This window comes from Podarcis raffonei, chromosome 9 (assembly GCF_027172205.1).
Source record: "Podarcis raffonei isolate rPodRaf1 chromosome 9, rPodRaf1.pri, whole genome shotgun sequence".
NCBI classification, from domain to species: domain Eukaryota; kingdom Metazoa; phylum Chordata; class Lepidosauria; order Squamata; family Lacertidae; genus Podarcis; species Podarcis raffonei.
The window spans coordinates 46,169,469-46,241,557 of NC_070610.1; the positions used below are offsets into that span (position 1 = coordinate 46,169,469).

The 72,089-nt window shown below is 40.5% G+C and overlaps 1 protein-coding gene across 1 annotated transcript; it reads left to right on the forward strand.

Annotated features, from left to right (window-relative positions):
* The first annotated feature begins 8,231 nt into the window (after positions 1 to 8,231).
* Positions 8,232 to 58,994, forward strand: SLC7A11 (solute carrier family 7 member 11). The gene is made up of 12 exons (XM_053403347.1): positions 8,232 to 8,765; positions 11,886 to 12,012; positions 15,667 to 15,782; positions 23,926 to 24,051; positions 27,092 to 27,191; positions 27,791 to 27,835; positions 50,558 to 50,681; positions 50,854 to 50,957; positions 51,794 to 51,890; positions 53,390 to 53,539; positions 55,198 to 55,375; positions 58,487 to 58,994. The coding sequence occupies exons 1-12, from the start codon at positions 8,489 to 8,491 to the stop codon at positions 58,552 to 58,554; spliced, it is 1,512 nt and encodes a 503-aa protein (XP_053259322.1). The 5' UTR covers positions 8,232 to 8,488; the 3' UTR covers positions 58,555 to 58,994.
* The last annotated feature ends 13,095 nt before the right edge of the window (positions 58,995 to 72,089 follow it).

The following is a 72,089-nucleotide window of genomic DNA, read 5'->3' on the forward strand; positions in this document are numbered from 1 at the left end:
TGGAACGATAGCCATAGCAGTGCGTTGAATTCCTCTCATTGCGTTTTTGTAAACTGATAAAGATTTGTCGTATTAAATGTTCATAAATATCCATAAAATATATTGCAATATTGCTTTTTTTCAAAGTCTCTAAATCATATAGCACACATTCCCAGATCTTAAAACAAGTTAGACTTATTTACTTACCACCCACATCAGAAGGAATTTCAATTACCTGGAGTCACATAAAACTGGAATCAGGATAAGAAAGTAAAAACTATTTGGTTTTTTTTTTGCTAGCAGGCTGTTAATAATAATCTTCTAATCACATAGATGCCGGCATCAAGAAAGATGCTCACATTTTCACCAGAAGAGCAAAATGAACTTGGTCATCAGAACCTCTTAAAAACATCTTGACATTTCTGAGATACAGGTTTTGAATTATATGACTCAGTTCAGGGATCTCATAGTCAAGTGACTGATGTTACTTTCTTCCACAGAGTTTTCAATGCTTCATTCATTATTTGAATGCATTGCCAGAAACTGCTACCCATGCTTATTTTTCCTTATATAGTGAATATGTGGTAAAACCAGCTGTGTCCTCCTCCAAGATTCAATTCCATCGCCCCCCCCCCAATGAAACTCAATATCCCATGGTTATTGAGCATGCTCAGTTCTCATTCACCTGTTTTGGGAGAAGGGATTTTCTCCCACTCCTCTTTTAGGTTATTCTACAAAACTCTGGAGTACTCTTGAGCTTGCTGATTATTCAGTGGTCCCATTTTACTATCAGTCTTATCATCCATTACTTGAGCTTGGTATAAAAGACAGTGATATAGAATGCCATTGACATCAAGATCTTAAAACAGGTTGGTTGGTCCTGTGACTTTGACTGCACACACAAAGCTTATCGCATGCACAAGCTTTTCATTCTCTTCTGTGGGAATGGAAATGCTTTGTGGTTGCAATGGAAAACTATTTGCTCATGCTCATCATTTTCCTCTTGCAGAAGAGAATAAGAGGATTTTAAAATTATATATTTTAGGTGAACATAAGCCACATTGAAATAATAGGTCGTATATTCACATATTGGTTTGGATCTTACGTTGCTCTTCCATTCATGTTTGGGATGGGGCAACATCTGCTGACTCCTCACTCCAACTTCAGTCATCCACATTATTTCTGGATGTGGAAATTCAGTCACAAGGCCCCAGGAGGATATTTTTGTGGGAGGCTGCAGCAGAAAGGATGAGGTGGGAAAACTCTGTTCCATTGACACTCCTGTTCCACTCACAAAAAGAATAGTATGACCCAACTAATGTGGAATTGATTTCTATATAATATTTTTCAAGGCATTTCTCCTCTAATATTAAATGGCTAAGCAATGAGAATTTCTATTCTATATTCAGTGGTTGATATACAGAGCTACTTCTGTAGATTTGTTTCCCTGGGGCTCTTCTCTCTCCCTCTCCTTCACCTGTCATGGACAGAGCTCCTAAATAAATCATGAGAAAAATATTGGTTCTGTGAATCGACTCCTAAAAAGTAATTGTGATACTTGATGCGATGGCCGCTTGAGACCGTCTCATGGTGACACTAGGCCTTGAAATGGTGCTTCTCTTACCGACAACTCATAAGAGAGGTCTTTCTGAGGTGAACCAAGTAGCCTAGAAAGTGAATGCAAATGTTATTTTTCTCTATCCTTGAGAAAATATGCTTTGTGCTATATTTGAGACAACAGCAGAAATAAAAGATAGACAACTCAGCTCTTTTTTTCTCTCATGAAAATTTAAATCTGAATTCACTATCTACCTTGTTCCCCAAATTTATCATGTACTAGAAAAATGATGAAAAACTTTACCCGAGGTTTTCTCCCCTTTTTGGAAAGGGAATCTATTTGAATTTTGTAAATGTGAAGCAAAACATTTTTTGTGCCTATTATCAGTTATTTGAACTAGCGTTGCATGGGTTTACTTGGTAAATGTGTGGAGTTTTTCTGGGTGGGATAATTTGGCTGGCTATGAAATGCATGAAACAAGAACCATTGAAGCAGAAATGGGTACCCAAAAAGCCCGCTGTGAGGAACAGTAGTGTAGTGGTTCGGGTGTCAAAGCAGGTTCAGAACTGACTGGCTGATCTTGATCCAGGCATGATCTCCCAGCCTAACCTACCTCACAAGGTTGTATCTTACCCTTCAAGTGCCCCAATTTACCCAGGACATCCCAGCATTACAGAAGCCATGGTGGCACCAATGTGATGTACATTTGACAGCCATTTCTTCTATGTGCAGTATGCACATGTGTGTTTTGACTCACTGTTTAGATAACACTGGCAATAGAAAGAAGCACTTTGAAGTACAAAAAGGCAAGTATCCCTAGGTTTTGGTCCTGCTTTGAGAAAGTTTCAGAGGTTTCTATCTAAAACATATAGCATCCTCATTTGAGCTGCTATCTTACCAAAGTCCCTTGCCACACTAATTGGGAACCCAGATATAAAATCTTGTATAGGCACGCCAATTATATATAAGCGTTTGGAGTACCACATCTATCTTGCTTGTCTAGTCTAGCCTAACTAGCTAACAAGTTCCACCTGCCTAGTAATTATTGCTATTTGTTTCCCAATTAGAAGATTTCTCAGGAAGGTTTTTTTTTTAAAAAAAGAGATCAGCACCTTAAAAGATTTAATATATCTTTTCATCCAAATGTGTTAAAATTGGATGGCAGAAGATTACCAGTCGCATCTTCCCATGTGCCATATGTAGCTGTGTGTAAGCATGTGATGCTGCTATTATATTGAAATTATTCCCTCTCTCCAGTGCTTCATTTATGCAGAAGCTAAGGAAACTGCAGTTTATGGCCTCAGATTATGGATATCAGGGGGGGAAATTACTACATTTTTTACTACATTTCAAGTTTATATAATTGGTTAAAAAATAAAGGAAACTAGGGAGACATGAAACAGTTGAAAATAAAGAAAATAGGCATTATCATTCTGATATGACAATAATATAGTTAATGAACCCGAGAAAAGATTTGACCTAATCATTCATCAGTCTCATGAGTAGTTGACCAGTTGACACATGCATGCGCATGGATGTGTTTGTTTCAAATGTACATACTTCAGCTTAATGGCAAAGTGAATGTAGCCTCAGTTTTCCTTTTGAAATGAAGCTGGTTTGAGGGAAAGTACACTAAGCAATAGTATTTCTCAAGAAACAAAAGGATGGCTCTACGTCGTGCATGATAACATTTGTACACTGATTCAAAAGCCAGTGGTGAAAGCGCAGTAAATGGTCATGTTTACACAACCTAAGTTTACTTAGTTATTGATGAACACGACTAATTTAGGTCTACTAATTTCAGTGAGTCTACTCTGTGTGAAATTTAGTTGAATACTACTCTCAGTGTATAACTGCTCTTGAGTTGCTGTACATTAAAATTGTTCATGTATGCTAAGTAAGAAGTCATAAGGTATTTTCATTTAAAGATATCTTATAGTATACAAGTATGCTCATTGCAACTTATATATTTTAGTTTCTTTGTTTTTAGTTGCATCCTCACCTATTTACCAGTATGTATGCAAATATAAAAGTTTACTATTACTATTTTCAGTTCTGTTAGAATAATATACCTTTCTTTGGTAATGCTACAGGACATTAATAACATAGGTCTTAATCTGGTCCTGCCTCTTTCAGAACTTTTTTTTTATATTTAAACTGTGGGCTGTTAGAAGGCTTTACCCCTGTTTTTGGATATTCCCAATTGCTATCATAGATTCATATGTAATTAAGCTGGCTGCATGATATGTAATTTACATATAAATCACATTTAGTGGGCAATTGCACATGCAGCTTGTAAATGCGTGGGTTGTATTCAGAAGACATCATCAAAACTGCTTTGAGGTTTTATTACATTCAAGGACTGTAGGTCAAGAGGAGTCAGTGCAGCACCCTCAGCACAAGGGGAATCCAAGTGTCCACAGGATGTAATATGTTCAACAAATTCTTCTGGTAGTGGTGAACAGGGAAACTATATACAGTGGTACCTTGGTTTAAGAACAGCTTAGTTTTTGAACAACTTGGATTAAGAACACTGCAAACCCAGAAATAGGTGTTTTGCTTCCTGTTGAGTGTGTTCCATTTGTAAATTGAGTCCCCCGCTGCTATGGGAAAACACGCCTTGGTTCAAGCACGCTTTGGTTTAAGAATGGACTTCTGGAACAGATTAAGTTTGTAAGCCAAGGTACCACTGTACTAATACCAACAGTATAAATACTCTGAAACAAACAAATAAAATATATGAAACATGGCAGCCAGCAGGTTGATTTCCTCCCCACACCCTGATGGAAAGCATAATTTGTCTTCTGGACAAATATTATGTGCTTGTCTTTCAGGCTTGGGACACTGTCTAGAGTCTTGAGTCCAAAGACAGATTCTCACATACTGTTGAGGTTAATGAAACTTAGGTACAACTAACTTTATTTAGAATGGAGTTTGTTGTCTAGAGAGGACTTAAGTCCTAGATTCTCTTTTTGTAAAAAGTTAACACCACCTTAAAGAAGATATGGCAAATACCATAATAACTGCATGTAAACAAATAAAAAGAACCCCACTTATTTTTTATTTAAAAAGGCTTCTCAAAGGTAGGATTACCAGTTTCTGGTAGCTGAGGCTGATTTGGAAATGTCCTAGCAGATGCTGTGGAATATCTTACAGAAAGGGTGGCTTCGTACTTCCTATTGTGGGTTGTTGGTTGCAATTTAGCTGCAGAGTTGCATCATAGCTAACATAACACCACAGCTTAACAATCAATTTAATTGTACATTCTGTTCCATTAGATTGTACATGGATAAAGTTTTTTTGCTCAGAGCATTCCCATCACTTCCCACGCATGTTTGGAAGAGATTGGAAAAAATCCAAGTCAAAATTTCAATGTCATTCATGTTCTTCCTCAATGCTTCATACATTTGGTAAAGAGTCCCTTAAACTTTTCCACTTGTGCACTTATTCCAACACCAGAAATAGCACCAAAGCGTATGATCAAATTTGTTTTAGGGTTGGCCATTTTTACCACCTAAAGCTTCATACCTTTTGCATTTTACTACAAATGCAGGGCCACATGCAAAGTGATAGTGCCTATGGGTCCCCTTATATGTGGCTGCATGCAAATGGTATACAGTGGTACCGCGGGTTCAGTACTTCATTCGTTCCGGAGGTCCATTCTTAACCTGAAACTGTTCTTAACCTGACGCACCACTTTAGCTAATGGGGCCTCCTGCTGCCGCCGCGCCGCCGGAGCACAATTTCTGTTCTCATCCTGAAGCAAAGTTCTTAACCTGAAGCACTATTTCTGGGTTAGCGGAGTCTGTAACCTGAAGCGTATGTAACCTGAGGTACCACTGTAGTGCTGGCACTGGTACTTTTAAGACAGTGGCTCCCGTGAAGCTCAGCTTGTCCATTATTAATCACAAAGGTCAACAAGTGTGGAAGCTGAGGTTCAATAAGACTTCTTCCAGCAAGAATGGTAGTAGAGGAAGAAAAATTGATACAGTTTGAGGATCAAACTCTGTAAGGAATTAGTGTGATGCATTTGCTCACAACCCTTTTCCTCCCATCATAATCCAGCATGCATAGTTCCTCACTCTGTTTTCTATTGCATTGTTAGATCTCTCTGACCCTTCCAAAGCAGCTGCATTAGTACGGTGCTTAATTATTATGTAGGCACAATATCTGCCTTTTCTTGAATGATTAGCACCAGCAGTCCTAGGACTGCAGTCTGTACCTCTTTCATATGGTAATGAATCCTTCATTTCCCATTTAGGATTATAGCACTAAGGAAAGCCCATCATTTCTGTCTCCCTTGAAACACTCCATTGCATGCCTGCACACACATGAGTAAAGCTTGCTAAATTTGCTGGACTGTTACACTTTTATATGCCAGAGATCAATTATTTTGCAGGGAACTGTTTGTTCTTCTTTATGGATTAGGTGCTTTAGGAATTGTTCCTGCTAACCTTTCAGCTAGCAACCATGAATTCCTTGCTTCAGAAGCAGACTGGAATGCAGAATTACATATTACATCAATGCAAATGTTAAAGGAACACTTTAAACCAGGGCAATAGTCATCCCTACCTTTGAGGTTATATGACTCACAGAGTTCACAAACAATGACTTATTTGTGATTGCATCGAAGATAAAACTTTTTGTAGATGATGCAACACAAGACGCAGGAAATCATGTGATCGTAATTCATGTCTGGGCTTGAGCTAATATCTAGATACTGTACAAGTAAACCAAACTTAGTCTCACCTCCTACTTCTAGGCTAAGTATAGGTAACAACTTCACTGCATTCTAAGGCAGTAATGTGAACCTGCCCAAGTACTTTCTCTATACAAACACACACACTTTTACTTTCTCCACAGTTAAGACATGCACTTTTAAAAACTGCTTCTTCCCAGTGTTAGGAGCAGTAGATGCTCTGTGACTTTAGCAACTGGAAGCACTTCTATAAAATCACATGTAGAAAGTTTTGAAGCAAACTATAGAAACTGTTCAACCATTGTCTTCCCGTTTCTACCAGTGGGCTAAAATCCTATTGTCAAACCCTAGTCATAATAGAAGCTAGGCTGTCTTATGACTCTTGTGGGTGCACTGTGCAGTGCAGCTGTGGGTGGTGGGGTCAAGGTGTGATACGGTTGCAATAACCACAGGACAACCAACTGGGATTTTAAGCAGGCCACAACTTTATTGATAATGGATGTCAGTGAACTTTGGCGAAGATATTGGGTGTGTATCCTGAATCAACTGTCCCATCTGCTGGCTGATTATATTGGCAGGGATAACCAAGGTTAAGGATTACACCTATGAAGCATGGACATAGCCAGAATTTTTGCTGGGGGGGGGCAGAACCTCAGATTTGTATTGATTTGTATTTTTTTTTATTGATGGGGGCAGCTGCCCATGCTATGAAGTACATCAAATTGGGGTGACTACCCCAAGATCACCATTGGGGTGCCATGGCCCCTTCTGGGGTGTCTGAACAGATGCAACCCCTGGATCCCTTAAACGGGATACCCTGATTCTTTGGAGTGGGGCCCTCCAACCCCACATCCACTTACTGTAGACTAAGGAGCCAGCCAAACGCCTTGGCTACCGGCACCAAACCACTTACATCTGCAACCAATCCTTAAGGCCATTCCAAATGTTCAGGAACCAAATATCATAGCACACAAAAGAACAGCACACAAAAGAAAATGAACACAGCCATACTACCACGGTACTATGACTTGAGGGCAGGGTGACTCAGCACCCAGGCATCACATTTGATAACAGGAACCTGTACGGTGCATTTCTCAACGGTGTTCATTTTCTTTTGTGTGCTGTTCTTTTGTGTGCTCCATGGCCCCTCTTCAGTTCTGCCTTTCTAGCAGCTCAGACCACAGGATTGTTATTATGCTTGGGACAAATATGCTTGAGAGAGCACAAGGATCCTGCTTCCACTGCATTCAGGAATGCTTTCTCCACTCTGACAATACTTACAAGAAGAGACTATAATTGCCAACAGCCACTGGTGTGAGAACAACAACTTAGTCTTTTCATTACTGAAGGATCGGGGGGGGGGAATTAATTCCAGGAAGAAAATTAATGTTAAAATCATGGAATTATAGGAGCATAGACACAACTTGCTGGAACTGACTGCGTTGCTAGGCAACATGGGGCAACCAAAGAGGCCAGCATGTGCTCTTGAATGTGAATGTACATGCTCTTTATGCAAAATGTTGAATTGGGTCCAAACAAAAATACAATTGAATTAGGTCCAAACCAAAAATAGTAAAGAATGCATACAATCTATGTTGCCATATGATAGCTGGGGTGGGGGGGGGGAAGTATTTGGAAAGAAACAAAAACTGCCACATTATCTTTGCTCTGTTTCCTCCCTGCTCTGTATTTTGAAAACAGGCATTTGCTTCTCATTAGGAGTCTCTTTAAATATTTGGGCGTGTGCTGATATAGTAAGTTGCTTACTAGAAATTGCTTAGGACTCCTGCCTTTGTTGAATGGGACTCATGTGAGTTGTGCAACATCCTGCTACCGTGACGGGGAAAAGTGCTGAGTAATGCCAGAAGCAGAGCCCTCTCCTATGGCTGATGCAAACCTGGAGAATTTGCATCATCATCACTCAGCAAGAGTAACTTGGTATGACAGGAGCTTATATACAAGACCATGCGGAAGCTGAGCTGGCTTCCAGTGAAAGAACAGCACCAAGGTAGTAGCTGTGTGTGAAAGGGCAGGTGTTCCTGTAGCACTGAGATAGCAGGGAAAAGTAAAAGACACCTGAAGAATTTTATACCTGTTGGCACAGGTGGGTTGAAAGGCTACAGGCAGTGAATGTCTCTCTCTCTCTGTGTGTAGAAGCAATTAGCTAGACAAAGGCAGAGAGAGGAACGAAAGTGCCTGCTGGAGAGTTTTACAAAACATTCATTCTTGGAGAGTGCTGGTAGCACTGAAGCATGTTTAGGAAGCCTCCCAGACCGGTAGTCTGTAATGGCAGCTACCTGCAGGAGCAATCTAACGGCAAGTTGCCCTCCAAGTGCAAGACCAAGGCAGCCGAGGGAGACAAAGTGGTTTTGAAGAAGAAAGTAACTTTACTGAGAGGGATTTCTATTATAATTGGCACTATCATTGGAGCAGGAATCTTCATCTCTCCCAAAGGAATCCTCCAGAACACAGGCAGCGTGGGAATGTCCTTGATTGTCTGGACTTTCTGTGGCATCCTTTCACTCTTTGGTAAGTTTGTGAAAGTTTATAATTGATCCTTGGGGGGCGGCAGGTGGATTTAAAAAGTCACAAAAGAGACAAAAGTTCGATACTGGAGATCAAAAGCCTGATTTGAGACCCAGAACTAACACTGCTTTGGTATTTTGGGGGTTATTTTGCCGCTTGGCAACCACTGTAAGTTGCAAAGATTGCCATGCGAAACTCGGTACAGCAGGACTTTAAGACCAAAATTGTATTTCATACGACTCCCTGAAGGAATTGCAGAGAAAAGTCTCCTTTATCACATCATAAAGTTTGCTGTTTGTGTTGGTTTTCAGTTTAAGCTTCGAAGAACAGGTAGCAGCACACTCACAGAGGGGCTGGCAGCTGGGGGAGGTGAACCGCTTGGTTGGAAGAACACCTGCGAAATGTACACCTAGATTGACCTAGTTCCCCATTGGTTAGATTCTACTTTTGCATGAACTAAGCTTCTTTTGAACTCTCTGGTGGCAGGAAGAAGGGAATAAAACAGGAGCACTCTAACTCAGTGATCCCTAATTAGCTAAGTACTGTGGACCACCTCTTTTTCAAAAGCCAAGCCATGGACCCCCTACTTTTGAAAATTTTGATATCTCTATGGTGTTTTTTTGTTCTGTGAAAATGCCATGGACCCCCTTGGGTCAGTTGTGCAGACTACCAATTGGGAACCACTGCTCTAGCTAATTTGATTTTTTTCTTTAAAAAATATTAAATCAAAATCTCGTTTGAATGATGACTTGGAACCCCTCACTTCTAACCCTTAATCTTAAAGCCAGACATTCTGCTAATGTTTAGAAAAGCTATTATCTTGATAATGGCACCTGTAGTTTGAGCATGGATATTAAAATTGAAATCCTATACTTATTTACCAGGGATCTTGCTGAAGCTTACTTTGAAGTAGACATATATAGGATTGCAGAGTGAAAATAGATTCTGGAGCTCTCCGTTTAAGACTAAATGGCCAATGTATATACCAGGTTTTTAAAACTTTTTTTAAAAAAATGATATTCCAATTTTTAAAAAGACTTTATAAGATTTATCATCTATATAGATGAAGAAATAGCCTGGTCATATCCAGAACCTCTAAATCTATCAAAGAATGGGCCTCTTGATTGCCTTAATAAGTTAATCTCAAAGAAGCTGAAGTCCCGCATGACCTTAGGTATTACTATTAGCCTAGACGACTTATTTTCTGGTATTAGGAACAGTGGGCAAATGAGAGGGGAGTAAAAAAATCTCTGCTCAAGAAGTGGAATATGTGAATGTTGCCCTGTGTCAACTTACTGTGCACTTGAAAGATCAGAGACAAGGCTTTATCCGCCCTTGCAAAACATTTTGAACAGAATCAGAACGTATAGCTGTTGGGCCAACAATAATCTACAGGGCCAGTGTAAGGGTCAGCCTCAAAATAATTTCATTTTAATTAGTACAGGAGATGGATTTTGTTTCTGTTTATGCTACGTTCTAATTGAGCATCAGCATCTGGGCTAATAGAGCATCAGTGTCCGGGAGTGATGTGATTGGAACAGAAGAAATAAAATGTAAACGCATAAATTTACATTTTTGTGCTAAATTCTCTTAAAAGTATTTGGCCAGTAAAGGTCCTCTTAGTGTTCTCTGCACAGCTTTGACAACAATTTGATAGACACTGCCTTCACACTGTTTCATCTTCCACTCTTCTTCCTCATGGATTATGCAATAAGAGATCCAGTTGCAGAATTCTTAAATAAAAAAACAAAGCACAGGTAGCTGTGTAACCCTTAAATGCAATTCTTTGAAGTTAATTTTAGAGGAGAACTTTCAGATAGCACTGACTTTTTCCTCAGAAAAGGAGCTTATGTTGATTGGCATATGTTAAATAATTCCACTATCTGTATATACAAAATTGGTCTGCTAACCGTTATGTAGATTGAAGCGAAAAGAAATAAAATTTGAGATGCAAGTGACTTTATCAGGCCTATTTAAATGCTCTGGTGGCCCTTAGATGTGATGCTTTAATAAATACATTTAAATGTAAAAACAGAGAGACTGAAATGCTCACAAGTAGCCATCAGAATATTCAGTGAAATTATGAAATAATGTTAATGCAAACCATTGATAAAAATCTCCAGTAAAAGGAAAGATGATTCCCTGTGACAATTTTACTACTGATTTATATTGATTATGGATTGCATGGATTATGAATGGAACTCTCTTCAAAAAACTAATAACACCCAGATTAATATAAATTGTTGACTGTATTTTTTCTCCTAAACACAAGTCCTCCCTTTTCCAAGACAATTTGAATAATGGCCAACTGTCTGCAGAGGCTCAGGGCACCCACAATTAATTGCATGAAGTAACACAACCAACTATAGGACTTCTAGTCCTGGTTGGAAAGGGATGTTTGCACACAGTTGCTGGATTGTGATTCAAAATAAACTGAGCAATCCTAACCCCACTTATCTGGAAGTAAGCCCTGTTGAATTCAACCAGGTCTGACTTCAGAGTAGATTTGGTTAGGATTGTGTTGTTTAGTCATACCCAGAGAAGTCCCATTGAAATACAGTGGTACCTTGGGTTAAGTACTTAATTTGTTTCGGAGGTCCGTACTTAAACTGAAACTGTTCTTAACCTGAAGCACCACTTAGGTAATGGGGCCTCCTGCTGCTGCCGCGCCGTCGGAGCACAATTTCTGTTCTTATCCTGAAGCAAAGTTCTTAACCTGAAGCACTATTTCTGGGTTAGCGGAGTGTGTAACCTGAAGCGTATGTAACCCGAGGTACTGCTGTAAAAAAAAATCATTGAATTGGAAGGGGATCCATGGATCATCTAGTCCAACCAATGGACTTAAGTCCATGAATCTCAGTGGATCTACTCTGGGTGTGCCTTAGTTGGATGCCATCCATTGTCAGAAGTTAAGTCAATAAATAAGTTTTTTAAAAAATAAATCTCCTGAAGCATTTGCATGAATAGGCCTTGGGTAGTTTTCATGGGGCGTGGAGCATGAATGTAAGCAAATGCCATTGGGCTACATGTATGCTAATAAAATGAATGAGGCTGACTATTCATTATAGATAAGCATGGCTATCTTTCAGAAATGATGCCTTAATATTAATTATAATTTTGTAGGTGCGCTCTGTTATGCTGAACTGGGCACAAGCATAAAGAAATCTGGTGGGCATTATACATACATTCTGGAAGCCTTTGGCCCTCTACCTGCTTTTGTAAGAGTGTGGGTGGAACTGCTCATTATACGGTAAGTCAATTCTGTCTGCATTTGTTTTGTTGTCTTGTACTCCCAGTATGCTTTTGAAAGTAAAAAATCAATTAAAAATATGGTGTGTGTGGACATAGTCCAGCTGTGTTCTGTCCCTTAGTTTGTGCTTCCTGTTCTTGCTTCCCAAGATTTTCCTTTGTGACATAGTTGGACCGTTAGTTGTTAAGTTGTAAAAATTAAGAAACTCTAAAAAGCAGTATTTTAAAAAATAAAAAATGCTTAATTTTGTTTGCTCTAAAAAGCTGAAGCAGAACATTAATAATACCCAGACCTCATGTTGCATCGTAATTTTGGTTTAAAACTATCCAAGCCTTGTAATTTCCCCCCAATAAATCACAGTGTCTGCTGGCTTTTATGAAACTTACTTGCAGGTAGTAATCATTTTCCAGCAACTCCCCTGGTGCATCCATGAGACATGCACACCTGTGCTTGATTCAAATTTGGTCAGATGGGGCTATACAATATGAAAGAACCCTCCCATGTGTCTATTGCACATGGAATTGTATGCATGCAAAGTCTAGCATTGTGGCAAATATGGCTAGGGCTAACATTTCAGTATGCTTCGTGCCTCCATTCTACTTAAATATAGTATTGACTATGTAGTAATATTTCTAAACCCTGCCTTGGAGTCTTTGGTAGAAAAGAAGCTGTAAATCAATGCCCTGCTTTCTCTTATAAAAGGGAGCCCCACTGGAAATTCCAGTGGGTTGGGCATGGCAGGCTGTGGGAACTCTGTGGGTGGGCACAGTGTTTTAGACCACAATATACACCAAATGGTGACAAGGAAGAGGGCGACTGATGGGTGTTCAGGAGCAAGATCTGGAGTGGTCCTGAACAAATTTAAAGCTTCACTTGTAGGTGTCTTTTAGTAAAATGTGAAAATCTATGTTAGACTGAAATTGTGTTCTGTTGCCCCAGGGTGATCTGAAAATATTGCACTTCCTCTAACACTTTATTCCCTGCGTGAAAAAGAAGTAGAGCTGGCTAAACTGGTTTCAACCTACAAGTTCTCCCGCCCCCTGGCCCAAGAGATTCCATTTTTATAGTCTTAGTGGCCCATTTACAACATTGTTAACCTACAATTTACACTGCCAGTTGGCTTAGTAAATAAGCACAATGCCTCGTTATGTTATGTGAATTGCTCAGTGTTTACTATGCTGTTTAAAATAGCTCTCATATCACAACAAATACAGTTTGAGCACCTGTGGGAGCTAACAGGTTTATCTGTAGGCAGTTTAGCTTGTGGATGTAGTTACTCTAATTCTGCATCTGAGGAGCTTGTGTTACTAAAGATAATCCATACAAGTGAAACAAACATGCGTTCTCATTTCCTCTCCCTCTCCCGTCCCATGTCCCATGTATTTACGTAGCTTTTTTTAGTTGTTCTTATTGCTTCATACGCCTACGTAACAAGCTGTAGCAATAAAGGATTTGGTTAACAATTGTGCTCAGTCACTCTGAATGGGATATGTATTCGAGGTGCGTCACTCTCCTGGGAACACACTGAATTGATTAGCAAGTGTTAATCCACACCCAACACAAAACAAATAAAGGCAAGATCCTTTCAAGCCACAATATGGCATGCATCCTGGGATACATGCTTGTCCAGATCTGCAGTTATCAAGAGTGCCTCCCCTGCCAAAATAATGCTTTAAGTTTCTGCTATAAATTGATTGGCATTGTGTCAATAAATTTGGCATCTATTTGTTTTTTTAAAGGATGAGTCAAGTACTTTAGCATAGTATATGCAATGTATATACGAGAGCCCCAATCCTGGCTTTGTTTTCATAAAGAAAAGCCTGGAATTTGGAGCAAAGAAGTGGGCAGGGATTGAGGTGCTTAACTCTTTCTCCGCTTCTACATTCAAAGTAGCCTTAACGGGGAATCATTTTCAGCCTGAATGCAACTCTTCAGGTGTCATTTTGACTCTGAGGACCCTGCCCAGCAGAGCTGTCTTTCCCATTGGTGCTAGTGGGGGAGCTAGCGAGTGGGGGAGCTGCACGGCTTTGCAAGCAGCCTCCCCTTTCCCTGCATGGCCGCCAGCTGTGCCCCGCCAACTATATGGCTGGTGGGCATGCAGCTTCCTTCCCAGAGCCTCCGCAGGAGGAGAGCGATGCCCGCAGAAGCTGTGTGCAGCTTCCCTCCCAAGCCTCTGCATCTGCTAAAGACGGCTCTACTCCCGGTAGTTGTCCTCCTCCTGCTTCCTGGCAAAAGGCGGTGTGCAGCCTTCCTGGGCTGCCTTCTCAAGCACCCCAATGCCAGAGAGCATGTCCGCCAGCACGTTTTCCTGCTTGATCGCCACTGCCATGCCAGGGATCAGGGCGGTGGAGGAGGCAGAGGACATTTTCCACTGCCCCCTCCCTTGTTTTGGAGTTGCCGGGCGGGGGGCACTGGAGGGATCTTTGCACCATGGCGCTGGATATGCTTAAGACAGCCCTGCTACCCAGTTCTCTTTTTGGACGATAAGGCCATTAGTGGCTACTAGCCACAATGCCTATGCGCTGCCTCCAAGGTCCTGGGAGCCATGCATGTGCATGGGCCCTGCTTGAAGGTTTCCCATGAGCATCTGAGCATCTGCTGTGACAGTACAATGCTGGACTAGATGGGCCATTGACTTGATTCTCCTGTTCTTCATACAGTTCTTGAGTACCTTTGCCTAGCTGGAATTTGTCCTTGGACTAATATTACCTCTCACTTGCCTGTCTCAGCTTCCACCTAGCCAAATCAGTTTGCAAAGACACTTCTAGCTATGGTTTCTAGTTTCTCAAGATACTCGACACACTTCCTCCACCGAATGTAGCTGGCTTAGTCAATATGCTGCCCTACAGATGTTGGACTACAACTGCTATCTTGACCATTGGCTATGGATGTTGACTAGGGATTTTGGGAGCTGGATTCCACAACATCTGTTCTTGCTTTGTTTTAGAAAAGGGTCTAAACCAGAATTGGTTTAGAGCAGGAACCAATTCTAACATCACACCAAGCCACGGTTATGAAACACCATGCCCTATAGTGTTGGCATATGTTCTATGTATTTGAATTCTACGTATTTGAATTCCAGCAATTGTTTATAGCAATCCGTTTCCTCTGCTTGTAGATTTTTGTGCAAAGTAAGTTTCTTTAGGGATAGTTCCTCATTTTAATAAGGCCTGGTGACTGTGACCATCACAAAATGTAGAAATGACACTTAGGAAAACCCCAAGATTATGAGCCAAGAAAAAGTCCTAAAAGCACAGGAATCGCAGCTACCAAGAGCACAAAAGGAAGAACAAAAGGACTTGTTCCTGTTTAAATGAATTTCATAAATGAAAAAAAAATCATTTTTAAAAAGAGTGCAAAAAAAGTTTTTCTGCTTGGCAGAAGGGTAGTCGCAATAGTTGTGTGACTTATATTTTCTGATGTTACAGTTTTCACATTACTAGACTGTTCACTAATTTCTGTTTCTCTCAGCTTCACATATTTTAAATGTTATGTTTCCACATCAGTTTGCATTCATGAAAATTCACCAGAAATTTGGCATGTGTAATATATTTGACACAGCCTGACATGTCATGTAGGTATGTATACTGTAAATAATCCCCATATCCACCAGTAAATTGACCAGCCTTTCCCCCCTTTCTTTCTCTATTGCAGACCTGCTGCCACAGCAGTGATTTCTCTGGCATTTGGACGTTACATGTTGGAACCATTTTTTATCCAGTGTGAAATCCCAGACCTTGCTATTAAACTGATTACAGCTATGGGAATCAGTAAGTATCAGTTTTTAGGAGAAATGGGCTGAAGCAGTTGATAGGCAGAAGAAAACAAGAATAAATTCTGCACTCAATTAATACAACTCATATGAGACAAATTAAAAATGTGAATTTGTAACCAAATTGTTTTAATAGTCTTAAAATAGACTGTTCTCAGAGATACTTCATAATGACCATACTAAATCCCTAAAATGATGGGATATATGAGTGAATTTCTGATTTTGTTGGGCCAAATGGAGGAAAATATCAACAAGAGGTCTATATTTGAGAGTGGGAAAGAGACAATATGAAATCGAACACTCTTGCTAGGAGTTTGAGTTGCAGTGGCTGGGTAAGGCTTTTCTTGTGAGGTATGGTAAGGGGTGAAAAAGAACCAAGCAGGGTAGGCAAGGCAAGGTACAAATGCAGAAAGCAGCAGCTGGCTGATACCTTTTGTTCAGACTAGAGAACTGACCAGTTACGGCAATGATACTTATTAGATAGGTGAAATCTGTAACTGGAATTACTGAATCTGTCAGACTCAGAGCTTTCATCCCTAAATCTCCTAAGGCAGCTTCTTGCTGAAATAAAATAGCTCTGTCTTTCTGGCCGCTGTCATGATGGTGCAGGCAACAGGGAAATGATGTCTACTCTTTATGATCCAAGATGTGGGACACTTGGCACATGACACCTGGATTGTTTTAGATTGCCTGGAAAAACAAAACACATGTTAGTGGTTGGCAAACATTAGCTCAGCTGCAGAGTCTGAAATTTTGTGGCTTGTTTAGCACTGCAGAGTTTATGGCCTACTATTGTAGACTGGGAGGAACCAGCTATTTAACTAGTTGAGATGGATTGGTGTGTCCAGACTGATGAAGACTAATAGAGAAAAGCTAGGCCTATGCTGGGCAGTACTTGCTTATGCACTTTCAAGGGCCAGTAATACAAACCTGCGATATTTTTCACTCTCACACTTAACCTTCCCGTTTAGTGTAGAGTGAAATGAGTGGGTCACCTTGTAGTCACAGGTGCACCTGGGGGACACAGTATTCCAGGCCCCATGGTGGTGAAGTTTCCTTTGTCAGTAGAGTATTAAACCTCTGATTATGAGCCTAGTCAGTGTTCAGTATTTGGAGGTCAGCAGTGCAAATTATGGGCTATGGATACTCAGTCTTTTCTGTGACCTTTGATATTATTGAATATCAGTTGTTTGTTGACCAATGTGGCAGCTGACAGATGCTTCATTATTTGCTCCAGTTTTCACACATTTATCTTCTTCCCAAGCCTCAGCAATTATGCAGGGACTTGATATAGGGGTGAGACTGAATATGAAAAAGGTGACTGTAACTGAATCCAGTAAGGACTGAAATATTAATGTATTCAGGTCATGAAGAGAGCATGGCCACTTGGCATAAAGATGATTTTGGTCTTTTTATGGAGGCCACTAAACAACATAGATTCCACATGTGCTCTAAAGCAGTGTTTCCCAACCTTGGGTCTCCAGCTGCTTTTGGACTACAATTCCCATCATCCCTGACCACTGGTCCTTCTAGCCAGGGATGATGGGAGTAGTAGTTCAAAAACAGCTGGAGATCTAAGGTTGGCCAACACTGCTCTAAAGTCAACCTCTGGCCATCCTCTGTTGAGCACAATTAAATCTTCTTGGGTTTGACATAGAAAGTCAAACCTTGAGTCTGGATATATCTCGGAAATCCCCTTGTTCCACATATCCCTTTTGCCACAAGACTGCAATATTGCATTGACTTAATATCATGGCAACTGGACCCAAGATTGGATGAACTAGGGCCACATTTTATTAACAACATCTGTAGGAGAAATGAAAAGAATTGGAAGCTATACTTTGAGCAGATCCATTAAAATCAATGGAACTTAAGTTAGGGCTTGATATATGTTCCATTGATGTCAATTGACATACACTAAGTGTGAATAAATCTGGATCCCTAGATTACATCTTTTGGAAATTATATAATTACGTCCTGTGCAAGCGACATTGCCTAACAAGTGAGCAAAAGGGCAAATCTTCAATTTCTGTTTTCCAGCTGCTGCACATATAGTTTATCTATCTATTACAGAACTCTTTGCACTAAGAATATGCCGAAATAGTAAGCTGGGCCCTCATATTAACAGATATTACAAACAGGCAGCCAGACCCTACATTAGAAAGGAAATTAAAGGCATCAAGAAGGAGTGAAGTCATGCAAGACAATTCTAGTTACACAAGGAAATGCACTCATTTTGCATTTTCTTCAGTTGGATTGTCCTTGAACTTCCAGGTCCCAAAGTTATTTGTGAGTGTGCTTTTCCACCAACCCAAAACGTGGAGAGAGAATCAATACCTGACCACCTTATTTCTCTCTTAATTATGTTAAAACCTAAAGGCTCTATCTAAGTAATTGAATTAAAGTTATGAGCTTTAGAGGTTAATGTGGAAAATATTTCATGGAAAGATAATAGTAAAACAGATGTTTGATCCTGCATTTGCCCCTGGGACAGCGTTGGTGGCTGGATGCAGGAAAGGATTCCATTGTAAACATTTGCCTAGTGTTTTTAATTTGACCACAATGTGTGTATAATTTGGAATGGGATTTCATCATGATTAATTTAATGGGGCAATCTTTGAGATAAACCAGGATTACCGTATGTGCCTTAATTAAAAAGAAAGAATCAGTATGGCAGAAAGGTGGAGTCCTCCTAAAATAATGTCACCTGAGGAGGGAGATAGGAGTTAACAGCAAGTGGTTGGCATGGAGACCAAATGAGAGCCTGGGAGTGAGCTGGAGGAGTTGCTGCTTCAGAATGGAGTCTCTTTTAGGAAGCGCTTTGAGAACAAGGCTGTCAGGAGAGACACTGAAAGATGTGCATGAAGAAGCAATTATAGTAAGGTGAACTGGAATGACTCCAGGATGAGGCATGCTAAACCCTGCAGGGCAAGCCTATTTGCCCTTGGAGAATAAAATACTGATCACCAAATACAGTAGAATGTCAGCCCTGCTTTGAGCACACAGGCAAGAAGAAGCACTATCTGGGTCCCTTCAGGTAACAGCATCTTTACCTCTAATGAACTGGGATTGGGAGTTTGCTATGGATCACTTGCTGAGCTAAGATAATGGTTTGAGAATTAGAATAAACAGGAGACCCATTAAGATAAACCAGGGATTTCCAAGCTGCTGCTCTCCAGATGTTGTCAGACTACAATTCCCATAAGCCTCAGCTCTTGTGGCCAATAGTCAAGGTTGATGGGAGTTGTAGTTCAGATTGTCAGCACATGAATTACTGTGTCTAGAATGTCCTTATCCAGAGGCAGTTGCAATTGGTGCATGATCTTCCATTGGTGAATGTGCCACAGAAGCAGCTTGGGGTGGATCAGTCAGACTCTACCCTTCCCCCTCAACTAGACATCAATCCTGATCCTTTAGGATAAGTCAGATTCTGTCTAGAATAGTCTGAATACCACCTCCATAGTCAGACAAACTTCCACAAGCAGTACTTCTGTTTGGATGCCTGATGAATTCAATTTTTGTAAATTCCAATTTGTGCTGTTCTGTCCTGATCTTCACTTCCTTGACCCATGTGCAGATCAGTACATACCCCCCCCCCCAATTTTGCAGTTCTGTGAATCATGCAATACAGTTTTTGGCTCACAAAAATATCAAAATGTGTTTAATTTTTTTTATTTGTATATTTGTGATAGAAAATCTTATTATAATAGATTAAAATCACTATATTTATAAATGTTAAGTAGCTCTATTTTTTTGCAGTGCCCCATACATATCTTTAAATACAAAATTGACACATATGAGATTCCATATCCATTCCATACTTTTCATACTTCCATAAATATATTTATGTAATTCTTTGTACCCCTACCTTGGTTTTTTAGTTTAACATACACACCCACACTCCACATTAAACTTAGGAAGATTGTGCAAACTTTGCAGGTGTATGAACACACAGATGCAGTTATAAAAGCAAACCCCATGTGCTGTAATATTAAATGACACCTTTACCCTCTTTTTATGATTAACTACAAAGCCACAACAGAGCAGCCACAAAACAGGCTGGCAGCCTCACGACCAGTTTGAACATGGCAGAACTTACAATAAAGCCTTGCTATAAATACTGATAAACTGTTCTCAAACAGATGCTGGCTTTTTCATTGCAATAAGCATGACTCACTTAAGAAGAGTGATTTATGATTCATTCCTTGGACTGCTCAGAAAGGAGGCCACAAGATGCTGTGTGAACTTTTGTCATCCACATAACTCAGGTTCTTGCTGGCTATTAACTAACGGAAAATCAAGCACATATTTCTGCAAGGCAGGTCGCTGTATTGAAATGTTGCTACTAAGTGCTCATAGGAGCAAAGATGCTTGGATTACTCATTCATCCCTGAGTTGTATAACTGTGTTCAAGGCAGAGAAGCTGAACTCTTTTTATTCTGATCTTTCCTTTAAAAGACCAAGTCAGTGTTTAAAGTCCTTTCATATACTTCATCATGGCTTCTTGTCAGCCTATATATCATTGTGCAATTAGCCTGAAAGAACTGTGTTGCTAACAGATATTACAGTTTAATGTCTTTTCCCCTCAACATATTACTGAGTCGCTGCTTCTCTCCCACCAAATCATCATTGGGTTCCCACACCTCTTTCAGGGATCATCTATATTTCTGTACACACCCCCCCCCCCGCTTTCCCCAGGGAAAACCCACTGCTTACCATTGAATCGGAGCAAACGTTCATTGGGTTTTCTCCAGATTGACGTTTGCTCCAATTTCATGCTAAAGAGAAGGGTTTACAGGGGAAAGCCATTGGACAAGCTGCAAACCACTTGGACCCAAGGTTTCTTGACTCGGGACAAGTGTGGACAGGCCCTTAGTTTGTGGCATTGTAACCAAGGATGTATTCAGTTGTGAATCTAAAGAATAGTTCAACATAACAAACACAAGGTTAAATTAAACCTGAGGTTGTGAACTCTGTTGTTTCATGTTGAGGAAGCTGGTGGCCAAGTTGTGTAAAGAAACACCACATGCTGTACACCTATAAAAAATTCCTGTACGTGTGACGATAATTGTGAATCAATATTCTGGCAATATGAAGCATTACACTAGTTCAGTATTTTTAGTATGCAAGTTCACAGCATCATTCTTGGGTAGTCTGGATTTATAGATCTAACCAGGGCAGATTCACAAGGCTTCTGTTGTGTCTGCTAATCTCCATGACTCTGCATGAATCTGTCTGCGCAGTAAATGTGATGGTGGTTTTCCAGTTAACCCAGCCTTCCAGTTAATTCTGAATGAGTAGCTGGACGGAAGAAAACAAACATTTTCTTTCTTTGGCTACTGATTGATCACTAATTGCCCTTTTCTTTAATCATCAGTCTTTAATCATATGCACATTTGTAACAACCAAACAATCACTTCTCTGGGCCCAGTGCAAACTTCTAAACATGTTATTCTCCCTGTGATCCTTTTTGTGTTTTGGAAAAATTGGAGATTGGCTGGTGTCTTTTTAAGCTTTTGTTGTTGTTGTTTCTTTGGTTTAAGCTCCTTAATCTGACTGCCTACTTTATAGTTATAGCTGGTCATGGCAACATTGCAATGTATATAATATATTTATATTTATACATGAAGGATAGATTACTCTAGTCCCCTTCACACATTACTCTAGTTCAGTGATGGGCAAACCTGGCCCTCCAGCTGTTTTGGGACTACAATTCCCATCACCCCTGACCACTGGTCCTGTTAACTAGGGATGATGGGAGTTGTAGTCCAAAAACAACTGGGGGGCCAAGTTTGGCTAGTTGAATACAAGGTGGACTGCACCACTTGCCCTGTTCCTACATTGCATGGTATCCTCAGCCCTGCCATTCATGCACTGAGCAAGGACAGGCTGCTTGCATAGACTTTCCCTATGCAGATGTCCATGCTCAATGTGTTTACTTTCTCTCTTGTGGCTAGCCAGATGCCACTGCTCATTCCTGCTTGCCCTACATCTGCATCTGGAATCCTGGCAGCTCCCAAGACCCCAGCATCCTAGCAGTGACCATGCTGGTATCTACCCTGCCTTCCTGAATTCTTCCCCCCCCCCCGGTTGGTCACTCTAAGCATCTAGCTGCCCTTTTAATTTCCCCAAATACCCTCCGCCTAGCATCACTTTGGAAGACTGTGAGAAAGTAAAAACGTAGCTACCGTGCAACCATGGCAGAGGAAGAGTGTAATTACTAGGGATGTTAGAGAATTCTGACTGAAGCAGAATTGGGGGCAGAAATCACCACTGTTTGCATATTTGGTCATTGTCAGGACTGGATTAACTTCCTGCAAGTGCAGGTGGCAATTGTTGAAACCGAATTTCAAAGCTGCAAATATCTATTGTTAGTCACGACTCCAGAGTCCAGAAGTCATCAGAGGCTGCAGAGTCTCCAGCTAAAAAGCTGGACCATGTCTAGATCTCCAGAGATGAGGAGACCACAGAACCTGTAGCAGGAGCCATGACATTCATTGGTGCCTTCCATTGAGTCTAAGGAGCCAAATGCCTCCTACATTACTTAACTGGTACACGGAGTTCACTAGGCAGAGAAGCATGTAGTGTAGGAGGAGTGCTTGTCTTCAGGCCAGAGGGTTTGTCCTTTATGAGAGCTTTGGGCAGTTTCCAAAGGAGAACTCCCTAGTGCAGCTGATCCCAGCTGATTATGGGGGCTTCAGCGGTGCAGGGCTCTCTTCAGTCAGCTTAATTGTCCCTTCATGCAGAGAGCCATGTGCTTCACTTTGGAGCACTGATAATCAGTTGACCATCAGGGCTTTAAAGCACCTTGTAAATGCCTTTGCTGGCTAATCAGCAGTACTTGCAAACAACCTTTCAGCTCAGTCATCATATATGACATCCCTGATATCATATATAATAGCATCAGGCACAGGGCAGGTTGCTTGACAAAATGTCCTGGTGGGTGAAATCAGTGTGTTTTAGGTTAAAAAAATTATATATTTATTTATTTAATTTGTTTTATATGCCTCGAGTCCTGGTCTGTGAAGGTGGTAAATAATAATAATAATAATAATAATAATAATAATAATAATAATAATAATAATATAATAAATAATAGGGTAGGAAGAAGTGTGTGTGTCTCAGACATGTGAAGGCACTTGAGGTCACCTGCTTGCTAAAGCTAAGCATGTCTGGACCTGGTCAGTACTTGGATGGGAGACGACCTGGTAACCACAGGTAATTCTGCCTTAGGTTCTACAAGGGAAGAAAGGCAGGATACATATGCAAGAAAACAAACTAATTAATTAATCTTTGATGTTTTATTTTCATCTCAGGTGGAAACATTTTTTTTTTTAAGTCATTCCCTCTGCCCAAGAAACTCTGGGGAATTCTTTCCAGATTTCCCAGATTTCTTTGGAAAATGTCATTACAGTTGAACTGATACAAAACTGATGTAACTTAGTAGGTAATAGTCTTTTGCTCATGTACTTATTCATACTTAAGAATATGGAAGTAATTCAGGCTCCCTAAGAGAGCTGAAAGGTTCCTTATAACCACCTTGCTGAATGCACGTTCCCCAAGGCATCTCTCTAGAGGAAACCACACAGAACCTTTAGGAGAAGAAATGAATGTGAACATTGAGCCCAAAGGGCAATGTTTTGCAGGGCCCATAATTGCGAGGATTTGGCGCTCTGATTGTTTTATTCCGTTGTTCAATTTTTTCAATGCCATACAAATCTGCAGTTAAATCAAACCAAAGATTACAACTGAAATGGGAAAGTGACATTAATTTTCAGTTTAAAGGCTGAGTTATACCAGTTCATCAATTATCAACACTGAATGGTTCTGCCAGGAAGGAAGAAACTTTAATATCTGCTGTTGAAAGCTTGCAAAGAGATTTATGGCTGGTAGAACGGCAGTGGTGGTGGTGGGGGGAAAGGAGTGCTTTAGCAAAGGCATGTTGAGGAGAGTGGGATGATGAAAATAAGTGTGTGGCAAGAAGACTAATGAAGGAAACATTTATAAGGGTAACTCCACTTCTTCTGCAAATGCCTAGAATGCATGCTGGGGAAAGCTTTCCCTTGATGAAGCTTACGGTGCTTTTGGAGGGATGAGTAGCACTTTCTTTTAACTATTCTCTCTTCTTTTCCCCCTTCCAGCAATTGTAATGGTCCTGAATAGCATGAGTGTCAGCTGGAGTGCCCGCATCCAGATTTTCCTAACCTTTTGCAAGCTCGTAGCAATTTTGATAATTATAGTCCCTGGAGTTATGCAGCTAATTAAAGGTATGAAGTGAAAAGTAAATGCTATTTTAAGTGCTTTTATCTCCCCCTTCCCACCCTTGTCCCTACCCATATAGTGCTGAGGCCAGCAAAATCTCTTAATTAGTCTCTGCTTGTTCAACTTAAGCTCCATACTGTCATGTAAATAACTGGAAGTGGAACTATGCTGAGAAGAACTTATATTTACAGCAGCATGCTGATGAGAGCATATTGAGGCTGGATCCATAATGTTTTAAATGAAGGGCCAATGAGTTGCTCCTCTCAAGAAAAAAATTATTAGGAGGGTAAATGCATTGGAACGGAACTTCCGATAGGACATTCAAACAACTATTTTATACTGTATTCCATTTAGCTCTGTGTGTGTATGCGCGCACGCACGCACACACGCACACACACACACACAGACACACTTAGAAGACAATACATAATCTGTGAGCAAAACTCTTCCACAATGCTCTTCATTCATCAAATTCCATTGCAAAAAGCCTTTCCTCCTGCAAGAGGGGAGGGGTTGTGGGCGGGATCCGATGCCTGCCTCATGCAGGGGGCGTTAGCCCCCTGCCACCCACTCACCTGGCTGGCGCACCACGCCCACGGGTAAGCGCCCAACCAGGCGGCTTGGAGGGGGCGCATGCACCATTGAATGCTCCTTGCTGTATAATTTAGAACAGGGCTGAAGGGGACTTCAAACCCATGGGGCAAATTCAGCCCTTGAGGTCTTCCTCAAATGCTTCTACCTCTCTGGCTGTGTTTCTTGAACTGCCATCATTCCTGTTGTTTGCCTGAATAGAGAGATGTGTCTGTGTAAACCTCTGACTTTTAAAAGGTTTTAAATACATCTTCTTGTGCAATCCAAACCCAGACAAATGGTGATTAGTGGCCTATGGATAGATGAAACAAGCCAAGTTCAAACAATAGCTTTTAAATCTGACTTGTTTCAACTAACTGCACAACAGGCTAAACTGTGGTTAATCTAAAAGAAGGGTAGAAGTTTCCACTTTCCTTCATTTGACCATGAGAAAGGAGGAAAGGAGGAGGATTGTGTGAACCAAGGCACATGTAGAGTTATTTTCATAATGCTAAACTGTGGTTATGAGTTACATCCAAACAGAGCCAAACTCTTGATTTAAAATTTTCCAGCTTCTTCCTTCAGGTTTATATTCCCACTGATTGGCTTTCACTTTCAAAACTTTTCTCAGCTTATTCCTCTATGCTGTTTAAACAGATGGCTAATTCTTTTAATTAAGGGTTACTTTGAATCTAATAAGATAATCAATGTGCCAGCTGTTTTTAATACCACATGTTTATGGATATAATGTGAATAACTGTTATTGTATTGGAACAAACTGCAGTTTCCTGTTACATCCAAATACAAGAACCATGGTTTGTATAGGCTGCAGTAAATTAACAAACCATGATTTGAAACTATGTTATGACAAACTTCTCACAATTTTCCATATTTGGACATCATTGAAAACTGCAGTTTGTTCCAAAATGTAAATGGAAGTTTCATATTTGCCTACTTTGCATATGAAGGAGGAAAAGGGAAGCTGAAAAGCCCCAGGAGCTGCTGGAATTGGTGTATGGCTACTCCCTGTGGTGAACCACTGAACCTCACATGACAGCCTTCTTAGTGAAGAGCCTGCCAAACTGACCCCACCCGCACAGGCTCACCACTGGATCTTTCTAGAATGAAGGGACTGTTAGTATATTCCTTTCCTAGCTGAGCCTTGATTGAGCAATAGGCCTCCCTCAGTTCTACTGTAGATTAATAGTAGGGAGAACAAATTAACTGTGCTGGAAGAAAATTGCTAAAATATTACAGGATGTGTTTGCAGTGTCCAAATAATGCCCGTAGCCAATTTTCTGACAATTTTCTGTTATACGTTGTGGTGGATATAGCTTTAAGCAAACATATGTTTGTTTTTGGAATTCTGCCACTCCACCCCCCCTTTTGAAGTAGAAAGTTGGGGAACTGCGTTCTGTAAGTATAACTGCATGTGCTCATGAGGAAGGAATTGTTTTGTCAGTAGGTTTTCTTGTTAGCTGTTCTTAAAAATTAGCAGAACTGCTTTCAAAACAGTCTTCACTGGGAATTAGGGTGAAAGGGTAAATATTCCAAACAGCTGTGGGACATACAGCCTGTTATATGTTTGTAGCCACCTCCTGGGGCCTATTTCTAATATGTTTACCCTTAGGTGTTGGTTCTGATGGTACTGATGTTAGCTTAAATATAATGTGGCTTTTGCTAATTATTGTGTGTCATGTAGTATGTGAAACACCTGCAAGAGTATAGCCATTAGATTGAATGATTATGCCCTTGTTTATCAAAGGCACTACTTTTGTATCCAGTGTTTCAGTAGTTGTTACTTCTTGTATATGTTATCTCTTACCTGATCTGTGACATTTATTGCAAAGTTGCAAGAGCTTTGTTAAAGTCTGTGGATGTTCATTTGTAGCCAGATGGTGCTCATTTGTAGCCAGCCAACAGAAGGATGCCTCTCTTCACATGCTTCTGATGTCCCATTTGTCTAAACTTAAAGCAGGGGTAAAAAGGTAAAGGTAAAGGGACCCCTGACCATTAGGTCCAGTCGTGACCGACTCTAGGGTTCTGGCGCTCATCTCGCTTTATTGGCCGAGGGAGCCAGCATACAGCTTCTGGGTCATGTGGCCAGCATGACTAAGCCGCTTCTGGTGAACCAGAGCAGCGCATGGAGGTAGTCAACCTTTCTATACCTACCGTCCACTAATGCATATTTCTTGATGGTAAAATTTCCTTACTGCCCACCAGTGCTCAATGGAAGGAGGATTCAGCTTGTGCCGTGGAACCCCCTACCGCCCAACTAGAATCCTGAAACTCCCACTAGTGGGTGGTAGGGACCAGGTTGACAACCTCTGGTCTAAAGTATGAGAGGCTGATTACTAAGCTGGAATTAGAATGATTTTTTAAGAAAAACAATAAATGGATTTATCTCATGGGTGATTATGCTGGTGATTTGCACTCTTTGTAAATTGTTGATATATATTTTAATCTGCTTTTCAGGAGAAACTCAGCACTTTAAAGATGCATTTGTGGGGAATGCAGCCAGTGTCAAAGGATTGCCTCTTGCTTTTTATTCAGGAATGTATGCCTACTCAGGCTGGTAAGTGGTATGACAGGTTGGATTACACTGAATGCCTGACCACTGTATGCTCAATATGCTATTAGGTAAATCTCAGCCAAACTGATGCCCTTTTAAAACTCGGAGCATGGGAGGAGTCTATGATATAGATGTTAAGCTTATGAGATAGACGTAAGTGCTCTAGCGTATGCTTTGTATGCAGAGGGTCCCAAATTCAATCCCTGGCATCTCAAGGTAGGACTGCAAGAGACTCCTGTCTGAAATCCTGGAGAGATACTCAGGTCAATGCAGAAGACAATGGCTATCTAAATGAACTAGCGGTTGAACTTTGTATGAGGCAGCTTGATAGTGCACTCTTGTATGTGTCTTCCGTGACATAGGCCCCCCACTAAATTCAATGGGACTTATTTCAGGATGAGTGAATATAGGATTGTAGCCTAACTGACTTTTCCTGGGATGGGGCCCACTTACAATTTTCTGAGAGATTTTTGGGCACTCTAAGGTGTACTCAAAAGCCTAATCTGCTGTACAGAGTTATTATGAGTATTAAGTGACAATTAGATTGCATGTGAAAAATTCTATATTGGTAAATAAAATTGATTTAAACTTTGCTTTTATAGGTTTTACCTCAATTTTGTTACTGAAGAAGTAGAGAACCCAGAAAGGTATGTTCTTCCCCTCACTTCCTTTTTTTAATAAAACTGATCTTAAAAGTCCCACTGCTCTAGAAAATAAATTAATAAACCTATGCTCTTTCAGATAATCTTGCATGCCAGCCAGGTTGCTTTCTCCTTGCAATGATGATATCAGTTTGAATATGCTTTTGTTTGAAATTTTGCTAATTATTAATCCGACCTGACCTGCGTAGGTGTGTATCTTTTCTTGTATACTGAAGACAAAAAGAAAGTAGTTCTCCCCATTTATAGCATGTCAGCAATTTTCTATGCGAAACATTGAATAGATGCCTCTGACATGTCACTGGGAAAGGATAAGGCTTTGAATGCAGATTTCAAGGCATATTTAAATATTGATTTGCTGTGTATAAGGTTGCTCAGTCATAATGTGATCTCAGCGCACTAAGGCCCAATTTAAATTTGTCATGTGGAATACATCCATGGAAGTGTTCCATGTAACTGCTGTTTGTGGATGGAGGTTATACTGAATGGATTTATAGTTGCCTTTGACTGGACTTAACTGTCCAGGGGTCCTTTACCTTTACCTTTACTAAATGGATTTGTGTGGATGTTATGTGAATGTGACTCTGGTCCCACCACTTTACTGAAGCCCCAGAAGGTTACCTTTGAGGAAATGTGGGTCTCAGGTTAATAAAAGTTCACCAACTCTGATGTGCATATTTCCCCCCTACATGGCCTTGTTATGTTTCTGAATATACAGTTATCTGCTGTCCTGATATGCTAGCAGCCCTTTGATGCAAGGGTGATGCTGTGGCCCTTCATTCTGTGTAGGTGGGCTATATCATTGTGCTGTCAGTGTGCTCAACCCGCATTAGGTGCATTACTATGTGAGCCCCATGCTATCACATTTAAATTGAGTCAATTTGGGCCCACCTAGTCTTTGGCTATTTCAGCCAAAATGGATAATACCTAGAAAAAATGTAGACTAGCTGGAATTTGACAGAGTGTTGCTGCACATATGCATTGTTGCTTCTCCCTTGTTAGAAAGCCATTGGGGTACTATAAATATTCAGATGAATGCTATTAATGGAAAAAAAGTGGGAGACAATGTGTTTAATTCTTCATTTGGGGAAGTATTCTGCACATGAAGTTACCGGTAGAATGTTGAAATTTTTTTCAGGATTATTGAAGTAACCATAAGCAGACTCCCTCCAGTTACTGCTTGCGATATAAACAGAAGCCTTTGTAGTAAATCAGAAGTGTTGGCTTCATTATAGAGTCCTGACACAGAACCAATTAAATCAAGCATTGGTTAGTACTTTAAATTTAGTTTCTATATGCACTAATGGGAAGATGCAGCATAAGATTCTATCAGCACATCTGCATCCCAAATAGTTGAGACATTTTTCCAGCAACACAGAGGAATGAAGTGCTTCTCTGACTCAAGTGGAGGAAAGGCGCTTGATGATTCAACAGCTCAGCACCAACACCCAATAAAATTCAGAGCTAGTCTTTTTATTGGCTTCATTCATCTTTGGATGAGGCCTCTAATGCTGAACAACTGGAGATGCAGAGCTTAATTATTTGAACAGGCAGGTTTTGAGGCTCATAGCCACAGGCAGTTTTGTATCACTATCTTGTTTGCTTTGCTGTAGGTGTTTTATTTAAATCTCCCACAGAAGTTCACACTGTACACAGGACTTCTCTGTAGAACATCATTGTGGAACTGTTGCTATTGCCATAAAAAAGGATTATAATTCTTCCAGATGTGTAATTTGTAATATTTTGTGAAGAGCTGTAGATGCAAATTACTGCCTGGAACAAGGAAGTGTATAATGAATCCTTCTGTCTCGTGCCGTGCCAAAGTAAATGTTTGCCTCAAAATCAGTCACAGTTGTATGTTTCCAGGTGCACTTCACCATGTAGAATAACTGGCAGCTGGTATTCCTATAATCAGTTCATGCTCAAACAGTGATAATTAACCTTCTGCAACATTTAGGGTGACAGAGTGCCTGAAAAGAACTATGTGGCAAACACAGATATTTGCACCTCAAAATAGTAAATCTCCATGGTATGCGGAGATGTTGAATCAGTAATTTGGTACAGGGATATGTGGAATCATTTGCAGAATTATATCTGCGACTGCTTTAGCCTGCCATATTCAATTTTTCCTTGCTTTCTTCACTTAAAAGAATCCCGTACAAGCAGGTTGTGTTTTCTGTTTTTCCAAGGGAGAGATGAGGGTGGCAGATACTGAGCTGCAAAAGACCATCTTTTGAATCCATGACTGGGCAGCTGTTCGCATCCATAACCAGTGTTGCATTTATCAGAATACTAGTGTTTTGGGAAACCTTGACCCTTGTCAAGCCTGTCCTAATTGACAATGGCATTATATTGTATCCCCCTCCCTCATGTATGTTTTAGACCTTCATCCTACCTATGTTGCAACAAGCATATTGGAAGGACCAGTTTGTTCTATGGAGTATAGGGAAGTGGAAACCATCACGAGATTTCTCTGTTGCACTATATACCAATTTTGTTGCTTATTAAGGGAAATTTCTAGGAACTGATCTCAATGTTGTAGCTTAGAAGTCATTGTTCATAACTGGAAACATTGGTGCAAATATATTTCCTGGGACATTAATGGGGGAAAAGTATAGCATAACTCATCACATTTGTCTTTGTCTTGACCTTTGTAGTAGATTGTTGTGTCATTTTGTCTGTTACAGTCAACTCTCCAAAGTAAGCATGGGATAAACTGGAATGTAAACTTTTAGGCATTAGTTTCTTCAAAACATTTTGCTGTTAAAGAGTAGAAAACATTGGCTAGTTTGGAATTCACAAATTAAATCCAGGTGTATTTGAGGTTTAATACATTACTACACTTTGATTTAGGATATTTGTGAAAGCTGCATAAGAAATATACCACTTGGGTGTATTGGTGTTTGTTATTTCCTGGTTTCTCATGTGACTTGGGCTAATCCATGACCCCTAAAAAGGATAATTACACAGGATAGGAACATGGGATGCTGCATACAGAACATACAGAGTGAGACTATTGGTTCATCTAGTTCAGTACTGTCAACACTGACTGGCAGTGTGGCTCTGCTGGATTTTTAGATAGGAGTTGTTCTCAGCCTACCTGGAGATGCCCGAACCTGGGACCTTTTTCATGCAAAGCATGTGCTCTGCCACTGAGTTACAGCCTTTCAATTATAAATTAATGAAGAATACAATAATGAAATAATTTAATGAAGTGAATGAAGAACAGTGATCCAGTAATGAATGGTGCAAGCTGTTGATTCGCATAATGAAGTACATGAGCTACCTGCTTAAAAACATCTATTTGTACACATTTTAGGGCATTTTAAAATTAAAACAATAGGTAACATTAAGGGGAGACATGAAACCTTAAAAATGAAATTTCAGGAAAGTGCTGCAATTATTTAGCGTTAAGGTGAAAATTCCAGTGTTGTCACTATAAAAGAGTAAGGGCCTAAACATAAATAAAATGGAGAGACCCAAGGGCAAAAATTCTTCAATATCTATCAAAGCTAAAGCTGGAAACAGTTTCTCAAAAATTCCTTTGTCATAAATCCTTGCTAGAATTTGTGGCAAAATGTACATAGAGCAATTCCTTGTTTAAACATGAAAGTTTGCAAATGTTCTGTTTCCATTTGTTAAATAAGTTTGAGGCCATCCAGGTAATCAATCATTGTTTAAAAAGTTACACTGTGCAAAGAATGTATTATTGAGATGTATAGTGTTTGTAAGCCTACTCTCAGATTGATAAATCATGTCTAGTGCCTGTTGGAATACAGAGAATGAATTGCTTTGCTATGACCTTGGGGTGTGAGATTAGTCAGTTTGTCTATTAGGCTTTTCCAGTGTTCTTCTCACTTCATTTATTCCTTCTGTCCTTTGGAGCCAAGATGCAGCAGACTTGGAGCAAGTTGCCAGGGCTTGATATAATCACTCATTTTGGGAAAGCAGAGTATCAGAATGGCCTGAATGATCTTTGTGGGTTTTTAATATCAGATTTAAATAATCTGAGTGTCATATTTAATTAATGCACTGTCTGCTTCCTATTTATATTAATTAATGGCTGAAAGTCAACACATCTTGAGTCAATGAGAAATGAAAAGACGAAGCATAATACTGTAGATATTTCCAGACTTGAGGAAGGTGATGTCGACATAGATAAATGGGAGGTGAGCAGCTTCCCAAATGTCACAGTGCTTCCAACATGTTGGTGAATTCCAGCCCTTTAAATTTTTTTGCATGCTGCAATCTGATGTACTATCAGTCTTAGTTAAATCAATAACTCACACGATACTTTAAATATCAAGCCTGATAGGTCTAACTTCGCTCACATGCCCTGAGCTCTTTTGAAAGGTGGACAGTGACAGAATGGGAACTGTTGGATGCTCAATGTTTTAGAAACATCATTTACTTTGGAGGCCTAACTGGTAACAGTTCACCTTTGGAAAGTGTATTCATATTTTGAGATTTGAAGTCTTGAAGCTTGATTGTGTCGTCTTTTGAATATAGGGCTGATAGCATACCCCACAAGTGTCCCAGAAAAAAAAAGGGCTGTCCCATCCCATTTTCTCTCACGAGAGCACAGCAGCCATTTTGGATGCTATGATCTCGCATGATTTCATACTGAAATCCCTTTGTTATCACTTCATTGAGTGGGGGGTGGGGGGCAGAACATCCTAGGGTGTTTTGAGAGAGCCAGTGTGGTGTAGTGGTTAAGAGCGGTAGTCTTGCAATCTGGGGAACCGGGTTCGCGTCTCCGCTCCTCTACATGTAGCTGCTGGGTGACCTTGGGCCAGTCACACTTCTCTGAAGTCTCTCAGCCCCACTCACCTCACAGAGTGTTTGTTGTGGGGGAGGAAGGGAAAGGAGAATGTTAGCCGCTTTGAGACTCCTTCGGGTAGTGATAAAGCGGGATATCAAATCCAAACTCTTCTTCTTTTGACTTGCCAAAATCTAGAGCCCTTGAATCCACTGCACTCTGTCATAGTGCCTGATTTCTAGACACACATGCACACTCAGCCATGGGACACTCCCAAGTACCAAGGGGTAGCATGGGGTTGTCAGAAGACAGTAGGGTGGCCATGCATTGCGGAGGACAGCACTCTCTATTTTGAGGGCTGCCCAGGCCAAGTCTAGTTTAAAGATGAAGAACCATAACAACAGGAGCCCAGGAGCCCATCAACAGTTAGCAGCTTGTGGTCTGCGGTCCAAGCAGGTACACAAATCACCCAGTGTCTGCCACACTATGGTGAGGTGTATTGTATTTCCCTTAAAATATGTGTCTATATTTATAGATGACCATATGGGAAATTTGTGCAAATTCTTATCCTCTCTTTGGGTGATGCATGACTGGCTGGTCTAGAAGAGAGAAGCAATATGCTGCCTTTGTGCACTCCTTTATTTAACATGTTGTCTTTATTTAACACGTTTCCTCCCATTTAAAGTACATGGGTTCCCCCAAATAATCCTGGAAATTGTGGTTTGTTAAGGGTGCAAATTGTTACTCTGTGAGGGAGTAAACTACAACTTGCAGAATTATTTGTGGGGAAGACCATGACTGTGGGGTGGTATAAACATGCTTTAAAAGTAATGTGGACATAAGCTTCTTCTGCAGGTCATCTCTTCAGAAGATATGACACATCGCTAGCCCTCCTCCTGTAGGAATGCATATTTGGGGGCACACTTGTATAAATGATAACCTTGAAATGCAGAATGGATCTTCTGGTTTGGATCCAGCTTAGAGTTGTTTATCTACTGTTGGTAGCTTGGGGATATTTATAGATACTGTGAACATTAGGGAGACCATAATTAATGGCATGCAGGTCAAACTTTAAGTGAGTTTTCCTTGTCTTCAAGTTTACACCTCTCTGCAATTTCCTGAGACTGCTTCTGAGGAATTTGTTAGGTAGTTTCACTACATCTTCAGGCATTGGTCTGTGTGTATCCTCACTTAGTTATAGCTGATGAGTCAAAGTGAGATGGCAACTCACCTATAGTGGGAAGTAGTGCTGGCAGCAAAACCACATAACTTTAAAAACTAAACATTCCCCCCGCCACAGGCAAGATCACAGGAAGGCACAAGAAGAAAGCAAATGCATTACATACAAGTGCCTGCGGCGCAAATCAGCCTAGATGGCTTAAACAAGTGATGCAAGTCACATGCTAAAGAGTCCAGATGAGACAAGATAAAACAAAACATTACTTCTGGAAAGTCTCAATCACCAACTTGAGGAAAATTCCTTATCAGCGTCAGATAACGTTGATTGCTCAGACTTTGCACATGAGTAAAACTCATTCATTGTATCTTTCACTTTCTTTGTTTTTCACTGAATGCACAAACTAAGAAATGACATAATGATCTAGTCTAGGAGTGTGGAATCCCAGATGTTGCTGGACTGCAAGTCCCAGAATCCTTGATCTTTAGCCATGTTGGCTGGGGCTTGTGGGCATTGGAAGTTCAGCAGCAGCTGGAGAGCACCAGGATCCCCCTTTCAGATTTTCATCAAAGTTAAGTACCTCTCTATAGAGTCAAACTCTATCAAAGCTCCATTGAACCAGAGGGTACTTAATTCTTAGTAGACATGTATAGGATTACACTGTGAGCCCTGATTATTTGAATAGGGAGTTAAGCAGGTATAGATGAAACCATATATACAAACATTTGGCATATCATTTTTCAAAAAGGAAATATTGCTCTTATTTATTGAGCATATGAAGGAAACTTTAGCAGGATTTAACAAGAATTATAAGCTGTTCCTTAATAAGCAAAATTATTTTTTCTTTTCAAATCACATATGTAAATGTTAGACGAAAGGAACAAGCTATATTTTTCTCATAGTGTCTTTAATGTAAGGGGCATTTCCATGCACAATGTGTTAAATATTCATGCTGCCCATGAGCAAAAAATATATTTTTGTTTTTTTTAACTTCTTATTGAGACTAAAGTGCCCTGTTTTAAGGAATTGTTTGAGTACCCTGTGCTTAATTGTGTGTGTGTGTGTTGTTCTGCTTCACATATGCATAAAAAATACATTTGGCTCAAAGTCAATTTGTTCATTCCTCTAAGGCCACAATGCCAAGTAAATGGGGTAAAAATGGTAGGATTATATTGTAATATTTTATCTTGAGGTAATCAAAAGTGACATACATTAATCCCTCAAATGCTATTCTATAGCTCATTTGCTCATGTAAATTTAAAAGGTGTCCAGGTACCTTAAAATAAAATTGAAGGGCAAGGCTGACAGTATTTCCTTTCACTTTTATTCAATATGGTTTATGGTCTAGAAATACTTTTAGGCTTTTATATCAGGGTCAATGTAACTAGCTGGGTTGTTTTTTTTTTAAAGTAACTGTTTCACACATAAATCTTAACTTAGATGTTGACTATTACCTGTGCAGCACACATAGAACTATTCCAAATCCTTAGGTCAGATGTCTAGATTGTACAAAAAATAGCCTGATTCCCACTAAGCTATGGCTTGATTAACAAACCACAAGTTGTCCTAATATATGGTTATGTTTTCCAGCTGCTCTTGCTTTGTGCCATTGTAATTTGGTAAACATATGGGGTGGGGTTTGACTGGGTTCACATGTTAACAACCAAGCCAAAGATAAAATAAAATAAGGTTTGTAACCAAAGGTTTGTATTCAAACAACAAACACTGAGCCGTATCCAGTGTGTTCTGTCCATTAGTGCAAGACACCTTGTGCTAGCAGATGGCGCAGTTTAAAAGCTATGCATCAAAGGAATCCAGTGCAACAGTTGTGCTAGTGGAAGCTTGTTGTACAACAACAGATTGTGAAATCTGCTGTGCCACCATCTTTGGCCATGTGCTTGTGTATACTCTTACGCTGCACAATCTGGTGCACTGGTACCTTTGTTTCCCTTGCACAGCAATGTTCTGCCACTGCAACAAGTATACTGCTAAGTTACTTTAACTTAGCACTACACTGGATACATCTCCCTGGTTTCCAGATTGTAATTGGTTAGCAGTAAGCATGCCCCATAGCTAAACCTCTGGGCTGGGTTCACTCATAACGCCAAGCCATGACTTAATAAACCATAGATTAGTGTTATGTGCAAACCAGACAACCCTTTCTTTTGCACTGTACTGGAAAGTGCAATATTGTTGTATGTGTGTAGATTTTATTGCATTTATTTTATAAACATTTGTATAGTACCCTTTTACTCCAAAAAGAGCCCCTCCCAACAACTTAGAACAATAAAACATTGAAAAAATACTGAAGAACATTGAAAGCAATATAAAACAGTTAGCAAGGCCATAAAAGACTGATGAAACAAATATGTCGTAGCTATCCATCTAAAGGACTCTAGAAGGGCCACTTAATCTCCATTTGTAGGATGTTCCTCAGGCAAGGTGCTACCACTGAAAAGGTCGTATCCCATACAGAGCTGGCTATACCACTAGGCAGAGTGAGGCAGCTGCCTCCGATGTCAAATTCTGGGGAGTAATGGCAGTGAGATGTTGAACAAGAGAGCTGTGTGTCACTTATAGACCGCTATGTGCCTCCAAAGCTAGACTGCTACCCTCAGGTGTAGTGGAGGAAGCTCTCCTATAAGTAAAATTTAATTGCTAGAAATTTGGGTGAAAAATAGATCTTTTATCATGGACCATCCCATAACAAATGGAAGCTGGAATACACACACAAACCTAGCCTGTAGTCACGTGGCATCCTGTAGGGACAAAATATTCATCCGTTTTGCCTCTGTTGCAGTCATGATGCATGAAATCTTAGCTTTTCTTCTCCCTGTCCATCTATATGGAGTGTGGGGTCCATTGCATGTTCAGGATAAGCTTTGGTAGTCTTCCAAGACTGGGTTGGGATGAGCATTCTGTTTAAACGGAGGATCTTACCTACATCAGACCAAGCATGATGACTAATCCAACTCTGGTAAAATGGAATGTATAGGACTTGGATATGCATAGGTTATTAAGCTAGTAGCACTTAATTTCCACTGATTGAAATTGATGGGACTTAAGTCAGTATAACTAAATTTTCACATTCATTTTAATGTGTCATAAATATGATTAACTTAGTCTGGATTCAATGCACACACACATACGTCCTCCTGAAGCATTGGGAAGAGGGCAAATCAAACTTTTAAATGCAGTGACTATGAGCTTTACCCCTGTCACTGTTCTCGTTGGCTTCACCGTCTGAAATGGGAAACCTTTTATATCCATGGAGGCTCCTTGTGTATTTTTGAACCCTGCATAATTGGGGCTCATGTGCCTGCCCCTGCTGACCCTCTCCTGTGTTTATATTGCCCTCTTCCTAATGCCTAAACCGGACTATAGTTTTAATACAGTTCTGTTTTTTATTAGATATTAATATTCTTTAAGCCATAAGAAATTGAGGCTTTGACTGAAGTTTCAGAAGCAGCCAGCTCTTCATGCACTTGTAATATATTAACCCAGAAAGAGAACCTGCCCAGTATGATAAACAAAGCAGATTAACTTGGCAAGTACATTTTCTGCCTATATAACCTGGTCATTATTAATCACAGTACAGTCACGTATAGTTGTGCAAATAGAAATTCAGCAAATGTGTGTCTTATAAAACTAATTTCCTGAAATAAAAAAACAACATTTCTTTCCAAAAGGAGCATAGTGAATGTTGTTGCCCAGCAAATCTGGCTGGTGCCCCAAAACTAGCAATATTAATGATCTGTTTGCATTTCCATTACAGTCCTTTATCTTTAGAATTTTATAATTTACCAATAAACTCTTTTTGCAAGTTGGCATTTGAGCTTTAACTGGCCTTTGAAAAGGCCACAGGAGATGAGATAATTTGTTTGAAAAGTGACTATAGTAATGTTAATTTAAAATACTTTTCAGAATTTCACATTCTTTAATGCAATTTAATGTACACATCTAGAGTAGACCAACTGATCCAAAATACAGGCAACATTTGGACTAAACAGTCCATAAAGATTTTTAGATGGTTGAATAAAAGTGCAGTGTCTTTTATTTTTAACCCATTATTTCTGCCTGCATGATTATATACCATTCCCATTGTCAATACTATACATAGAGTCTATGCATGTTCTCATGCTGGCACCCACAGAACTTATCTGAAGGATTGTTGTTTTGGTGGGGCTGCATGAAACAAATAGGGACTAGCATGTGATGGGACTGTTGAGTTGAATTTAACTTACAAAACAGTTTCATTTACAGCACAATCCTAGACATCTTTATTCAGAAGTAAATTTAGTGGGGCTTACCCCTACCAGTGTAAGATCACAGCCTTAGCACGACATGAGCTGTGGAGGACTGGTATAATATTTGTGTACTTACGTTCATTTCCATTTACAATATGGAGAAACTATGAGGAAGGTGTTTCATTTTGCTATGTAACCCTGTTGCTTTAACCAAAATGTACAGAAAGAAGATCATTGTACTATTGATTTTTTTTTTAATCAAGAACTTGTTTGTTTGTTTTAATCCTTGGGTCCTACTTGGGCAACAGCAGTAGAAGGAGCCAGTGGTAGTTAATGCTACATAAAGCACAGATGGAAGTGGCAACAACTTCCTGCCAATGGCAGTAACAGTAATTACAGCAGATTGCGTAAACCAGATGGGCAGGCTAGATGGGGGCAATTAGCATTACAAATGGAAATGGAAAATTAGGATGGGGGGTGTAGTAGTGTGTATGTGTGCATAGTGGGAGGGAGTGTCAAATGTTTTTGCTTTGCCTGCTTGACCAGAATGTGTATCTTTAGGGTACATCTGTTTGGCAGTTCCGAAGGGGGATTAGATATGGGTCCAAAGCACAATTGATCCTTGCAGTCTGCATGAACTAGTGACCTTGTCTCCTGCTGGTTTTGCCCTGGGTCTTGGCAATACATTTGTGAAGGGTGCTATAGAAATGGTTTATAAGAGCCCTGTACAACTTGTGCCACACTGAGTTGAGCATGGCCCCCTCACCGTACAGGGTAGTTCAGAAAAGCTTGAGAAACCATCAGTTGTTGCTACCTGATTGAGGCTGCAAAAGAAGGCATTTTGTTGACACCTGGGTGGTTGATGCAGCATGGGCTGGCAGGCTATTTCAAATTGGGTCACAATTTGAGAAGACCTGACATATGCCAGTAATTGTAGTTGGGACTATAATATTTGGGATAGAGAGAGGTTCCCCCCCCTCACTTTCTGTTGTTTTCCTGTTCTCTTGTCCTGATTTCAGCTTTCCATTTCTGGATTTTGTTGTCTTTGAAGAGAGTCATTTGCTGTAATATCATATCATGGGAAATGGAGATTATCTCCAGCCGCAGCTTTAAGGCTTTAGTAATCTCAGTCACTGGAGGGTACTTTCTGAAAAACCTATCTGATTTTTTTTTGAATTGCTTTTCTGAGAAAAGAGCCCAAAGCACTTTAAGATCAGATGACTTTCTAACCTCCTGTTTCCAGCTTCAACGGCAATTGTCTCTGTATTTTAATGCAAAAATTACAGGTGTGCAGGTTCTCTTTAGCAGATAGTTTGCCTTTCTACACTTTATCTGTGACAAAGGGTGTGTTGATATGCCTGCCAAGAGTCCAGATGTCACCATGCCAAACTTCGGTCTGTGATCAGTGAAAATTCTGGACTGCGTGAATATTCATTTCAGTCAAGATCTATTTGTTTTGGTCATAACAAGTACCTACAAGATTAAAATGTTTTGGGAAAAGGCTAATAGTATACAGTAGGGCTGCAAGATCACGTTACACAAGATCATGTTACGCAGAATTCATTAATCCAAGTAACAGTCAAACACATGGACATCCACAAAGTTTTACATTGAAAAAACGGCCCCTCTCTGGATGGGCAACAGCGGCGGAGGAAGCTGCTTGGGTGCCTGCCCGCTCCGGAGTCTGCCTGCCTGCTCCCACTCAGCCATCCTACAGCTGGAGAGGAGGCAGCGGGTGGACTGTGGCTTGGCCGCGCTGCAGGCCCCGTGGTGAGTGCCGCCTGGCATTTTGTCACCACCACCTCAGTGGGTACACCTTGGGTGGCCAGCACCTACCGCACCCCCCTTCCTCCGCCCCTGATGGGCAAGCTATTGTTTGCAAGCAAACACCCCTCCTCATGCCTTTTGGTGAGTCTGACCAATACTTGTGACTTTCAGCAACCCAGGAAAGAATTGTATCCTCACATTCAAGGCCAATGTCAGCAGGCAACGTCATGAGATCCCAGAACGCTGACAGGACCACTCACTGAAGCCAGTTGCTCTTTGTATTCACTCATTGGTCCAGATTCAGAATTTTGCAGCAGCGGTGGATTTGACCTGTCCCAATACATACCAATTCCTCAAGTTGTGATTGGCTGCACCTCCCTGGTGATTGCAAACTTTGGAGCTAGTCCTGCTTATGCTTAAATGTGTGAAATGTCTTGAATGCTCTCCAGTTTCTTGAGCATTTGAGTCCCCTGCAAAATAGGTTTTCTGTGTTTCTGACCCAGCTGGAGAATATCAGCAGGTGTGGAGTTACTGTATTGTTGCCCCAATAATTTCATTGGGTGTGGAGTTGATATTGCCCTGCTGTTGTGAAATGCCCAAGAGAGCAGTGTGTGTTTTAATTTCATTAAACATTTTTCCAGTGCTCAGCAGTCACCCTGGTAGCCCATGCTACCTGATCTGAAAAAGACCAATGAGAAAAGTTATCTCTCCACTTCAAGGGCTTAACTGAAGAAGGCTCTCTTATCAAGTGCCTGGGATATGTACACTTGCTGGTTTTCTTTCTTTGAACCATTCTTTTAAAAAGCATCATTACTAATTTTAAAAACTAACAATGAATAGTTTATTTTCCCTTTGATAATCTTCAAATTCAACACAGGACTCCTAAAAATAGAGCTTTGTTCAACATTTAGCTAACAGAACTTTTTCATAGCCAAATTTTCTGATTTTTCGGCAAATCCTGTTCTGCAGTAATGCTGCCCAGAAATATCGTGGAGAACTTGTTGCAATCAATGGATTAACATTGGATATCACTCAAGGTCAGGGATTTGTTTTACCTCCTTTCCTTTGTTATGAGGTGGCCAACTGTAAAGCCACAGGTTCCTGGGGGCAGGAACCTGTGGCTTTACAGATGTTGCCAAACTACAGTTGCCACCATCTTTGACTGTTGGCCATATTGGCTAAGGCTGCTGAAGTCCAGTAACATCCCCTAAGTTAACTGGTTGCTTCCTTGACTCCCAGTGCATGATTACTGAACAAAGAACCAGTCAAATGCACACACTAACAGTCAAATGCAACACAAGCTCTTGTGTTTCATATCCCTCATTTTCCCTATCAGAAATGCCTGATGACTTGCTGCTATAAATTTTGCACTGAAGGGGGGGGATAGTATGGGTTTTTAGAATACCCATTTTAAAAAGGGAACTTGTTGCTTGTTGAGTTTCATATAGCAGCACTGAACTATTGCAAGACAGGTGGCTTCATATTTTATCTCTTGAGAGCCCATGGCCATGCTGATCTCTCTCACAGAAACAGCGAAGGCTAAATTCCTCTGTCAGCTATACTGAGCCGATTGCAGACAAATTGCTCTTACCTTGGCTGTTATGAAACTCTCCTGGAAGATTTTTTTTAAAAAAAAATCCTAGTAATTCTGAGAACTCAGCTTGGCAATCGTTTGTGAATCTCTAGTTGGGAATTGATCTAGACTTAGAACACTGAATTCCCTGATAGAAAGATGAAGGAAGTTCAGAAATTCTGGAATAAATTGTTAAATTGAATTAAGAGCACTTTTAGATGAAAGCTTATGATCATGTTAGGTCTTTTGCGACAGTTATGTTGGGTAGGAATATGAATTAAGAATTCAGGGGTGGGGAGGAGGACTGATCGCTGAAGAATCCTACTTTGGAATGAAGGAGTCATAGATATAAAGGCTTTTCTGGGAGACTATTATTTATTATTATGTTGCTTTCTGCAGAGATGATGCATCCTTCCAGATACATGGAATAAATACTATTAACATTTTGTAGCCTTTAAAAAATGCTTTTAAATAGAATTGAATTCAGTGGTAAAAGTCTATCCTTTATATTTTATAATCATGGGCAGTGCTTTTTTCTGGGGATACGCAGGGGTACGCATACCCCTAAACATTTTGTGAATCTTTGTACTTTTGTCCATTTACTGTATTTATTTTTCCCAATTTCAGCTATGAAATGGTGATTTTCTTGAGTCAAAATGAGAGTACCCCTAAACATTTTTTTAAAGAAAAAAAAAAGCACTGATCAGGGGCATATTTGATAGCTCTCATGAATGTGTTAATTTGGTAGATCTTGAAACAGCTGTCCCAGTGTAGGCTGCTCAGGGGCAAAGGATGACCTTCCTATTTATTTAAGCACTTATACTTGTGCTTTGAACTTTAAACTACAGATGCATAGAAAATGAACCTTTTGGCAGATGCAGCTTGGCACACAAGTGAGAAAGTCTGCACCTGCTGAATCAAATTGCCCTTTCCTATGCACCTGTTAAAGGTATAGGAGCCCTGTTCCCTATATTCATGTTACAAATAAAAATTACTGTCTCCCCAATCTCTCCATTGTTGTCCTCCTCTTCTCCATCCTGCTCATCTGTAAACTCACTGTTCCACATCAGTTCTGCAAAGACAAATGCCTGAGCCCTCTATATTTTCAGTTCACAGACTCTGCCCCCCATCTTCCTCTCCATCTTGCTTCTTAAAACTCTTCCATTGTTCTCTTCACACAGATAAGCTAGATCATCTTTAGCTGCCTTTTCTTCAAAATAAAAAGGATTAGCTTATGCACAATTTTTTAAAAAACATGCTAAATGCAACATGTAGTTTGGCCCTGAGCCTGACTGGTTAATAATGGCAAACCTGTGACTCTGCAGATGCTGCTGTACTTCATCTCCCATTAGCCTTGGCTAGCAAGGCCAGTGATCAGTAGTAGGAGTTGTATTCTAGCAACATGGGGAAGGTCATGGGTTTTGCATCCTTGTGTTATGTTCCATTAATTCTTGAATGATACTATTTTAGTGCATGCTGGACTATTAGGCTGCAATCCTATGTACACTTGACTGTGAGTTTCACTGAAATGAATGAGGCTTCTAATTGAGTAGACATGTATAGGATTGCAATGCACATGGCAGGATACAGCAGAAAATCACCTTGTGATCTTTGTTGGCAGCTCTGTTAGCGATGATGGAGTGTAATGAAGCAAACCGGGAAATGGTGATTCTATTTTGTTTTTGCCTATATGAACTCAAGGAATTGTATTTTGGAGCTATCAAAATCTATTATTAAAATACAGGGCTGCTTTAAAGAGAGAGGGAACTGTTAGAAACATTTTCCTCACTGTACTACATCTGAACAAAATGTTTTGTATGCCCATTACTAGTTTCAAAAGCTCCATCAGAGTAATTGTCAGGTTGAGCAGCCTAGCCAGCCTCTTCTATTGCAATGAAAAGGTTTGGGGTTTTGTCTTCTACAAACATTTGAAGCAGATTTTCACGATAAACACAACACGCAAAGCAGTCTATGTCACAAGCTCATCTGAAGGCAAAAGGCTGCAATAATTACAGTGGCAGGAAATTGAAATCTGACAGGCTAGTTTATTTCTAAATACGACCATCCCCCCCTTTGCTATGCTTCCCATCCCTTTCCCCTGGCTGTGATGTTATTGATATGTGGCATACAGTCTCTCTTGGCTCAGCTTCCCAGTGCTGTGAGACCCAATCTGTTCTTTCCCTGGTTCAAATGCCCTTATTTCTACCTCTAAGGTCCACAAGAGTGAATGCCAGTTCATTGCCTAGCGCTGTTCATATAATGCTGCCGGTAAGTTTGATATTAAACTTCGGTAAGCTTCTCTTTCTCTCTCACCCCCAACACTCTCCCTACTAAAATGATTTTGGCTGGGGGCACTGTAATTCTTGCTCATAAATCAGGTGCTCAGAGATTTAATCATTCTAAATTCACATGAGAATCTAGTGCAATAAAATATTTCTCACTCTTTCCTTCATCCTTTTTGTAATTGTGCCACCATACTTTTATTTGTTTATAAGACTTGGGAAATCTGTGCTCGAAGATGTGTCTTGGGGCTGTTCAGTGTAGAAAAGCTAGAACCACTTGATCCTGTTTGGATTAATGATCTGAATGTTACGGATTTCTAATGCATCCTTAATAAAATATTTTGGAAAGTTGCCACAATAAATTCCCTTACTCCTTTATATATAGATTGTCCCCTCTTTATATATGAATTTATTTCAGCTTTCCATCACAGTGCATACCATAAGCCACTGAAGGCAAAATATCACTGAGTGCACTTAAGTCTGTGCCCATGGGGTATGGATAATTTGAAAGAAATACTTGTGTCCCTCGTCATGGTGTTTCAATGGGAATGCCCTCTGGTATGTTGAAAAGACAAAACATTGCATTTCTAGTCCCATTTCCACCTCTTATTCTTCAGTTGCTTTGTCTTATTTATTTACTAACAATATTTGTATACCACTCAATATGCAAAATCCCTAAGAGGGTTACATAAAACACAATAAGGTCATGTTGATGGTTTTTTTTTAAAAGAAATCATTTTTATTGGTTTTACAAATACAAAGTTGAAAAAAACACAAACTAGTAAAAACATATCTGTGTAAAGAGATTCTCTGAATTTTGAGACTTCCTCTCATCCCCTTCATGGAGTCTCATTTTAAACATCTACGATGTTGGTTGTTTTTTTTTTTAAAAAGCTGGTATTGCAACCAAAAGTATGAAGAAATAAATCAACAAAAACAGAACATCTCTTAATAAAACCATCAGCAAAACATTGAAACAAATCAGAATGGAGAGGAGAGATGAACCTTATGAGCCAGGGAAAGCCTGAACGAAGAGGCATCTGAAACCTGAGACTGTTTATGCCTTACAAACAGCACGTGGAAGGCTATTCCAGATAGTGAGTACCACTACCGAGGCCACATTCAAGATGCAATAAGAAGGCATCCTGCCAGTCTGCAATATGATCAGGAATGCCTCCTCCTCAGATCTGACCAGGTATAACCAGGAACATAATGGAGAATAAGATCTATCTTACTATCAAGATGCAAATTACTAAGATTGCTGTGATGTACTTCTTACTCCACTGCTCCATAGAGTAGAGATGGGAAACCTGTGGCCTCCCAGATGTTATTGGACTCTAACTCCCCACCAACCCCAACCAGTTTGGCCCAACAGTGAGGGGTGATATAGTCCAGCTATATCTGAAGGGGTACTGGTTCCCCCATCCCTGCCATAGAGGTTTGGAGTCAAAGTTTTATTTGCACCTCTTCTGTTCTAGTGTTGCCAGGGGTACCAACTTGAATAAAATTTTTTTGGGGGGGAGGTAAGTCCCGTCCCACATAATCGATCACATGATGCAATGCATGCACACCATTTGAATGGCAATGCCCATCAACTTTGGGCCCCCCTGGCCTCCTCAAATATTTTATTGGGGGGCAAGGCCCCCACAGCCCCTAGGAGTTGGCTCCTGTGAGTGTTGCTATCTGTTCATATGACATGTTCACATTCAGTGAGCCTATGGAGAGCAGGATGGCATTTTCTGCCCCTGAGCTTGACACATTCAAATGAACTCTTGGAAGTTGGCACAGAATCTGCAATCCTGTTCCCTCTCCCCTGTATTTCTTCATGTTGGGCAAGAAGCGGCTTTTTGCACAGCCTCCTCAATTTAGAGTGGATGAGCTGCTGCAAGGCCATAAACATCCATTGTCGTTCAAAACCCATTGACTCTAGGAATGAAATGTATTGACAGTGACTGAAGGGAAAGCAAAATGTTTTTCTTTTCACACTTTCATAATAACCAACGTAACCATCACTTATAGCCTAAGGCCACTGTAATAAAAATTACAGGAAATACATGCATTAGCATTTCAAATATGCATCAATAAGGGTCAGGAGTACTGGTAAATACATATCTTTAAAATAAAAAGCACAGTCCTTGCCTTCCTAACTAGCTTGTTTGTGCAAGATTATTCTGGAGGGTGGCACTTGTGTCCTTTGTGATCATATTCCATTTAATTCACTGTTGCAAAAGGTGAAGGGGAAGGACACTACTTAAGAAGAAGGGTGGGAAGCTACTGAAATAGCTTCTTTCGTAATAATGCATGCTCTGAGTTGAAGAATGCAGGAGGAAAGAGTTTAGGTTAACAGAGAGCAATCTCACTTTTTCTGTAAATAAGCAGTGTAGAATGATGGATTGAAATTATGTGTGCGGGCAGAGCAGCAGGCTTTGAAGAGAGCCAGTGTATGCTCTGTTTTCATCCAGATCTCCATACATTCTCAATTGGTTCTGGAAATGCAGATAGTGGGCACCTGCCACATCGCAACTGGCATGCTGTTCCCCAGAAAAGGGGCAGCTACACAGAAGGCCCTGCTCCGAGTTTATACATACAGGCCATGTATACACCAGATTGAGGATGGTTTTGAGTACTACCCAGAAGTGCTCAAGAAAATATAAAGAATGTGACTGACTATCCATAATAATTTATGTCTACCCATCATAATTTATTTTTGTATGGACACATGACACTGGTAGGTGCCAGTGTCCTGCGTGTCACATATGAAGCTTCCTGAAATCTCTGCAAGGGAAATTGAAAGGGGATTATATTATGCAAGGGATTATATCATACTTATTGGCCTGGCAAAGAACATTTTTTTTTTTGCCACCAGCTCTTCCCAAAAAATTTTTGGGGGAGGAGAAGGCTTTGTTTGCTTTTTCCATACACATACATACACAGTGCATAGGAATGCTTGCCTCATTCTTTAAAAGAAAGATACTTGAGATCCTTTATGTAAGTTCCTGTAGGAAAATATTATACAGAAACATCTTGAAATGCCTCTGGTGGTAATTTTTTTTGACATACTAAAGTTGTAAATGGTCTGGAAGTACAGAATAATGGCTCTGACTTCATTTGCTGTCATTGTAGCTATGTGAAAGAGCACAAGACGCTTGCTGATTAAGGTTTACTCAGCTGTGACGTTAACTTCTGGCCATTACTGCAAAGCTCAGTTGATACTGTCCCAATTTATTTTGGATTTCTTTTATTTTGACATGGTAGATTGATTCAGTAATTTTTACTGGGTAATCATCCCAAACCTGCTTAATTTAAAAACAGGAACTACAATCCCATTGCTTAATGGCTATGGGGCATTGCTTTATGTTAACAAGGAAAGGCAAGACTTTCCCTTGGGGTACGCTAAATGCTGTCGGAAAGGTAGCAATAGGGTGGCCACATGTCACAGAGAGCCAGTGTGGTGTAGTGGTTAAGAGCGGTAGACTCGTAATCTGGTGAACCGGGTTTGCGTCTCCATTCCTCCACATGCAGCTGCTGGATGACCTTGGGCCAGTCACACTTCTCTGAAGTCTCTCAGCCCCAATCATCTCACAGAGTGTTTGTTGTGGGGGAGGAAGGGAAAGGAGAATGTTAGCCGCTTTGAGACTCCTTCAGGTAGTGATAAAGTGGGATATTAAATCCAAACTCTTCTTCTTCCTGCCTTGCAGCAGTGTTCTGTTTGAAGGCCCATAAGAAGCATCAATTGCCCACCAGCACTACCTGTCAAACTAAGCAGACAGTCCATACACCTGGTTGCAGTCTTCCTAGATATCTCAGTCAGTAGCTCATGAGACTCTTAAATTCAGGGTCATGGGTTCAAGCCCCATGTTGGGCATTTCAGTGCGTTGGACTAGATGATCCTCATTGTTCCTTCCTATTCTACAATTCTGATTCCCCCACTATGGTGAGATTGACTGAATTCCTATTAATCCTATGATGTTTGTGTGTGTGTGTGTGTGTGTGTGTGTGTGTGTGTGTGTGTATATATATATATACACCTCTCCCTCCCTCCATCATCATCTCCAGACATTTTGCATTTGTAATTTTTCTTTTAAATGCTTTCTATTTCAGTGTTTCCTTTTGGGGACTTCAATTTGTACCCCAGAAAATGTTCTGTTTTATACCCATGTACCTGTTCAGGGTGTGTGGAAGATAACAGACACGGCTGCTTGCTACTTGCTTGCAATGAATGCTGTTGGAGACACAGAAAGGAATTTAACAGCAAATAATTAATTAACTGATGAATCAGTAATTGGTGCTGGGAATTTTAGTTTAAAATGACTGTGTCAGTACCCAAAGCATACCCTCGCCAATTTAATACCTTGGTGAGAGAAAGGGTGTCTTTTAAAGGTGCTAGATGGTATTTTAGCACCAGAGCTGTGATGTTGGCTAATGCACTACCCAGTGATTGAAAGGGAAGTATAACTTTTAAGGTGAAAATAAAAACGTCTCATTGCTGAAATCAGGAAAGCAGGTCTTTCATATTAGTATTAGTAGTTGCTTTTTGTCAAAGTTTTTTTTGTTTTTGTTTTGCTGTACGCCGCCATCTAACAAGTAACACTGGCTGGTGTTACATGCTAATGGATTGCATCCCCTTAGGGACTTGGTCGTATTGAGAGAGTGAAAGAAGGCAGGCGAGGTACCACTTTTACATTAAAGCATTCATACCTCAGAGGTCACGAAACCTCTTATTCTGCTCAAGGCTTCTGGGGACATAGAGAGTCTCAGTCTTTTAGCAGAGAGTAATGAATGGCACTTGCTGACTCGTTATCTTTCCACCCCCACCCGTCTGTCAGCAGGGGTTAGTGCTACTCAGCATAATGAGCCTGGACTCTGCCTGCCAAATACATGCAGGTCTGAGAGTGCTTTCTCCCCAGTTGCTTTGTAAATCCACTTTTACTCTTAGAGAAGATGGCGTTAAGATGTGTACTAGAGGTGTCTCGCCAAGCTTTTTCTCTAAAGGTTGATAAGTGCTGTAAATGTGAGCAGAGAGTCCAAGATATGGAGCTGAAAAGGTGGCCTGGATGAGCTTGAGATTGCCGACAGGGTAATAATACCTTAAATGTCTTTGGGACTGGGTTATTTGAAGGACTGCTTTGGAGGCTGCTCAAGGGCTCACCATGTTGGAACCCAAGATGGCATACATGTGGCCCTGACCAGCACTGGTATGTGGCCTCTGGAAGGTTGACCAAAAAATGTTTCCCATCCCTGCTTTAAAAGCATAGGAAGAATTTCTAGGGTATAATCCAGGCATAGGCAAACTCGGCCCTCCAGATGTTTTGAGACTACAATTCCCATCATCCCTGACCACTGGTCCTGTTAGCTAGGGATGATGGAAGCTATAGTCTCAAAACGTCTGGAGGGCCAAGTTTGCCTATGCTTGGTGTAATCTGACAATTCTAGTGTGTGCAGATTGGTTTTATCATGGCATAAGCACAAACTGAGGGAAGAAGTGCCATGCCAGGAGGCTGCTGTGGATGCCATCTTCCACTCTCACAGAATGTCTCAGCCTCAACTCAGTTGAGGCGGGATGCAGGGGTGAATGATGAGCAGAAACAGCACTCACACAACTTTGTGCAACTTTGTTTTATGGGTTCGAGAGGTGATGGGAGAAGCGCCAGTCTGGATGGATCAAGTAGATTTTGCAGGCTGGTTGTTGAGGGCACAGATCATTAGCTTTTATTGCATGATTTTTGTATTGTAATGCCTTCCTTTTGTATTGTAATGCCTGTCCTCAAAATGGCAACGTGACTTTACAAAGCCATTAACATAGGGCATTTTGAATTCTGTCTTTTGGAGTTCTAGTGAACTGTTGTGCCTCCTCAAAAAAGAAAAGAAAAGCTTATATTGTGTTCATTCAGGATCATCCTGCTTGTCGGGTGTGAAATATCATAGCCATCTTGTTTGTGTGTCTTTCTACTTCTGTTCAGTGCTATCCATGGTATCTTATGAGGTCCACCTGTGAGATTGTGCTGAATACTACAAACAAATCTTTGATTTCCCCCTTATATAGTTTATATTTAATTCTGTGGTGACTGTCAATTTTGGAATTTCTAGAATACATTGATCTCACTTACTCACTTATACACACACTTCTCATGGGCCTGATTTTTCCAATCATATCTTTTGCTGGAAATTTACTGGAGCTGTACTTTACATCCAACCAGTAATATTCACAACTGAGTTGCCGGGAGAGAGTAGTGTTATTAATAATCTATATAAAGCACTTTAAATGTGTCAAGTGCTTTAGAGCCATCCTCTCATTCATCATCGAGGCAACTGTTTGAGATAAGTATTAACATTTTTCAGAAGGTGAACTGAAGCTGCTAATGATTTGCCTAAGGCAACCCAATGGCCCATAGCTGAGCTCAGATATGATTCCTGGCTTCCCAGGTCCAGTCCCTTTGATCTCATAAATAAACGTGAAGCTACAGCTTGAGGATTATTCTTTCGAGTGTCTGTGTCCCACTGACTCAGAAACAAATCTTATGCTACCTGTAGAGAAAAAGGTATTGAGGAAAAACTTTGACTTCCGTATCTTTGCATATTAACAAAATGGCATGGCTAATTAGGCCAGTTAGAATTCCTTGCAGTATGGACTTTTCTACAGAGTAAGCAACAGCAGGCAGATAATAGTATTTACGAATAAAGCCAAGGCAGAATTTGTGTCTTGTTTGCAATTTATGCAATCCTGATTATTCATATTACGGTGTTTGAAATATGTTGCTTGACCTGCAGTATTTAATATTTTTCCAGTATATAAAAGCATCAGTCACAATGGAAGTGCAGTGACATACATCAAATATATTTGCCAACCAGATTGCTTCAGTTTTGGACTGCAGATGGATAACAGTAAATTTCTTTCTGTCTTTCAGAAATGTACCGCTTGCCATTTGCACATCAATGGTTATTGTCACAGTTGGCTATGTGTTAACCAACGTGGCCTATTTTACAACTATTAGTCCTGAGGATCTGCTAGCTTCCCAAGCAGTGGCAGTGGTAAGTCATAGTAGAATGTATCATGCAAATGAGTAAATTTTTCAGAATAAGTTTCTTGATCATGATGGAAAACAGAGTTTACTGGATGAACTCCTTAAAAGCTGAAGAATGGGAGAAGGTATTGAGGAATTCTAACAATTAAGTTGATATGTCTTTCCTTCTCTTTTGGCAGACTTTTGCTGAACGTTTACTGGGAAGTTTTTCCTTGGCTGTCCCAATTTTTGTTGCACTTTCTTGCTTCGGATCTATGAATGGTGGGATCTTTGCTGTCTCCAGGTGAGTCAAATGTGGGGTGAGGGTAAAGTCATAAAATTTGAATTTAGCATGAAAAACTGGGAATATTACTTCAAAGGGGGAAATCAACATTAAATAATGCCATTCATTTGCAGTGAATTTTCCTCTCCTTTACTTCAATACCACTGAATACAATTCAGTGAAATGAATAGAGGCAGGGCAAGAATACAGCTATAATCTTGCACACTTCCCATTCATTTCAATGGAATTTAAACAGCAATTTCTGTTGGAACCCCCCCCCCCCATTTGCTGTAATATTGTAGTGATAGTGGCTTAGCTCAAAGGAGAGAAAAGAAAACTGTAGTTTTCAGTAGTCAGTATGGTGTAGTGGTTAAGAGCGGTAGACTTGTAATCTGGGGAACCGGGTTCGCATCTCCGCTCCTCCACATGCAGCTGCTGGGTGACCTTGGGCCAGTCACACTTCTCTGAAATCTCTCAGCCCCACTCACCTCACAGAGTGTTTGTTGTGAGGGAGGAAGGGAAAGGAGAATGTTAGCCGCTTTGAGACTCCTTTGGGTAGTGATAAAGTGAGATATCAAATCCAAACTCTTCTTCTTCTTCTTCAACTGAAGCAATGCTAACTGGCCCTTGTTTTTGAAGACTGACTAAGAGTGGCTGAAGGTAGAAATGTTCATGATGATTTCCCAGGCTTCTAAATTTCTTTTACATCAGAACTTCTGATGCTTGTCTTGCATAGTAAAAAAACCCCAGCACTGCTGAGGATAACTTTGAATGTGTTCTACACCTCTAGTGAGTTGCTTCCATTCATCTTGGTAATGAGTGTCTTTAAAAGCTGTCCAAATTTATTTTCCCACCAGGATGTTCTACGTCGCATCCCGCGAGGGTCACCTTCCTGAGATTCTGTCCATGATTCATGTTCGCAAGCACACTCCTTTACCAGCTGTCATTGTTTTGGTAATTCCTATAAACAAATGTCCCTGTACAAGGCTGCATGGCATGAATCTGCACTGGAGGATTCAAATGCCATTTAAATACTTCTTGAATCTCAGTTATTTATTTCTATCTCATACTTTAGATGCATGTGAGGGGTGGAAAGTAATTGCAGAGGTGATCTATTCTAGAGACTCCTCCTTTTGACTCTCTGTTAGTTGCATTTAACTCTCGCTGGCTGGTGCCTAAATCACACCTCATTATGTTTTATTTGAAAGGTTGAAAGAGAGTGATTAGCTAAGCTCCTCTCAATGGAATGAATCTTCCTAGATAGGGATGCAGAGTAATAAAATTCTACATAAAAGCTACATGCTAGTGTACTGTCTGGTAAGACTCTGAAGTCACATTACAGGTATCTTGCAGAGAAAATGCAAACAACAGTAATAGATAGATTGGTATTGCCACCTGCCTTCAGGGCACTGGTTCCAGGTTATAAAATAATGTTTGTTTTCTGATTTATATGCTTTTTTCATATTTTTGTTTTGGAGAATCCAAAGCTATACTCCTTAGTGTACTGTCTTGGATACAAGTTCTTTAGAAGCAATAACACCGATTCCGAAATAAACATATTTATCTCCTTTGGTCCTGTTGAAGTAAGATGACATGTGGATTTTTACAATGCAATTCATGTGCAATTCATATGGTTGTGATTCTGAATTTTTCATTATCTGTGTCACCTTTATCACAGAAACATCTCACAACTGGACAATAGAAACAATGCTGCTTTCTAAATCACATAATTTGTAGCCTAGGAGAGGGCATCCTTAGGGGCAGCCCCAAGGCTGTTGAATTTCCTCTCCACAAATCACTATATAGCTTTCAGCCAATGCTAAAGGCACACTTCTTTACCTTAGCCATTGACATATGAGATATGTTTTTTTCAGTACCTGCCCAATTCCTGTTAAGGTAAATTGTTTTAACTGTTTTTAAATATAGTGGTACCTTGGTTCTCAAATGTAATCCATTCCAGAAGTCCGTTTGACTTCCAAAATGTTCAAAAATCAAGGCGCAGCTTCCGATTGGCACAGGCGCCCTGGAAACAATAGCTGACAGCCACATTGGATGTTTGGCTTCTGAAAAACATTCAAAACCCGGAACATTTACTTCTGGGCTTTCAGTGTTTGGGAGCTGAAATGTTCAAGTACCAAGGCGTTTGAGAACCAAGCTTCCACTGTACTGAATCAAATTTTTTGGTAACCTACCCAACACAGGATTTAACTTTGTCCTCCCACCCATCAGCTGGCATAATGAGTTGGGTTTGCTGATGGGCAGGTGGGCATGATTTTGGGAAAAAGGCTTTGTGGGTCAAATTGGACCACTAGTAGGCCAAGAAGGGCTGGAAGTTCCCCACCCCTGATGTAGTGTGCTAAGAGCTATGGGGGCACCACAATGTTAATATAAGGAAATACGGCAATAACAGTTTGGGCAATAAAGCACACTTCTCCTTTTAATCTATTTTGCAGCACCCTCTGACAATGATCATGCTCTTCTCCAGTGATCTCTACAGCCTCTTGAACTTCCTCAGTTTTGCCCGGTGGCTTTTTATAGGCTTGGCAGTTGCTGGGATGATTTACCTCCGATATAAGCGCCCTGAGATGCCTCGTCCTTTCAAGGTAACTTCAGGAATATGACTGTTTTACATAAATGCCATGTTTATACCATGTGTGCCTCTTCTCCCCCATAGGCATTTTAATGGAAAATATATTTTGTAGTCACACACTTACTTCTATACAAACTTGCCCATTCTATGAGATCGACTTCTAAGGTCTTCTTCTGGGTCTTTTCAGAGTTCAGTGGGTGGCGACCAGGAATAAGGCTAGGTCAGCTGTGGTACAGTTGTTGAGCAATGCCTTCACAAAAATATTTATTTGGCACTAACCAGGGCGGGTGCAAGAGATTCCAGCACCTTAGCCATCACTACTGCTGTGTTCCTCGCTCCCCCTCCTTTTCATGGCAATAGCAGCACTGCTCCCACTCTCATTTATTTCCTCAGCAACATTAATTTCCCTGTTGCTCTAGCATCACTGCTAGCGCTAGCGAGGCGCCCCACCTCCTCTCTCCCAGCCTTGCGCTAGGAAGGTCCAAAAGGGTGCTTCCTCAAAGTGGAGCATTCTGGGACGAGTGGCTGTGAGACTGGCTTTGACACTGCCCCTCTAATTCTAGACATCATTTGTCCCTGCTGCAGCACACTGCAGGGGCAGCACTAGCAATATCACAGCCACCCTACCCAGAATGCTTTGCTTTGTGGAAAGATCGCCTTGGTCCTTCCTATGAGAGTCAGAGAGGAAGGAGGTGGTCAGAGAGCCTTGCTGGGCATTTGCTGTGTCAGCCAGGCCAGCAGAGGCAAACAACAAGCCAGTGGGAGTTGCAGCCTGCCACCCCTCCACATCCGTTGCCTGAGGTAGTTGCCTCAGTTTGCCAAATGGTAGCTCCTGTAGTCCAACACCAACTTAAAACTGCCTTACTGTCCTGAGCATTTGATGGATGATAGTTTTATGTTGTTCCTCGCTGTTGCTACCCCCCCGCCTCAATTAAATTTTGGTTTGGATTTTTTGACAGTTTACTTGGATTTTATTGTTAATTGGTTTTTGTGGTTGTGACAGGCATCACTGTTGGAAACCGAAGCTGTTACTCATATTTGTAGCATTTTCTTGATTTTAAAATCATCTCAGATTATGTTATCAGTTGTGATGACAGAAGCACATATTTTCCCAAGTTTATGATGGCTGCATAATGCTATCAGCCATCAATGCCCATGTCCAAAATGATATTTAATTTGGCAGTCTCTTGCCAGGTTATATATTGTACTTGGGAAAGAAAATCAATATGTACTTAATGGTTTTAAAAGGCAGCCCGTAACCTAGGCACCTTCCTTCATTGTAAAATTGATTCTAATGAGCAATTACAAAAGGCGCCATCTTTGCTGCAGTTGCTCCTGCCTTCTACTCCAATAGAAGCTTGAGAAAGGGACTTGGTACTAGAAAATGCATTTACAAGACTTCCAATTTAAAGACTGTGCATAGCAATGTAGTGTTTGTCTGAGTGGGTAATTAAGCAGCTGTTGGGATGCTTATTACATAAAAGTGCATTTAATTTGCTCTCTTTAGCTACTTGTATTTGCAGTGCCTGTCCTGAACACCTGTATTTCTACGAGACTTGCAGTGTGCCCCTGTGTTTTATCCGATTTATATTTCATGGAACATTAAATACCAGCGTCATTCAATAGCCAAGGTCAGGGTATTGCAATAACGTCTTTTGGTGTGTGTTCCAGGTGCCGCTCTTTATTCCTGCTCTGTTTTCTTTCACCTGCCTCTTCATGGTTGCACTATCACTTTATGCTGACCCTGTCAATACTGGCATTGGCTTTGCAATTACACTGACTGGCGTCCCTGCCTACTACCTCTTTATCATATGGGACAAGAAGCCAACGTGGTTTAGACGGCTGTTAGGTGAGTAAACGCCAATAGGAAATCATTCCCTTTGTTGTACATTCAGCTTTAGACCATACAGTAACTCTGAAAACTGCAAGTTTTAAATTTTTTTGGAGGCTTTGTATCCACTAGTTTCATTGCCACAGTAAGGCATCTACCTCATTATTTTTAATGTAAATGCCAATTTATTAAGCAGTTATTCTGTACCAGTAGAACTCAATACTTGAAGTAATAATCTTTGAACAAAAGCTGTTTCAAATTACTGAATCTCCCCTCAAATTCCCCAAGTAAGGATATATCTAACAAAAGCCATGGGGCCATGCTCTCTGGTCAAGCAGTAAATGATACTGAACTTTTATTTTACCTTACTGGCACTTATCATGGACTATCTCTATCTGTTTGGAAAAGAACATATAGTGAGAGAACCATATCCCCCTACCCTCAATAGCCTACTTTGACCCAGTTTGTTTCTGTCATTGTCCCATGTATTGACACCTGAATTTTGGTTGTGTTTGATCAATGTTAAAGAGAGCTGTTCAGCTGTAAAGCAAATGCAATTAATCTCTGATCAGTATTGATCAACTACTAGGAGATGTCAACAGCAGCCAATATTTCCATGATTAGTACTAAATACCACAAGTAATTTGTGCAAATTCAGGGCTGATTTATGACCCAAACCTGGGTGCTAAAGATAGCACCACAAAAGAAATAAGTATTATTTTTACTTAAGCATAAGAAGACCCTGCTGAATTAGTCGAATGGCCCATAGTGGAGCATCCTGTTCTCACAGTGGTCAGCCTGATGCCTATGGGAAACCCAGAAGAAAGACCTGAATGCAGTAGCACTTTCCCTGCTTGTGATTCCCAGCAAGGCAAAAGGCAAGTGTCAGCCACCATTTCTCAAAGGCACTTTTCACCTGTAAAAAATCCACACGTAGCCTGTTTTTCTTTCTCACCCAGAATCAAGTTAGCCATCCCTATACTGAAAACACAAAGTTTGCTTTTGCTTTAAGTGTATGTGCTAGTATAACAGAGTTTCTTCTGAAGTTGGCAGCCTTCTCACGACTTGACTTGAAAAATGAACTTTTCTACTTCTCAATTTACTGCACTACATCAAGGTGTACTGGATCTTTTTCAATTATCTAGTTACGTAAAAGCAGAACAAGAATCTTACAAGGTAGATACAGTGGTGCCTCAGGTTACGTACTTAATTCGTTCCGGAGGTCCGTTCTTAACCTGAAACTGTTCTTAACCTGAAGCACCACTTTAGCTAATGGGGCCTACCGCTGCTGCCATGCCACGGCGGCGGCGGCTGCATGATTTTTGTTCTCATCCTGAAGCAAAGTTCTTAACCCGAGGTAATATTTCTGGGTTAGTGGAGTCTGTAACCTGAAGCATATGTAACCTGAAGCGTATGTAACCTGAGTTACCACTGTAATTCCACTTGTAGCTTAGCAGCAGAACACAGCAAAATAGTTATCAATGAAATTAGCATTAGAATTTGTGAACTAATTTGACTCTGCAGTGCAGATTTGAGAATAATGATCTATCTTCTTAACCATGATAAAATTAGATCACTTAAAAACAGTGCCATGAGTAAAAGGAATATAAAATTAAAATGCACATGACATTCTGTAGGAATCTTTCCTGCTATTAAAACTGATGCCTATAGCAGTTTATTTTTCTCTGTCTGAGAATAAGGCAATGGAAGCAATATCTTTCACTCGATAGTCAACATTTCCAAAGCTTTTGGATCATATTTTTATGAATCAGTGTGGCCACAGGATGCCAGTATTGAACCATTTTATGTGAGCAAAAAGAAAACATTCCCTTCCAGGCAGTTACTGGAGAGACTTGATTTCTGCTTGCTGTGGCAATGCATCTGATTCTTTGAGCTCTTAAAAAGAAGCCTTTTGTTTTCTCTGGCATGAGAAAATACAAATACCTATAAATGATACAGACATGCATTGCAAACCTGGCTAAGATAATATTTACAGATATTAGTGTATTTCACCGTATATGATTAATGTCTGGAGAACTGTAGTTTGTTAAACTATGCAATCATTTTGAAATATAATGGTTATTGTTTACTTAAATATCCAAAGCTTTGTTAAATGTAGTTTGGTACTAGATGAGACTATCAAAGGATGTCAGGATGGATGCTCAATTTGTGTCTCAGTCTAGACTTCATGTCCTTGAGGGCCTAAGCTACTGTACATGAATTGTATGCTTTTCTATCTCAGTGACTGGAAGATTGACTGCACTTTAACAGTGTTTTAGCAAGCTAATATAATGTCACACTGAGTTGCATCCAAAGACCTGGGTGAACCTGGGTTTGGATAACACGTGAGCTATAGTTTAGCTCATAGTAGTGGTGCTGTGGGTTAAACCACTGAGCCTCTTGGGCTTGCCAATCAGAAGGTTGGCGGTTCGAATCCCTGCGACGGGGTGAGCTCCCGTTGCTTGGTCCCTGCTCCTGTCAACCTAGCAGTTCAAAAGCACGAAGTGCAAGTAGATAAATAGGTACCGCTCTGGAGGGAAGGTAAACAGTGGTTCCGTGTGCTGCTCTGGTTTGTCAGAAGCGGCTTAGTCATGCTGGCCACATGACCTGGAAGCTGTACGCTGACTCCCTTGGCCAGTAAAGCGAGATAAGTGCCACAACCCAGAGTCATTCATGACTGGGCCTAATGTTCGGGGTCCCTTTACCCTTTACCTTTACTAGAGCAGCTGCAGTAGTACTGGAGGACGAATAAAGTGGCCTAAATCTGCTCTCCAGGAGCCTCCAAATTTTTATGTTCATGCTAAACTAAGGTTTGGCTTAGCACTCTGTGAGAACTGGACTTAAGTTAGTTTACTTTAGGTCCCATTGAAATCAATGGAGCAAGTAAATCCGAATGTGCCGTTGAAATCAATGGGAGCCTAAATCCATCTAATTTATGCTGCAATCCTAACCTCAATTTCTTTGGAAATAAACCCCATTGAATTCAGTCGGATTCAACTTCTGAGTAGACATGATTAAGATTGCACTGTTAGTCCAGAGATCCAACCCTCTGTTGCATGCAAGATTAATCTTACCAATGGCCTTTCATAGAACCTTTCAAAAAGTCTCCTCTATTTTTGTCCTTTACAGACAAGACAACGTTAACATTGCAAATCATCTTGGAAGTTGTTCCATCAGAGGGGAGTGCCACATCATGATCTTCTGCAGCTGAAAGTAACAGAGAGGCCAAGCAACCAGCTTCTTCATCAGTCAAGGAAATGTGTGTGTGTTCACCTTCCTAGGCAACATGGAGAAATAATGAACTGTGGAGGGAACTGTTTTATAGTGTCAATATTTTTATGTGTGGTTATCTGGTACTGTGGACTCAGGCCACATTCTTGAAAGGAGAAGCTATGGAACCTTTGTGGAACAAAGTGTATGCTCTCCTTCTATGAGAATAGAGTCAATGTAATCTGAAATTCCCTTTATCATACAAGGGAAGGGATCAGTTTTTAACATTGATGATTTGTACTGTAGTGTAAATGAACATTTGTTTAAAAATGTTCAAGACAGCTAAAAAAGCAAGAGAGATAATGTCTGTTTTGTGTGTATTGGGTCTAAAGAAAGAAAGGAGTAAAAAAATGTGAGGTCAAAATTACTCCATCCCTTGTTAATATCTGTTTTTGTTTCATTGAGAACACTACCAAGTTCAAAACTATGTACACTCTATTTACCTTTTTAGTTTTTGCTGATATGGATGGGCATCCTGTTCTTTTATACCAGGGGGAGCTAATGTGATGCCTTCCATATGTTGTTGAACTACAGCTCTCATTATCCCTGACCATTGACCATGTTTGCTTTGGTGGGTGGGATTTGGAGTTCAACCCTGTTGGAAGGGCACCACTTTCCTTGCTCCTACTTTAGATGAACCTAGCAATGTATTTACAGAAAAGCACTCTCTGAATGAACGGTTCCGACACAGCCACAGCAGCATCCTGCATGAGGTCACTTGGGCAGGGTGCTGTACTGTTTCTCAGCTGCAAATCAGCACAAACACATTATATTGGATACACTGGATTGTGCTGATTCAACTGAATTATTGGCAACACTTCATTGATGACTGGAAAGCCTTTAAGAAGATGGAGCTTATTGTCTCCAATCCTAGCCTCAGTCCTCCCATGCCCTATCTCATACCACTAGCCCTGCAGCAAAACCTGTGTTGCTTCGATGCAGCTTCCTTCTGCCTAAGACTTAAAAGCGCAGAAGCTTATAGGGTTGGACCATAAGGGAGGTTAGCATCTTCCCTGTGTTTGTGATAAAGCATCTCAAGAACAAATGCTTTCATTAGGCATATGGATTATTTCCCAGTCTTAACAGTTTCTTTCAAAAATGACAGCTACCCAAACTTTGGTTATTTCCAGTCTGGAAATTTGGGAATGATGCCCAGAAGCTTAAGAACCAAGTAATGAATGGTGTATGCCTCAGACAGCTTTGGAATTCTGTTTGCTATGGACAAAAGCCAAATGGCCAACTGTTTTTGAAACTCAGCGCAGAATTAAGGAGTAGCTGGTGACATGTTGTACAGTTTTACTTTTCTTTGAACAAGAAGCACACACACAAACCCACTACTCACTTTGCACACACAAGTCTTGGTGTTTTCTTGTGTAGCTTTGGTCCCACCCCATATCTTGTAAACTTTAGTCCCAAGTTATCAACTGAAATCAAAGAAAATTATTCCTCCAAACTCTTTAATCAGTTTATTATAGTCATAGACCAGCAGTCAGAAAATAGAATATTAAGTGGATAAAAAAACTGATAATTAAAACAGATAAAAACTAAAAACAAATAAAAAACATTCAGTTAAAACAACTGTAAGAGCGTAAGAACTAGAAGACTCGCAGTTAAAACAACTGTAAGAGGCTGGAGAGTAGAAGCCTCTGAAATAGAGGACACTCACAGTATTAGAAACTGATGTGCAAATATGGTTAAAACAGACAATTAAAAAAATGTACAACAATAAATTTAGACACACTGTGCAACAATAAACTATCCCAGGGAGTTGACTCAGAGTCACCCATGGAACCGGGTTTGGGGATTTTTATGCCGGGCTATTTTGAGTTGGGCGATGGTCTGCGTCTACAGATTTGCACACAGAATCTGGTGACCATCCAGGTCTTCTTCTGGTCTTTGCCTAACAGCAAAAGGTCAAATTTTTGCTTTTGCGGGAGGTCGGCGAGCCTCACCAGTAGGGGATCAATGAACTTACTGCATGCCTCTTCGTAAAAGGGACATTTAAAGAACAAGTGTTCTGGGCTTCCTATCTCTCCCAATGGACAGGTGCAAAGTCTCTGGGCGTAGGGGACTTTTCTAAAGGCTCCTCGAAACTCAAACATTTCCTAACTTCCTATTGCAAAAATATTAATATTTAAATATTCATCTTGAACATCATATGTTGTTTGCCTTTGGTTTGGAGTAGAGGTTAACCTCTCACTAAAACCTCTGTTGCAAAGTAAGTTGCTATTCTGCATTCGTAATCTTGCTTATAGTCATAGGTTTATGGCGACAGGAGAAAGATGGAAGTAGTTATTCACACAGCATATATGGAATCCAAAATTGTAGTGATGTGATGGTGACTGACATGGATGGCTCTAAAATGGGATTATACAAAGTCATGGAATATTAGGCTGTCAATAAGTGCTAATCAATATGTCTGTATATTACCTTCAGTATTGGAGACAATGTATTTCTTAATACCAGTTGCTGTGAAACACAAATTGAGAGTGCTGTTGTGATCATGCACTGCCTGTAGGCTTCCCACTGGCATCTGGTTAACCACTGTGCTGATATTAAAAACAGTCTTGCTTTTGTTAACATAATTCCTAACTTGGACTATAGTTAAATAGTTGGCTTGTGTGTATATTTAAAGGACACCATTTCTCAAACTTCTGCTGCTCCTCAAGCCCCTATAGTTAGGAAATCATTCCAGTTTATTTGTGTCATAGTAGTTTTTTCTATTTAAATATTATTTATTTAGAGTGTCTGTGTTCTGCTCTTACTGGGGAAGGTTTTGCCCAGTATCCTCTATGTGTGATGGGCTCATGGGAAAAACCTGCCCCATGAGCCCTTGCTGAAGAGAGGAGGGGAAAGCCTTTATAAGGCTGCTTCCCCTGGAGCTCAGGGACAGTTTGCTTTGAGAGCTTCCCTCCCACCTACCCTCAGGTTAGAGCCTTCACTGGGCTGGGCTGAACTGATCCTGGTAGCCAATGCCATGTCAACCCTTGCCCTGCCTGCTGCTGTCAATAAAGATTTGGTCTGATTTTATCCCATCACCATTGTATTTTGCTGCTCTCATGGGTCACATAATGCTCCCGCCTGGGCAAAAAGTTTGACATACAAGGGAAATGAAAGGAAGGAAATAGGAAAAACAGAAAACAGGCACCAATTTCTAAGCAGTTGTTCCTATAATGACCATCTAGTACAGAATATGCTTTCTTCGCCATTAGTTTCAGAGAAAATAACCTCCCTCTCCAATTTATTTCACATATAAGTAATCTCAAGGGTTAACTTGAAAGCAATAGTTATACAAACTGATGTTACTTATGCTGACAGGATTCAGTTGAGTTCTTCTATTCCAAAGTTTCTTGTTTTTTTTTTAGTTTTTTGCATTTGGAAGCATAACATTTGGAAGAAAAACTGTTATAGACATCACTTTTTAATAGGATTAGTGGCACCCTCACAAGCTCTGTGTCCTTAGAGAAATTGCCTTCTTCATTAATTGTGCAATTGCACATTCTGTACAGAGTGAATAATTTGTAAAGTAATAGTGTGACTTTTAGAAAGGCACACAGGAGACTTATTATTCTAATTAATAATTCCATTGCATGAATATTTACAATCATAATAATACGGAGCTATATTAATGAGGTACCCTCTGTGTGATAAAACAAGAGGAGTAGGTTGCAAAGAAATGCATAGCTGTGCAAAGCCCAGAGAGTAAACAACGTTGCACATAAAACAAATCCTCACATCTGGGGTCCTGGAGACTGGCAACACATACATGTCTTACAACCCAGTGCCATTCGGATGGCTTACTGAAATTCTCATCAGCACCATCTGGCACAGCCATGAAGGATGGGGCTGATGGGATTTGGCAGTCGGAAACACCTGGAGGGTTGGCAAAGGCTACCTCACAACATGGGATGTGCCACAGCCATAACACAGGGTGTGGAAGAGGTGATCTAAAGGGGAAGCACTGTGGGTGGGAGAAGTTCCTCCACCCACTGCTAGATTTAACTCCAGTCTCCTCTGCCTGTTTCTTTCAGCTGAGCTTACTATCACCCTCAAGGGCCTTGCCAGGAGAAATGTGGCTAGTTGGTGGGGTTGTTGGGATTAAAGTGGCGGGCAGGGCAAGGATTCGGCACCCCTCACCCACTTGATACTCCTCTGCTTTACATCACTCCCTGCTTTACAACCATGTGGCAGAGCCACATCTACTTAAAGCCCAAGTATGTGTATGGACCTAATTAAATGCCAGCATGCAGCACTACAGCAAGAGGGATTCATAACAATACCTTGGAGCTCAATCTGCTAGACCTGCTTACATGAATAAGTGCGGGAAGGACGAATGCTGTAAAGTTCTATCCATCTCCATTTACCATCTGCCTATTGATTTTAAGCTGCCTGATACAGTGAGCAGGTGTTGGTCAGGAGCAAAGCTAGAAATATCTGCTATTACTCCATTTGTGTTTCACCAACAGTGAGTAATAGAATATACTCTGACTTTGTTTATACAGGTGTAATCCAATGGGAATTGGTAAGAATTCAGCAACTGAATCTTTTTCTATTTACAAAAAGCTGTGCAAAGCCTTGCTGCTAATATAAAAAGGCTGATTAAGATCACATAAACCTAAGAAGGAAATGATAAACTTTGGCCAGAATAATTAATTACTACATATGCATTCCATTATGAATAGGCATTTGTAGTGCAATTCCAGGCACCTGCACTCCAAAGCAAAGCCTACTGAATTCAACAAGACTTATTCACTGTCCAATGGGGAAAGCTGCCCAGTTTTGTAAACAATAGCCAGTTTGGAACTCATTTTCTTTGAAGAAATTATGCTTGATCTCTAAAGAGGAACTTGAATATCTTAATTAATCAAGATCTTGCCTTTTACATTTATATCCAATGCATCTGAAGAAAAACAGACATATTGCTGGAGACTGTTTTGTTTAATATTGAGAATTTGAGATAGGCACCTCAGTTTTAAAGAAGTAGTTGGGCAGTGGTCAAGAATTTCCTTGACAGTCGGTTAATGTTCTCTATTAAATGTTTGCATGAGTTTCATCTTTTCATTTCTGAGTTAAAAATGATACATTGGGAGTGGGACGTTTAGGTTGTTGTTTAAAAAAAAAACTTAATTTCCCACTGTCACTGGCTTAGCCAGTGAGAGATGTTGGACGGGAGTGGGGGAAGAGATGAAATTTTAGCAGGTAATAAACTATCTGCTGTCATTCCTTTATATTATATAATGAGATCCAAAATACACTGTAGATTATTGGCAACAGCACATTTTGCCTAGCTTAATTATGATTTCAAATCAAAACAGTGGATGCATATTGATTGGTAACTTCTCAGGCAAAGGCAGATAAGTGAAAAGTACTCAACATTCTCTTTTCAAAATACCAAGCAAACAAATCTAAAAAGTCTGTAGTGAAAATAGAACTGCTTATAAATGTTGCAAACTGAACGCAATGAAATACGGTGTTTCTAAAATGAAGTGCAGTGACTAAATTTCCCGGTAGGTCCTGTAGCTGGAAAACATGCTGTAAGGAGAATGTACGTTTTGCAGACATATTGCCCCTATTCACATGTTACTCATAGCATTTACAGCTTGAAGCAGGAGTGGTGCTGCTACTCACAATGTAAGGTTCCTGCATCAACCATCCTTTGATATCCACACATCACATTTGTCATGAAAAGCAGCTGTTAATGCACAGAAGCTTCACATGAACAAAAGATTTATGCAGCCATACTCAACACCCAGACAATCTTTGGAGTGAACCACATTCAATGTGAAGACACTACAGTAGAAGGTTGAAGTAGCCCAGGGATGCAACATCAAGGATGTGCCTGGAAGCATATTTTAGTTCTTGCTTCAAAGCATGAGCGCCCTCTCGAGTAATATATGAATAGGGCTGGTGCCTATGAGAAATAAAGCAAACTAGGATTAATCCACTAATTTAAAATGGCACTATAGTACTTCAAGCAGTAGAGATATTTTCTAACAACAGAGAGCTTCTATTCGGATGACTTGTCCTTGTTTGCACTTTTTCAATTTCTCCTTTGAAATCTTGACAAGCCTTTTCATTACTGGATACATCCTGTGGGGTTCCTGTTTCTATTTCCTCATCATGCAGAGAATCTCCAAGCAGATTAGCCACATCGCTGGTGTAGCAGTTCTGGGTTGGAGAAGATGCATGTCGTGAGGAACTGGAAGGTGGGGGTGGATGCTGCAAGCTAACAGCAATGGGTTAAATTGTCACATGAAGGCTGCTTTTGAGTGGTCTCTGCTAAATAAGAGTAACTTGGAGATCTTTAAACTGTTGTAGTCTTGATATTAAGGACTTTGCATTACAAGCAGAAACATGTTGGTCTGCAATCATTGTCAAACAGGAGTGCATGGCTAATGTGTGCGACACATACAGGGCCTACGAACATGATGCTCTGCAGTTCCTTTAATGTGCTCCTGGATCTGTTTGCTATTGGAAATGGGTGATATACACCTGTAGTTTTGGAGAAATCCATGTCAGCCCATTCCCTTCCCCCTTTGAATCTTAATTTAAATAGGACCATGTACAGGCATCTCTTTTAAAAAGCAAGCAAGACTGGAACCCTCAGGGACAGCTCTGATGTGGTGTAGGAAACCAGGAACAAAATGAATTTCAGTCTAAAGTAAATATATAATAGTGTAATGAAATAGCCATGGAATTGTCCTGAACTAAGGGTAGAATAGCATCATTCCCTTGATCAACAGATGGATGAAGCACTTTTTTTGACCCTTATTAGACCCATTTCCTGGACATATAACTGTAATAAATATGCAATTAAGTTTTACTGTATTGCTGTTTGATGGCTAGCAGTGATGCCTGCTCAAAACAACCAGCAGCTATTCAAACGCCCACACACCTGACAAAGTGGCTGGAATAAGAGTTATGGGAGCAGAAATTGGTCTTTTTTGGGTGATTTGTTTGATTTTTGTATGAATTTGGAGATAGTGCTGAAGGTGATGCTGTTACTTCTAATTGTACAGAAGAGAATAACATGATAGGCCAATTCCAGATTCCTGAACAAAAGCTCTACATACCTCCAAAAAGTGTGGGAAAGCCCTAAAAGTATGACAAGGATGGGTGAGAATCTATATATGCATCTAAAGCAGTTTCTGGTTGTACACTACTTACATTATGTAAAAAAATTGAAATATATTTATCTTCTAATTGTAAAGCTTTTAATTGAGCTCCTCTTGTACTGTTGATGTGTTAAATATGTATATACGTGTATACAGTTAAAACAAGTTATACAGAAATGCATTTTTGCTAAAAATAAAAATGCCCATTAAAAAGTCTTCATATTTTAAAATTCAGTTGCCACCAGGAACTGTTATGTGGTATTTAGGCATAGTGAATTACTGTGCACTGTCCCCATAAGCACAACACAAACTCTTCTCTCCCTTTTTTCCCTTGGCCTTGGATAAATCTGCTGCAGGCCTGTATTAAGAGCCTTGCCAGGAAGCTGTGTAGAATCCTATAAGTCTTTCTACAAGGAAGCCTAAATTTGACAGCAGGTGTTCAACTGAAAACCAGGGTTTCATTTCATAAGAAATTTTTAAAAACTGAACAAATGGAGGCAATTTATTACAATCATTTCTTGTACAGAAATGAATGCCAGATTTATGAATAAGGGTGCTCTGTCAATATTTTGCAGAAGGGTTTCTAATGCATATTGGGAAATTTTAAGTTTTTGCAATCAAAGTGTTCTGTTTCCCAAGCATAACGAATCCATTTTAAAAAAGCAGACTTTTTGCAGTTGGGAAAGTGATGGGAAGTTGCAGCCATCAACTGTCCCTCCTCTTTAAGGGTGTTCTGTTAAAGGGATCCAGGGGTATGGATCTCTTCTGAAGCCTGGGTATGGGCTAGGGCCATGCCATGACCCCATTGGGGACCCCGGAGGTGCTCTCAGTTGATGTACATTGGAGTTGGCAAGGTTTTACCTGCCTGGGCCGGTCAAGTCCCGTGCAGATTTCTCAGTGGGCCGGATCGCGTGCACGTGCGTGATTTCCGGCATCTGTGCATGCGCGATTTCTGGCACCATGGAAGCGAGTTCCTGTGCCACGCTGGTTTAGCGCAGCATGCGGGGACTCACCAAGCAGGTGGCTCGGTTCGGGGGTGTCTCGTGGGCTGTTTAAACTGCCCCCATGGGCCACTTGCAGCCCATGGGCCTCAGGTTGCCGACCCCTGATGTAAGGGTGGTTGACCCTTACTAGACTACCTGCATGGCACAGAAGGAATCAGATATAGTTGGTTCAATTCCAATGCCTAAGCCAATGCCACTCACATTCTGTAGCCAATAAAGTTGTGGCCCATTAACCTAAAATACTAGTGTCCATGTGTTTCATTATTCAACAAATGGGGGAGGGCTCGGGGCCTTGATACGCAAGAAAATAAGGACGAGCACTCATTGTGGTGTAACTCCTCACCAAACAAATATGACAGGCTATTCAATGAAGACTGGATATCATCTAACCTTCCCATAAACATTGTGCAAACGAATCAGGAGGAATGGTTAGTAAATGGGGCATCTGAAGGAGCCCAGCATTCTGAATGTCACATATCCATTTGTTGCTCATTCATATTCATTCAGAGTTCAGATGGTGGTTCCAATGAATGGAGGAGGGAAAGGGGGAGTGACACTACAAACTGCACAACCTTCAACTCAAATATATTTTAGCAAAAATATCCAACATTCTGCAAGGACTTCTGGCTGGAACTTTTCCTGTCCCCATGCACCCTCTAAATCTGTTCTGAGGGTTTCTCCAACCCTCTGGAGAAGATGTGGGGGAGGTGCAGGGGTGCACAGAGAGAGGAGCAAAGGAAGTTCTGTTGTGCAAATGGCAATCCCTGTGCTAATTCATTCGGCTACTTCATTCGACAACACCCTGACTTGTCCAATAGAGCCACCATTTCTTTGTGAGTCTAGGTGTATGGCTTTCTAAGTTGCCTACAAAACAGGAACCTTCTGCTGGAAATTTAGCAGGTCTAACCCCTTGCTGTCATCTGTGAGCCCAAGTAGATGTGACGCTAAATGCACATTTGTATTCCACATCCACAATTTTAAAAATGCAGATGACAGCTGCTGGGGAAAGCCAACAATTATGGAGACTGCTGGAGTGGAAGTTTCGCGCTTTCCTCCATTGCAGGAGTCCTGTTGGAAATCACTCCCCCAGAGCTGCTCTTTGCCTTGAGAAGGAGGTTAGCAAAATTTTGCCCACCCTACATATGAAACAGGGGAAATCCTTTCCTTTTTCACAGTGGGAAAATTGTGCTCAGTGCTACCTTTATCTGGTTCTCAGGATTGCGCTGTGCATTCTGGCACCACCTTTTTAGTAATTGTCACTCTGCCAAAGAAACATAAATTTGGACAGACTGTCTTGTCCCCTCCCCTGCTTGATGCAGAAAACCCAGAGCTAGAGCATCACCAACAGATGGATGTCTAAGGAGGGGGAGCTCATCACCCCTTTAGGTAGTTGGTTCCATTGTCAAGCTTCTCTTGCCCATCTCAGTCGCCGATAGAAATGTTGATGTGTTGGACAGAGCCATGCTCAAAATAGGTCATGTGTTTCATGGGCAGAACCCTACATGCAAGTAACTGTATGTGTGGTGGCTCTGTTCAGATGTTCAACCAATATAAGTATTGTTTATGGACTCTGCTGTTTTTCTGCCTATGTATGTGAATTGCATCTGAAGATCTGAATGCGGCTTACATATCATATCACACACATTGCTTTCATGAAGATGCTTTAAAACTGTTTTATCTGTTTTTAATTGCTTTGAAAGGGTTTCAGTATGTTTTTATTTTGTTCTGGATATTGTTGTTTTTAATTATTGCTTTATTACTGATGTGTTTGTTGCCTTGGGCTCCTTTGTGAGGAAGGGAAGGATATAAATTTAATAAAACAAAATAGAGGCCCTTTTAATTATGAATGGTTCCACTCCCCCCCGCCATTATTTCAATTGGGGAAGGGGGAAGGGGCCTTCAGGACAGCCTGGGAGCCATTGTCATAACAGCCTTTGGATGATTTTAGATTCTCTATCACTGGATCAATATCTATTGAATGAGAAAGGGCTTATGGCACACTGAGGGGGGACAACCATGGGAATTATTATTACCTTGTACAACCTGCACTAAATATGTTATGTACCTAAGTTGTGTACCTGCCGACTACCTGTTTGGCCTCTTTTATGAATGCTAAGCTCACAAAGATTCAGAATCAATAAAAACAATTTCTGCAGGGAAAGGAGAAATGTTATTAGGGAATCTGAAATATGTTTTTGCATTAAAGTGTCTCTTTTCCTAGATTATATGGATATTTTGGAAACAGGACTGCCCACGTTCAAAAATAAAACAAAATCCTCCAACGTACTATAAAACTTCTTTCTCCAGGAGAGCAGACTATGTAGAAGAGAGAAAATGGTTTTCTGGTGAAGTAAATGTACAACAAACAACATTGTGTACACTAATTCTGGGCTGAAGGCTGCTCTCTGCAGGGAATGAATAATGGCAGGGCAGCCAGTGAACAGCACCATCTAACTTTCACGTGAAAGCTCCAATATCAATGAATTTGCTCCTAAGCGCCTTCTGTGGTTTCTGAGATGCCGCGGCTGTAGCCTGATATTCTACCCATTGGTAAAATTAGTAGAACTTGAGTTCTTGAACTCTTGGGGTGAAACTAGACCTGCAGTACCAAGGAAAAGGTCACAAAAAAGTTAGCAAGATTTTGAGTTCATCAAAACTCTTCACCGGAGCAGATGATACATATAAAAAGAAAGGAAAGGAGCGGGGAAAGACTGTTTTTGAGCAAGATGGAGAAATGCTTTTCAGGTTGAAATGCTTTTAAGACAGAATGGTGGAGGTTTTACGCAGACCTAGTCGGTTCTGATCAATGTTATCCTACTTCTAATGGGCCAGCATCACTATGTGAAATCTTGTAGACCTTCACGCTACTTATTATCCCAGTTTACTACACATGCTTATGCTACACAGAAACCATTAACTGTTTCCAATGACTAAGGAAGTTTACATTGTTTTCCACATGTAAAATTTGCCATGGAGCACACTTGTATTTTCTTAAGTAAGTGAGGTTGAATTTTATCTGTGTTCTCATCCACTGCCAATAATAATGCCCATTTTGGATTCCTTTATGCACCTTGCAATGGCATCCCTTGTATACTGGTCACACCATCTGTATGCTCATATGAAGTAGGCTTGACATGTAACTTTTTTTTTTGCATGCTTCTTGTCCATTTTTCACTATGGAGAAGGGTGTAGATGAAAATGCCATGCAGAGATGGAAAATGTTTCAACCTAAATGAATTCAAAATGCACTTAATTCTAAAACTGCCCTAAAAACCTTTTCTTGCTAGATTATTGATTTAAAAAGATAGCTGGCAGAGGCTTTCTGATTCCTGAGCAAAATCTTCCCCAGAAATTATTAATTATGACTGTTAATTGCAATTGTTAAGACCAAAAAGGTTACCAACCTTTATTATCCACACAATCCATCATGCATAGATTTGGTCTGATTTCTTATTGGGGGACAGAGCTGGCTCATTTGTGTAGCTTGCTTGATTATGGGTGATTTAAATGTATTTGCTTGCTTAGAAGTCTGATCCTGAAAACTAACGCAAACCTAATCACCCAGGTTATAAAAGCAATCAGGATAGATTCCATGTTTGCTTATTTTACCAGAATCCATGCAGTGACGGTTGTGTCCACACCCCACACAATCTCTTTGGGAATGCAAGCACTAACACACTGCAGCAATGGACAATGCTTTCAAAATAGTAAATCTCAGTGTGGAGACGATTTTAATTGCTTCACATTTGGGAGCTGCATTTTAGGGAGACATACAGATCCCATTCCAGTAGCAGTGGCGTGTGAGGAAAGCCCGATTATGGATTTTGCATTAACATCCTATTTTGTAGAAACCCCATTCTCTTCATTAACAAAACATAGCCCTGATTTGTTTCATAGCATTGCTGCTCTTTTGATTTATGAGTCTGTTATTGTAAGAATTGATTACTGCAACTCTGTTTGAGCTGGTTTTGCTATAAATAACTATGTGCCACATTTAATAGGTTTTCCAAACAATTCATGTTCACCTGATATGGGTCAGGAAACCTAGTAATATTTCTTCATTTCCCTCTTAGGCTTCAAAATATCCATGTTTACTAGCTGATAATGTTTAAAAATCCTGAGAATGGGTTCCAGGGGTTTGTTGTTGTTGTTTTGTCCTTTATGTCAGATAATCTCAGTATCATTTTAATTTGCTTGTTAAATAGCTTCTTTTCCTGTTCTCTGCCATAAGCCTTTTTTTTTTAAGACAAGACTTTTTGCTTACAGTGGAAGAAATATTCATTCACAAAGAATAGCACCTTAGGCTCCTTATTTCTAGATTTCATATAGATAGACTAATGAAACTTAACCATTTTTCTTCCGAATAAATAGTAAGTCACACATTATGAAATTATCAGGCCACTCTGGGTGTCACCAAATAAATAAGTTTTGCTGGGGAAGGGCCACAGCTCAGTGATTAGAGCAACTGCTTTGCACACAGAAGGTGTCAGATTCAATCCCTGGCACCTCCAGGAAGGCTCTTGAGAGCTGCCACTGCCAGTCAGTAGACAGTACTGAGCTAGATGGATCAGGGTAAGGCACCTTCCTGCTCTGCAGTAAAGGCTGGCGGGGTATAAGGCAGAGAGACCAAAGTAGGTGGAGCCAAAGCTAATGACTTGTGCAACCACAGCCAATGACAGGCAGAGCCAACTAATTCTAATTTTGTCCCCACCGTCCTCCCTGCCGAGTTCTGCAAGGGCCATACTGGACTGAGGAGAAGGAAGCTGACAGCCAATGCCACCTTCTGGACTAGTTATAAGTAAGAAGGCAAGCAGGTGGGGGGTGGCTGAGAGGAGACCGAGATGGGTGGGGTAGCGCACCTTTCACCCTAATGGACCACTCTCTCCTGGTACTCTGAATGTGCAGAGACATTGTCTGGGGTTCCGTGCTGCAGATGGTATTCCTCCACCTGATTTTGGGTGATTCTGCACTTTCTCAATTAGGGATAGGGGCAGAAGTCTGATTTTCATGTGAACTGACCTGATTTGCACTTTGCAATACAATATGAAAACCACAAAAAGCCAACATTCAAAATCCACTTGTCTCCAGATTTTGTGACATGGTTTCCCAGCCAAATAATTTTTACCAACATGTTATGGGAAAGTATGGATTAAAATACATCTATTATTGAAAGCGAACCTTGTTGGGGGAAATTGCTTGCAAAAATGTGTGTACATCAAACTAAATTGCATAGAAAAATGTTTATACTGTATCAATAGAAATTTGCACTAAAAGGCTGACAATTTTTCAGCCTTTTAAACTACAAGAGTCCCATATACAATGAAGCAGAAATGGGGAGAAATG

Coding starts and splice junctions, on each gene's coding strand:
- SLC7A11 (XM_053403347.1), top strand. CDS start 8,489: ATGTTTAGGAAGCCTCCCAGACCGGTAGTCTGTAATGGCAGCTACCTG. Junction 15,783..23,925: donor GATTACAGCTATGGGAATCA/GTAAGTATCAGT, acceptor TCCCCCTTCCAG/CAATTGTAATGGTCCTGAAT. Junction 55,376..58,486: donor GTGGTTTAGACGGCTGTTAG/GTGAGTAAACGC, acceptor TGTCCTTTACAG/ACAAGACAACGTTAACATTG.